The 72089-nt window shown below is 37.4% G+C and overlaps 6 protein-coding genes across 7 annotated transcripts; 2 read left to right on the forward strand and 4 right to left on the reverse strand.

The window, feature by feature from the left end:
• The first annotated feature begins 1205 nt into the window (after positions 1 to 1205).
• Positions 1206 to 2784, forward strand: LOC123876050. The gene has a single exon (XM_045922178.1). It carries the CDS (start codon positions 1933 to 1935, stop codon positions 2782 to 2784), a length of 852 nt encoding a protein of 283 aa, XP_045778134.1. The 5' UTR covers positions 1206 to 1932.
• Positions 2785 to 15871: 13087 nt separating this feature from the next.
• LOC123876051 lies at positions 15872 to 18646 on the reverse strand. Its single transcript, XM_045922179.1, has 2 exons — positions 18240 to 18646; positions 15872 to 17039 (listed from the first exon to the last, which is right to left on the reverse strand). The coding sequence occupies exons 1-2, from the start codon at positions 18413 to 18415 to the stop codon at positions 16298 to 16300; spliced, it is 918 nt and encodes a 305-aa protein (XP_045778135.1). The 5' UTR covers positions 18416 to 18646; the 3' UTR covers positions 15872 to 16297.
• A 3632-nt stretch (positions 18647 to 22278) lies between these two features.
• On the reverse strand, positions 22279 to 24158 carry LOC123876152 (piggyBac transposable element-derived protein 4-like). The gene has a single exon (XM_045922312.1). The coding sequence runs from the start codon at positions 24144 to 24146 to the stop codon at positions 22719 to 22721; it is 1428 nt and encodes a 475-aa protein (XP_045778268.1). The 5' UTR covers positions 24147 to 24158; the 3' UTR covers positions 22279 to 22718.
• A 4364-nt stretch (positions 24159 to 28522) lies between these two features.
• On the forward strand, positions 28523 to 31608 carry LOC123876052. The gene is made up of 2 exons (XM_045922180.1): positions 28523 to 28955; positions 31013 to 31608. Exons 1-2 carry the CDS (start codon positions 28778 to 28780, stop codon positions 31606 to 31608), a joined length of 774 nt encoding a protein of 257 aa, XP_045778136.1. The 5' UTR covers positions 28523 to 28777.
• Positions 31609 to 34725: 3117 nt separating this feature from the next.
• Positions 34726 to 39529, reverse strand: LOC123876146. Of its 2 annotated transcripts, none has more exons than XM_045922305.1 (3): positions 39239 to 39529; positions 37718 to 37945; positions 34726 to 36918 (listed from the first exon to the last, which is right to left on the reverse strand). In XM_045922305.1, the coding sequence occupies exons 1-3, from the start codon at positions 39527 to 39529 to the stop codon at positions 34969 to 34971; spliced, it is 2469 nt and encodes an 822-aa protein (XP_045778261.1). In that variant the 3' UTR covers positions 34726 to 34968. The 2 variants fall into 2 exon arrangements, with proteins under 2 accessions (XP_045778261.1, XP_045778262.1); XM_045922306.1 differs by having other exon boundaries at positions 37718 to 38263; positions 39239 to 39425.
• A 653-nt stretch (positions 39530 to 40182) lies between these two features.
• On the reverse strand, positions 40183 to 42453 carry LOC123876147. The gene is made up of 2 exons (XM_045922307.1): positions 42331 to 42453; positions 40183 to 42225 (listed from the first exon to the last, which is right to left on the reverse strand). Exons 1-2 carry the CDS (start codon positions 42420 to 42422, stop codon positions 40485 to 40487), a joined length of 1833 nt encoding a protein of 610 aa, XP_045778263.1. The 5' UTR covers positions 42423 to 42453; the 3' UTR covers positions 40183 to 40484.
• Positions 42454 to 72089: the final 29636 nt, after the last annotated feature.

The following is a 72089-nucleotide window of genomic DNA, read 5'->3' on the forward strand; positions in this document are numbered from 1 at the left end:
GCAATGTTCGTCACACCGGACAACTAGTGTAATATACAGGGTGGAATTTTGTAATGCCACCTGGAGGGAAAGTACTCTTAATACTGTAGATAGAAAATTTTACTTAAAGAAAACATTCCTTTATTTTTGAATAGAAAGAAAACTGCATTCAAAGATTTTTGAAAATTCGCTTGCCACACCCGAGAATCGAACCGACTGAAATCTGTAAAAATCACAACGTGTACTTTTATTGCATAGATCGTTAGGACCAATTATAAGGATCAAATCTCTCTAAGAAACTTGATAAATTAAATGAAAGGAACACCATGAAATCTGAAATTATTTACTTAAAAAATGGTAAACTAATTAGTTGCTTCAAATGGAGTTATGTTGCATCTTGCATCTAAGAAAGGAGTCTGCATTACAAACTCGTGCAAATTGCAATCCTCTTAGCTAAATAGTAAATCGTCATTTGAATGAATAAATGACGTCAATAATAATTTATTATTATTCACTAATATAAGTAAACAGATGGATCTTTGAGTTAACCCGGTGTCATTGTGGTAGAAAATTGTTACACGGACTTTGAGGTGGGTCAATATGACTCGTATATGTAAAATGTGATATTTCCATGTTTATTCAAATTTTCGGTAATCTATCTTATTACATGATCTGTTTGTACCTTTAACTTAAAAATAAAAGAATAAATATTATAGTTATCAAAATTTTTAATCAAGGTTTTCAAGCTTTTCCATACACTCACAAAAACGTTAACAAAATTGAGATCCCTTTCAGTTTCATCACTCAACTAACTAATTACCAGTCTTTTTGATTTCAAATGGCACCTAGACTATATCCTACTAATTACTAATAATTCTTTGAAAATAAGTACAAAAAAGTTAATTTGAATCGTCATTGTTTACACAGTCACTGCAGAAAGATACAATGTGCTGGGGGCAAATATATCTGATGCAACCTTGACAAGTGTGCGTTGTTTTACGGTCTTTTTGTGCAGGGCACACTTGGCATCTTCTACGAACATTGGGCATCTTTGCAGGAGGCTCTTCGAATGATTCACCAACAAATTGTTTTATTCTGATCAGATTCCACAAGAATTGACAAAATGCGTCGACTATTCAGGTTACCTTAAAAGAGTATGGGTGCATCATACTTACGGGATACTTACACTCGTCGTTCCTGCACACTCGCCAGCCCGTCGACTACCTCAACCAACGCCTTACCGGTACCTATACCTTGGACAGGGATGTATCGGGAAAGGAAGAAATAAAATAGCAATAATTCAAGGAACACTTTATTAACTTCACTTTATTATCGGAGGGAGACATTCACAACGGATATTTTATTGAAAATAAAGTGATATCGACTTACCTCAACATCGTGGAAGCGGTCAGTGTATTTCTGGATGATTATAGCATGTGATGGTTACCAACACAGTTGATGATTACATAAGCAAATTGATGGTTCCGATATCAGAATACACTGCCGCTGAAGACACCACTCCAGGATCCACGAGCTGCTGCAACCACTTTGTCACTACATTTTTATCGACGAGCACATGTTACTTTCATGGCGGCGGTACGAACACTGAGCACGAGGCGTATGGCGATCTCGAGGCGACGACGTCTTCACTGCGCGGAGGCTACCGAGAACTGAGCGCGCGCCGCACAAGCCGCGCACTTTATACTAGGCACATTTTATATTAGCCTACTTGACGCCGTGCGCATGCGCATATCCCGGCTCACCGAGTTGGTTAGGTTTAAGATTTTACTTGTTAGTGTAGTTCATTTTGTAAATAATTTTTGTGTATATATTAGGCTAGTATTTTCAATAAATCAATGATCATCTGACAATCGTTGGTTTCAATCAGAACACGCTAAGAATCCACCACAGTGGTTACCCCGACGAAGCGAAAACCAAAAAGAAGCCGAGAAAATGACAGAAAACCAAGCTACTGAGGAAAAACTTGCGGACCTAGCGGCAATCTCGGTGCAATCACGTCTCCTTCCGTTTTGGCGAGCCGTACCCAGGGCATGGTTCGTGCAGTTTGAAGCAGTCGTCGACCCACTCAAAACATCAGACGATCAAAAATACAGATACGTTCTGCAAAAGCTCGAGCCGATAGATCTACAGCACGTGACGGACATATTATACGACCCGCCGGAAACTGGAAAATATGAAGCAATCAAGTCCAGGCTGCTCACGGTGTATGAAAAGTCAGAGGTCCAGAACTTCCAGAAACTAATCAGCGGCCTAGAACTCGGTGACCAGAAGCCCAGCGTATTGCTACGGAAGATGCGAGAACTCGACAATGGCCTGATTACAGAGGAAGGTTTAAAAATTGAATGGCTCAACCATCTGTCACCCCAGAGTCGCTGTGTCCTCTCCGTCAATAAGGAATCTTCACTGGACACACTGGCAGCAATGGCGGATCAGATGATGGAGTACACTGGAAGCACCTCCACCGGCACCGTTGCAGTAGTGTCGACCCCAGCGGCACCACCAACTAGCAGCCGTGAGCCTACAAATTCAGAAATCTTGGCGAAACTCGAAAAGCTCACGTTAGAAATCGCCGAACTACGAGAACGTGGCCGCCCTACGCATCGTATGTCTCGACGCTTCCGCAACCTACGCTACCGCTCTCGTTCTCGACCAGCATCCTCATCAAGACGTCCAAGGGAAGCCGGTGACAACACACGGGAATGTTGGTACCACTACAAGTTCGGCGAAAAAGCAAAACGCTGCGAATCACCCTGCGCTCGAAAGAACAAATCGTCGGAAAACTAGCTTCGACACCGACGGTGGCGGACGTCGGTGTCTCAAGTACCAGCAATCGCCTCTGCGTTCACGATCGCGACTCTCATGAACGTTTCCTCGTGGACACTGGCGCGGACATATCGGTGTTGGCAGCTACAGCAAAAATAAAGGAAGTATATTCTGTAGTGACCTGTGAGTTACTAACTTCGGTGGAATTTTCTTTTTCTTGAGATTTAGTGTACACTCAAGAAAAGCATGACTGCTTAATGTGGGTATAGGCCAAACGCTAACATTAACTACAGGAATATCGGTACAAATAATGTCAATTAATGTTTCTCTATTTTCTGTAAAATGGGTTGAAGTGTTAACTACTTGCGTTAATTGAACTATATCCAAAAATGAGATAAGTTTTTTAGTCTTAGCATCGCCTTTCCTTCTGAAATTTATGTTAAAATCCCCCAAGACACAAATTTTATCATAACTCGACAAAGACTGAATACTCTCGGCCATTACATCAAGAAAGACGTCTGTGTCGAACCATGGCGGTCTGTACGCCGTGCCAATTGCTATTCTAAATGCATTGATTTTTATACTAATCCACATTTGCTCAACAGACTCATGTCGTGGCACCTTACAAGTGCGTACACTTAAACCTCGCTTGATGTAGAACCCGACCCTCCCCCGCGGCCCCCGCGCACCGTGTCCGGACGTGGTACGTGTTGCAGACGATATCCTGGTACAGAAGGCGCGCGCCCATCCTCGTCCGCCCGCAGCCATGTCTCATTAATCGCCATTATATCTACGTTAAACCGATCCATAGCCACTACAAATTCCTCATGCCGAGTTCCTAAGGAACCAGCATTAAGGAAACCAACTTTTAATAATTTATGCACTGCGAATTCTATTTATATATTTTAAGTCATAATTTACTTTTTTGAGAATTACGCAGGTGTAGCTCCCACCGCGGCTGTCGTCCGACTAATTTCTGTTTAAAACCGCATAGAACATATCGTTGGCGCCAGCTACTGAGAAGAACGGCAACGTCGCTCGCGTAAATAAAAAAATACAGGCGTTTTAAAACACTCCGGGTCATTTTGACCCAACCTGAATGACGCCGGGTTAAAGAGCTTTAACTTGACTTATTGAATTTATAAGTCCAGATTTCATGGTTTTCCTTTCATTTAATTTATCAAGTTTGTTAGAGATTTCATCATTATAATTGATCCTAACGATCGGTGCAATAAAAGTGCAGGTTGTAATTTTTACAGATTTTAGTCGGTTCGATTCCCGGGTGTGGCAAGCGAATTTTCGAAAATCTTTGAATGCAGTTTTCTTTCTATTCAAAAGTAAAGGAATGTTTTCTTTGAGTAAAATTTTCTATCTACAGTATATTTTAGAGTACTTTCCCTTCAGGTGGCATTACAAAATTCCACCCTGTATAGTGTATACTTCACGTAGTAATCGACAGTGTACGGTGTGGCGGACAAGAGGTTTAGAGCGAGATAAAATAGTGAAAATAAGTATAGAAGCTCGGGATTATCTTATTTTCCAGATGTATATAATATCATAATATAAATTAATACAGAAATCGTCTAAAAGTTAGTCAAAACCAATAAAAATAAAATAAAATATTGTTTTTCAAGGGTGCTAGAATTTGTTTCACGACAGGTTGAAAATGGTTATAATCCGTCTTTTCCAAAAAGTCTTCACAAATAGATTTTAGGCAGTCATTCTATTACTAAACTACCGGTCATATAGTCGTACAAGTCACCACTAATGGAGCAAGTCACCTCTTCAAAAGGCTTCAAGATTTCACACAGCTGGTTCACTGTTTCCCATTCGTCTGTGGAAATTACAGGCCAGTCTTTATCTATCATTGCCATGCACTTAAGAGGGCTCTCTCCGTCACTCGTTTCATACAATCGTAGTTCCAATTTCATTTGAATATTAAGCAACCAAAGTCCATGAAATTTTGCAGACATATTCTAGAAGCTAATATCTATGTCTGTGGTTTTCCAGATTTCTGTTAAAATATTCGGTTTCAAAGTTACGCGGTCTTAAAAATTTTCATACAAATCTTTGAGCCCCTGTAATTTTAAAACTACATATTTTTAGAAAAATCTAAAACACCACAGACACAGATATTAGTTTCTAGAATATGTCTGCAAAATTTCATGGACTTTGATTGCTTAATATTCAAATGAAATTGGAACTACGATTGTATGAAACGAGTGACAGAGAGAGCCCTGTTAACCGCTTCTCTTAACAGGCAAAATCTTTGTAACATGAAAAATGTTGAGTTCCAGCGAGTTCGAACTTGTTGCACCAAACTCTCCGCTGTCTGCCATGTTCCGAATTCGGTAGCTGAGAAGCATATCTAAGGATAACTTACTGCGTTTAAAATATGCGACGATTTTTTTAATTTGTACGTCCACAGGATTCAACGCACGCGTGACTGATAAGATAAGTTTAGAGTATGTGCATAGCACCCATATCTCTTCCATTTTAGATTTTCTATGGCTTTCCGGTCTTTCTCACTTGATGTAGACGTAAAATGCAGGCATCGTAATATCAGTAACAAGCGATTTTGAGACATGAATTGTCCGAAGCATGGAATATTAAATAAATAGTGGCGTTTCCAATAATCGCTTAAACGGTTTAGTCGAATTGTTCCAGTGTGAAGAAGGAGTCCTTGGAATGTCCGCAGTTCTTCTTTAGTTAAATCTTTCCAATTTTTCATCCTTGAGTTTCGCTTCACATTCTCTGCAGTACCCACTCTTAATGCGTTTGCATTCGTATCTCAAACAATAAGATCTAATAAATCGTCATCAATTAATAAAAGGAATGCTTCTTTAGGATCTGATGGAGGTGGTACGAGCCCTAGCACACGGCGTATTTTATACGCGCAGATGACGCGCGTATACGCGCTTCATATGAGATTTGAATGCTACCTTATAAAATCTAAGCACACGGTGCGATCGTGAAACGCGCCTCTACTGCGCGTGTATACGCGCTGTAGTCGCTTGTAGCTTTTGCGTTTTGATCAGAAACTCCTCTTCTTCAGTTGTACCATGGCGTCGGTTGAGACAACACTGCTTACGCTGGCTTTAGTTCTTCTTTTAGAAAAAAAGAAACGAAAAAAAACCGAATCTATTGGATAGACCTATTTACGAGTGAAAAAAGATTGAGTGGTCATTATCATACCGATGGAAGAAATTTTATAACTGTTAGGTGGGTACTGACCAACGTTACGAGGTGTAATGTAACATTCGCATCGAGCGTGTGCGCATCAAGCATGTTACGCTGTGAGTAGTAGGTATAATTGGGGTATCTGGATCACAGGAAATCCATATACCCCAATTATACCTACTACTCTATTAGAATAGATGTCTCATCTATTAGGATAGATAAAATTTATCTATTTGAATCGATGTAAATGAGTAAATGAAATTGAATTCATGAAATTGATATATTCAAATAGATCAAAATATAAATAATAATAATATAATTCTTGAATATAAGTTTTATTAGAATACGACGCTACCCATCTATTGGAATTGATGCAATTTAGCTATTCAATCAGATGTCAATAAATATACGAAATTGAATATATGAAGTTTATCTATTTGTCTATTTGAATCGATGTAAATGAGTAAATGAAATTGAATAGATAAAATTGATATATTCGAAAAGTCAAAATGTATTTATTGAATATGTTTTATTAGAATACGACGCCATCCATCTATTGCAATCATCATTTTATATGAATAGACATAAAACAAAGTACTTACCTATTCCAAATTAATATTTTAATTTAATATTGTTAATGAAAAGATGACATTGAATGGATGAATTTGAATAGATAAAATTTAACCATTCAAACAAATAAAAAAACTTATTTTCTAATGGAGATAATAATGTGAACTAAATAAACTTCTATTATTTATTTATTGATTTCGATAACATTAATAAATGCTTTATTAATAAAAAGATATATTATAATCTATCAGACTTGAAAACTTCTAAGAATAACAGATAATTTATTGAAACATGAATATTTTTACATCATTGTTATCATTAATTACTTAAATATGATACATAAAACAATTTTGACAAAAGATACATAAATATGTAATTCTTACATTTAAATAATTTGTTATTATGAGACATTTTTCCCTATATTTTGTTGAATTTGTTCTATTATTTCTTTTGTTTTGATGTAAACGTCATCAAACGCCTACACGTGACTACATGTTGCACCGAAACTTCTAAGTTAGCAGAGTTTTCGCTATTGCTAATATCAAAACTCTATTTTAATCATTTTATTTCCTCGCGCAGGAATCTTGATATATGTATAGAGATCATCGTTATTTCGCCTTTTCCTGCTGGATGGCTCAGCATGCGCTTTTTCTACGAAGTTGAAGAGGTCCTCATTATCCTAGAAAAGTATTTAAAGGACATTGTTCTGCCTCCATACAAGTTTTGCCTAAAAACCAACAGTCATCAAATATTGATTAACGGGTTCAAAAAAACCTCTTTAAATCCCCGAAAGTAGATTGAAACAACGGACACTTCTGAGAATTTAGTTATTATCAAAAATGTTTTCGATTTTGAGGTTATATTTTACCTCGCTAGTCCCGTTTCAGTTTCGGGTTTCATTAGGTAGGTCCTTATTTATGCATACCTATGTCTTTGAGGTTTCTGTTAAATGCTGTCAAAATAGCTTTGGTTTAGGTAGGTAGATAGGTACTCATTTTACTTATTTGGTACCTACTCGGATATTCATTCGTAAGAGGTAAGTAGGTAGGTAAACAAAGCTTGGTATCTATTAAGTATGAATTATGTTTTATAAATATGAATGACTGAATTAAATTAGTAGTTCCTATATACTTTTATCACTTTTCTACTAAACCTATTTGGTAGTGTGTAGAATTATTACTTACACTACGAGAATAGTGGTAGTCTCGACTCTAGTGGTTAGAACTTTGGTCCCAAGTGTGTGAAGTCAACCAATCCACACTTGAGCAGCGTGGTGAACTATGGCCTTACCCCTTCTCATTCCAATGGGAGATCCATGTCTAGTTGTAGACCGGTGCGATAGATGATAATCATAATGAAAGATAAATTGAGAGTTACTACAAAGGTTATTTTAAATTATTTATTGATGCTAAACTTAAAGTTACTTCATGCTACATAATATGTAAACCATTTATATTATGGTATGTATTAGACAACATTTGTTTGGGGTAAATGAAATAAGAAAATGCTTCATTGTATAAAGTTAAATCATTTATTTATTAGTTATCTTTTAACAGAACATAACATATAACATTTTTCTCAACAGTTAGAGATCTTTAACTATTGAGAAAAATGCTATCTAAGAACTGTGCTGGGGGAGTTACATTATCTTGGTATCTTGCCCAGCTCAAGTACCAAATTATTGATATCACATGGGCGCAGCAACCTACAGTTCTACGCCCAACCACGCAACTACAACAGTATTGCTTGATAGCATCTCTGCCAGTTTCGTTGCTGTCTATCAAAATATAAACAATGTGGCGGCTTTGAATTTTTCCTCTTAAAAGCCATGTATTTGAGTTTTCAAGTATTTGGAGATCATTAGTCAATTCTTCGTCTACCTCCCTGCATACCTCTATGGTATAAGAACCGTCCTGTCGCACATGTTCCCCGTAGTATGACCGGGCCTGTTTCAATTGGTATATTCCCAACGGTATCAATATAAGATCACTAAATTCCATACGTGGAAAATCATTTAAATTGTCTCTTTCGACAATTATGTCAACAAACTGTGCCCTTCTCCTGTTCAAACCATGCTGGTCCACAAAATCTGCCAGCCTATTTTCAGAGAACATTTTCTCCTGTATTATAGAAACAATTTCTCGGGCATCCTCTCTGTCTACCAAAACAGGGTGAAATCTATTTATAAGAGCTGCTGCGACCTTAAAATCATTCATTAAATGTCTTGATGCTTTGTTAAAAAAATCTTGTCGCAGCAACTTGTAATCTCTTTTAAATCTACCATTCACCACTTCTACAACCCAGCGACATAATGTAACTTTACGAGATTCATTGGCATTTTCGGTAGACATTTGAGATTCACCCTGTTGCAGTGACAGAGGGTAGTGCACCGAGTACCGTAGGCTTTCCAATAAAGGAATAGCATCTGTGAACCCCCTGTCTAAAATTAAAACATCCCCTTCTCTGAAATATTGAGGCAAAGGTTTAGATGCATCACTAAACTCCTCTCTTAAAATATCTGCATCAGATTTGGTGGCAGGATAGGGGCCCAGTACATCGATTATATGGCCATCACAACATACGATGAGGAATGGTTTGACAAGGTTCCTATATTTATGCAGAGAATATGTCCTTTTTGGTAATTGCTACTTTTTTGATTGTATACATAGGTCCCATCCATTACTGTAATTGCTTTTCTGTCCTCTATTCTACTCCCTGGGTTTCCAAAGAGGGAATCAGGAATATATAGGTTTCTTTCTGCTACACCTCTTGTCGTAATATGATTTAGACCTAAATGTTGAGGTACGAAGTTCTCCACCATAAGATCTCGAGTTTTATTTAGAAGTTTTGTTAATGTGCTTCTTCCCATATTTAACAAAGTAGCAATTCTATCATCTGAATCCCCTGTCCTAAGTTTTATTAAATAGGCACCAAGAGCTTTATTTCGTTCTTGAAAATCAGGCAATTCTTCAACTAGCTCTCTGAATTGTTGTTTAGTGTCTAGTCTATTAAATAAATACTATACAATCATTGTCCGGGGAGTCCTCAAACCTAGGCACTTCCTAGAAACCACTAGAGTTTTCAACTAAATAAATTGCTAAGGTATGAGTTAATACAATAAAAGTTGATTCATATAGCACAGTGGTAGAGTTGAAATGTCCAACGAAATGCAGTCTTTGATGTGGCCATGGCAAATGGCAGCTCGGTCACACATGAATGAGTTCATGTACAAGTATGCAATGGATGCCCCATCCGTGGCAAGGTGCGGCCCCGATGCAAAAGGTAGTGCGTAAAATACAAAATTGTTAATAAAAACTTACTAATCGGGGAGCAGTCCATTGCCGTATGCAATTAAGAATCCGATCATCTTGCAATACCATCGCACCACTAGCTGAGCCACAATTCACGCAAAATCCAGAGTCCAGTTCCATAGTGCCAAAGTAGTCGGTTAAGCGTTCCAAAGTCCGTAAATCAAAGCCAGGTAATCGAGGGGTGCAGAAATCGAAGTCCGTTGTTATAATACAGTCGTAGAAAAAAAGCAAATAAAAGTAACCAGAAAAAAAAACACTCTTAACTCTATCCAAACGCAAAGCAAGTCAGAAAGGCAAGTAAGTTAAAACCATCAAAATTCAAAACTCAAAGTAGCAATTGACTATGACATTTGATTGTTTTTTTTTTTTTAAATTTCAGTTGTATATTTTATGTATATTTTAAAACATCTTATTATATTTTATGAATTAATTATTGTTTTCTGTCATTAAAGCCCATAATGAGCATCAACTGAACAACATAGAGTAAAGAATACAAACACGATTGTAATCGCGACTCGCAAACCTGTGTTTTTATTCGACAATTATATTGGTTTCATTACTAAGCCTAAACCCCTACAAGATCTTGTATATCGGCAGAAGAACGTTTACTCATCTGTGGAGGATTGGGTGTTGGTGATGATAGAAATAAAACGTTTGCTCAAGTGGAGCGTATGTCGTGTAATCGTCGAGAATGAACGGAACACTTTCGTCGTCGGTCATTATAGGCAACAAGTTTACCGCGGTTTTCAAATCAAAACTTACCTTGTTTCCATCTAGTCTGTTGAAGTTTCTTTTTCACTACCAAGTCCCCTTTTCTGCTGGTAGGTCCGATTTTAATTAAATAAGTCCTTATTTGAGTTAACTCCACTACTATTGTATCTAATTGTTCCAATTCCATATAGTAATTTTTATAAGTTCACACTTAGGTAACCGATGCAGTTCTCAGAAAAAAAAATGTCACAGTATATTTCACTGTCTGATAGTACACTGTTCATAAACACTGGGTCGGGTCACGTCGGCTAAATTTCTCGGAACGTCGCTTCGCGCGGCTCAAATATGTGCTGAAGTCACCATCTCCGGGGGCCTTGTTACAACGTTGATGGCCTGCATTCATTTCTCTTCGTAGAATATTTATTGATTTTTCTTGACACCTTTTATAGAAGTACCACATAATAGCCATGAGCATTATCGTCAACACCACAATTAACAAAATATCACTGAGCTCCAGCTCTGAATATAGGCGACTAGCGCTGGCTTCGCCATTTGCGTTTTGCGCCACCACGATGGTCTCTTCCTTTTTCTTAGAATATTTCTTGCCCATTTTCCACCTTCACAGCTTCTTCTTCAAGTCCTTAAGGCGGGGTCGTCATGTGGAGGAGTGGGTGTTGGTGATGATAGAAATAAAACGTCTGCTCAAGTGGAGCGTATGTCGTGTAATCGTCGAGAATGAATTAATACAATGTAATGTGCAACATAAGCAGTTTTGGGTTACACGCTGGTGTTACACCGAGCTTACGGTTGGAGACACACCAAGTCTACACTACACATCACATTGAGGTAAGAAAACAACCAGTATTTATTTATTTATTATGTATTTTTTTATTGACCTGTTACAGTTCTTAATCATTCTTAAAAAGATAAGTGCACTTAGATTATTAATAAGAGAATAAGATTTAAGTATTTATTCAATATCATCATACATGTCAGATATGATATCGGAGTCATTTGTAATTCATTGCTATCCCCATTTAGGAGTGAACTGTGATTCATTTCTTGACGCTGATTGATTACTAGGATATTGAGGCTGAATTTCAGCCTGATATCCGACTGGTATCCATACTGATGATCATGAAATACACCTTGGTATAATATATTTCCATGTAATTCTCTCGATGATTGTCCCACATTGTTATATTTGTTGTATTTGCGAATTAAATTTATCATGTCAGCTTTGGCCTCTAACTTAAATTCTTCTTTGGTGGCAGAAAAATCTTTAGCTACCGAAACTAAGAATAAGTATGTCACGATTTTCAGATAAAATTGTATTATTTGCTTCCTTAGACTGTTTGAGATTTGCTCTCAGTGCTTCATACAATTTATCTAGTGACTCTTCATGTTTTGGAGTCTTTTTAGACTTCTTCGGTGAATGTGGTTTTTGAAAATCATAGTCTTGGTCTTGCCCCTGTGCTGCATCATCATTTAGACTTGAGCTCTTTGAAAATTGACTTGGTCTTATTTCGTCAAGCGGGTCTAAAAAAGTTAGCAAATTGGAATATATGTAGGGTCTTCTAGGCTTAGCTTCAGAAACAGTTCTTGTTCTTCACTTTGTCTCTTTTATAAGCGTCCTTAATACTCTTCCATTTTTTTGCAGTTCAATGACTGAAAACATTAATTAATATAATGTTTAACATATGCTTTCGTACGTTTTGAATATTCACGATGTTTGGAAGCTACATGATTTCCAAAAGCTTGACTCGTGTCTCTTATCCTTGATTCACATGTATCTTTTAAAATACGGTAGGCTTCGGCTACTCGAGGGTCTTCAAGTTTTGATTTTTTTAGAGGTCTTGTCGTGTGGCCAGATCCCATAGAAGTTAAAGGTTGTGATTGTGTTGCCATATTGCCTGATCCTACTGAAGATGCAGGTTGCGAATGTGTTGTTGAGTCTGACTGTGTATCTCTATTAGGGCTCATTACCACAGCTCCAAGGCTTGTTCATTTCCTTCATTCTCTGGCTCATCAGCCTAATAGTCCAGTCATTTAAGCTTAAATTAGGTAAGAATCTCGGAATTCGAGATACCCAGCTGTAAGTCTGTAAATACTTGTATATTGACACCCTAAAAGTTGTCTCAAAACCTACATATGGTAGGATGTACGCAACTATTAAATTTCAATGTCAAAGGTCACAAAAATCGGTTTTTTGCGCTTTGTAAATATGTATCTCATTTCCTATGGGTTTTTTGCTATTTGTATTTATAATCAATATTGTAGAATACAAAATTCCAGCAATGTAATAAAGGATATTATTTTTGTAATCAGTCATATTGATCGATCGCATATAATTGATTAAGATTTCTGCTTCATTTTCATCTTGTGAATCATCATCCTCTTTATTTTTCTCAATAATTCTTTTTTGACTACGAAACTCCAAAGTTGGCGAAAGTTCAAAATTATCGTCTGTGCAATTTGCATTTATGCTAGGTTTGACACTATTTCGATACAGAAGTTTGCACATAGCATACCTGAATTGCAAGGCATTAGGGTTGTTATTTCCACCTCCCTGCAATCGAATACATGAAAAAAACATTTCCAAATGGTCTTGTGAGAACTTATATGGAAGGAAATAATCTAAATTATTATCCATGCCTTCCAAAAGATCTTTTGCTTTTGAACAGCTATAAGTATCAACAATCAAGCCAAAAGCTGCCATCTTTCAAAATGTTTTGGTTATCAATAGTGATTGTTTTCAAATATTCTCTTGTTTCAGTAAAAGCTTTAGTCCAAAACATTTCATTACTAAGTCGCAATGGGGACTTAAAACCAGTGCCAATAGGCGATTTTGCATTTAGTAAATCAAAAATTCTATCGATCATTCTGATATATTCAGTACTTGCTTCACTGCCCCGGAAATTTTGTATTGCCACTAGCTCTTACAAAGTCAATGGCATCAGCGACTGAAGAACTTAATGTCTGCGCCGCAATTTTCACATTCATTTTTTTCCCATAAAATTAAGATGGGAGGCATTAATTTTTTGGCGAGTTTTAAACCTTCTTCCTCTTGTAATGTGTGCAATTCTTTCACAAAGTTAAAATCAATATCGCCGTTTGCAGAACTTAACTTTGTCTCTGCAAAAATATTCCTACATAGTTTTATCATGTGAGCTGGATCAAAAATGCAATGTATTCTGCTGTCTTGCTTGGGATGCTTAAAATTGGTAATCATATTATCTGTATCACTGAAGTTACTTTATTATTATATTTTTAGGAACCAGAAGCGGATTTTATTAAAAAGAAAACAATTATTTAGCCAAAATACATGATTTATTTACAAATAGTTAGGTTATGTTTTTAACAAAGATTAAGAAAACGGAAATATGGAATCAAGAAACAGAGATTTATCTTCTTATGATTTTACTTCACAATAAAACATTAGATTTTAGAATAATCAAATTAAAACAACAAGGCTTACTGCAAATTGTACCGATCATCAAAACGATCTCACCACTCGCTATCCGGCAGACCCAAAATCACATGACAGCTGCCATATTTATTCCGGTTTGATCGGGTGGTGTTGCTACTTGCGAAAAATCATGCTGGTTGTCTGTGGCGGTATCAGGAGGCACCTAATACGGCCTCTCCTGACGCCGTGTCGTCCCCGACACATACTCTTTGCAGTAGTGCCTACGGGGGTCATCATCACTTGATGCTGAAGGTGTAGCTTCCAGATCATCAGCATCTAACGGCATGGATCGGTCGACCGCACGAGGTTCTCCTGGAGCCACATCATCGTCGTCATCATTGTCAGAATCTGTTGAACAGATAGATATAAGGGTTATAGTGCATGAAAGAAAGCCACCAGTTGCCTATTCTTTCATTCATCACCCATCCAAGGCCCTCATTCAGTTATGCACACTTAGCTATTTATCACCTAAATCCTTCATACGCTCCTATCAGTGGCATACATTTTCAGGCACGTGTCTCATTCATTCTCACACGTTGAAGCCTATCAAGACTAAATAATTTTTTAAATGTAAAAGTAAATGATTTTAATTATTTACTTTTTTATTTTAATGATTTTAATTATTTAATATGATTAGATGTTGATGAATATGAAGTTAGAATTAGAAGTTGTTGAATATGAGATTTAATTATTTTAATGATTTTAATTATTTAATATGATTTTAATTATTAAATATAAAATTATGATTTTAATTATTTTAATTTAATTAAAGTAAATGATTTTTTTGATTATAAAGAATGAATAAAATTATAATTTTAAAATATCTTAGTTACCTATTTGATATTGTATTTATTGACTTGATGTGATTATACTATTTGCTATAATATTATTTATTGGTTGACTTACTAAAATAATAATAAGGTAATAATTATAATTTGACATGTGATATATTTAATGTAATAATGTAATTTAGTTTAATGAATTCAAAGAACAGTTTTGCATGCCTGATTATATAAGGTGAAACATTTCTACTGGACAATATGTAGTACTACTTAATAAGATCTTACTGTAAAAAATGTTTCAGCAAATAAAAAACTCTTGAATCTTGAATCTTGAAAAGACTACCCCCATACTTAGGAACGTATCTACAGGGCAGAGGCCCTTACGCGTACAATAACGCGTCTGCAAGGCCGAAGCCCACACGCATTCAAAAATGCGTCTGCAAGACCGAAGCCCATATGCATATAACAATGTGTTTGCACGGGCCGAAGCCAGGTGCATACGACAATGCATCTGCAAGGCTGAAGCCCAATAAGTGTACACGTCTGCAAGGCCGAAGCCCACACGCATAAAACAATGCGTCTGCAAGGCCGAAGCCCACACGCATACAACAATGCGTCTGCAAGGCTGAAGCCCAATACGTGTACAACAACTCGTCTGCCCAGGCCTCCGTGACGCGTGCTCAGTGCAACGCATCGACCGCCTCAGTTGTTCATCTCCTCCGACGATACCTCTCGCGTGCAAAGACACGAACATATACACATCTGAGCAACTGTAAACATACAAACACATTAAAACCCTCACACCTGCTTTCAAAGAAAGCAGCGCAACCCTCTGGACACCTGAATTCAATTTCCCCTTACACTGGGAGTAAATGAAGGTCCAAATACGAATCTTGTTTAAAACCTTGCAAGTGAATCTACTGCAACGAGGCAAAAATATTGCTACCGTAAGTAACTCATGATCGAATTTAGTTCATGAACTCGTTACTCCAGTCACTGCAGGGACAGGGACCAAGATTATGTTATCCTAACCAGCCACCGTTGAACTTCCCTTGAGGAGTAAAGCATCACCGTGGTTTGTTTAGAGCTAGTTCAGACATGGCGGATTCCGCGCGGATGCAAATCGCGCGGTTCTAAACGCAAGTGTTCAGACAGGCGCGGATGTACATGCGGAGTGCCGTTATTCGCATAGGGTGACAGTCCAATCATGGAAGTCGAAGAAGCAATATGTGTGTACTTGTTGCTCCGTAAAAAAGAAAGAAAGAAGAAACGGCAGTATTGGGTGCATCCAATATTACGCGATCGGTTTACTCATGGTCAGTTTCAGACTTTATATCCAAAATTAAGAAGTTTTGAACCAAAATTCTTCAATTATTTGAGAATGTCGATAAATTCATTTGATGAATTATTAGAAATGATGAGTAAACAAATTGAATCTAATGATACCCATATGAGGTCAAGCGTGTCCCCAGAAGAAAAACTCGTGATCACATTAAGGTAAGATATTTATTTTATACGTCAGAATATATATTTTGTACTATAGAAGACTGTGAATCGTCAGTGCTATTGCATGATAAAGGCGATGGAGACTCTCCTGGTACTATTGTAGAATATCCAGTGAAATATCCTTGTGGGTTTGAATATTGTTGGTTTTGCCAAAATACTGCATTAGGCGTGTTTTGCTGGCTCGTGATATGAATAGGCGATGGTAATTTCTGCCCTTTCTGTATTACCTGGAGCAATTCAATTTTAGTAGCCAATCGTTTATTTTCTGGAACTTTCTTTAACTCTTTATACAATGACATGCAAAAAAGTTTATCATCATCATCTTGCTTTGACATACTTTCTTGTATTTGTCTTTGTATTTTATCTCTTGATTCAATACTATTTTCTAATATGTTAGCCAATCGCTCTTCTGAAGTAATTTTAGTTTTCTTCCTTTTATTGGGTACCGGTTGTATTTCACGTGCATTTACAAAATTATCTAGCTTTTGGTCAATGTTCCGAATTTCTTCATTTTTGGCTTCATCTATGTTTGTGATAGTTTCTTTGTTTTCTATCGTCTTCTGAAGAAAAGAAAGCCGGTCGAAATACATGTATTTTGAACCTTTACATGCACCAGAACCAGAAGGAATTGATTTGCCTTTCTTGAATTCCTTATTATAAGCATCACGGATGTTCTTCCATTTTTTTTGTAATGATACACCTGGAACAGAAATCACTATCTTTAACAAATATAAATACAGTAGCGGTTAGGTAATTCAAGACACTCATTATGCTTTAACTAGCGGACCCGGCAGACTTTCAAAACGATACAGATTAATATTTTATTTTTCAGATATCTGGGTACTGGTTGTTCCTTTGGAGAACTACATTACAACTTTCGTCTTGGCAAATCTACAATCACAGGAATTGTCCGTGAAGTATGTGAAACTCTGTGGGAAAAAGTCACAAAAAACGTCATGCCTGAACCCAGCGAAGATATATGGAAGAAAATAGCTAAAGATTTTGAAAAATATGCAAATTTTCCCAATTGCATAGGCGCCATAGATGGCAAGCATATAAGGATTACAAAACCCAAAGATTCGGGTTCTTTGTATTATAATTACAAAACTTTTTTTTCCATAGTACTGTTGGCACTTTGTGATAGTAACTATTGTTTTACTTTCATAGATATCGGATCTTACGGAAAAAGTAGTGATTCTGCAATTTTTAAAAATTCAGCATTTTATAAAAGGTTAATAGAAAAGTCATTACACATACCAAAACCTAAACCAATATCTGAAACAGATCCTAAACCATTGCCATACGTCATAGTTGGCGATGAAGCGTTTGGTTTATCCGAAAATGTAATGCGACCCTATGCAGGTAAAGGGCTATCATATGAAAAAAAAATATTTAATTACAGGTTATCAAGAGCTCGACGTTTTATTGAATGCACTTTCGGAATTCTGGCAAACAAGTGGCGCATTTTTCATAGGCCTATAAACGTGAATATAGACTTTGCCGAAGACATAATAAAGGCCTGTTGCGTGCTACACAATTTTGTTAGAACTAGAGATGGTATACAGTATGAAGATACTTTACATACTGCGCCAATGAGTAATCTTATTACATTACATGCAGGAAGGGGTACACCATCATCATTAAACATTAAGAGACAAATATGCTAATTACTTTGTGAATGAGGGTCGTGTAGAATGGCAAGACACGAAAATATGAAATTAAAATTGTTACAGTTCGCGCCAAATAACTAAACTCAAGATGGCGCGTCGCGTTGGTGGGTTGTACATATTACAGTTAATAGCTATACGTTACTGTGGTAACGTGATAGTTTTCCCGCGCTCGTTACGTACCGCCAAACAACGTTATACACATTTCAGTTATTTGGGGTGGACTGTCTATTACAAAACATGTAAACTACCCTGGTAAAATGTATAATTAAATGTCTACTGACCAAAAAGAACCTTCTTTTCCAAAGAATCCTCATTTTCTCCAAAAATCTCCACCAGCTCCTGCCAAGCTCCGTTTTTAATCGTTTTGTTAGAATATTCTGCACATTGGATGTTCCACAAAGCAGGTCTTTTTTCCACCTCATCGATGAATAGCTCGGTGTCGAAGCGATCCATTGTCACCGTCCGATACGCGCGGCTTCCGCGGAGCAACTGAACGCCCTCTAGGTACGTCAAGTAAATAAAACCGAGCGGCGACCGCGCGAATTCATTTTCTCGGTTGAGCCGCGCGGATTGTCAATCCGTGCGGACAGGTATGAACGATTTGTAAGGCGCTAATGTAATTAGGATCCGCGCGGTTCAACCGCGCGATTTGCATCCGCGCGGAATCCGCCATGTCTGAACTAGCTCTTAGTCATAGCATAAAAATAATTTCGTATGTCAGTCAGAAGTAGGTAGGTACGTAACGGGATAGGGTAGGCCTTTTAATTAGAAGAGTGAGAGCTTTTGGGGGCTATGATTAACAAAACCACGACTTTCATCTTCACCACCACAAGTTGGTTAACTGGCTAAACTCAAAAGAGATATTTAACGTTTGTTGGTTTATGTAATTGACTTACTAAATTCCAGGCTCGGTCGGTTCCTGACTTTACCAAGTGAGTCTCATCAAAATAGTACTCGAAAGTTTAAAGGTAAAATGAGATTGACACCATTGAAAACCGTCAGAAAAACACGTTGTAAACAAGTACAATTCTTTTGTAAAACCACAGGAACGTTATCAAACATCATCACAACCATAAGATTGTTTAAACTGGTAACGGGCGTTATCAATTTATCATGTTCTCTCAAAATGTTAAATATTACGTTACGTTACGAATGTAGGTACTAAAACATTGTGTTACTGTTTCGCATATTGTACGAGATACCTTACATAAAGAAAAATGAGCAAAGCTGGGGCAAGGTATTCACTTTCTATGTTTCCAATAATTCAATGAAAGTACTTCATCACAACACGTATCGACATTATGAACCATCACTAGGTAAAAATAAGAAAAGTCTTACCAAATCTCAGCTGATACATATACAAACAGTTAGCAGCGCGTATATCACCACATGTGACAGCGGGTCTCGATGAGGCACCATAAGGAGGCGCCACGTTTCATAGCAACGTGCGCAGCATAGCACCAGGCGTTACGCTCGCACGGAGCGCCGAAGCTCGAAGCAGCATGCGCGGCGTGAGCGCAGCGAAGCGCCACCACACCAGCGAGCTGTCACGCCCGCGGAGAGCACAGGAGTTCGAAGCGGCGTGTGCGCCACCGCACCAGCGAGCTGTCATGCCCGCGAAGAGCGCAGGAGCTCACAGCGGCGTGCGCGGCGAGAGCGCAGCGAAGCGCCACCGCACCAGCGAGCTGTCACGCCCGCGAAGAGCGCAGGAGCTCACAGCGGCATGCGCGGCGAGAGCGCAGCGTAGCGTCGCCGCTCCAGCGAGCTGTCACGCCCGTGGAGAGCGCAGGAGCTCGAAGCGGCGTGCGCAGCGAGAGCACCACATCTCCAGCGAGTCTCGCACGGCGCACCCATGTGAAACGCCAAAGCTCGCAGCCAGCGCAGAGTATTGTGCTAGAAATTTCGAGAAAAGAAAGATAAAATCAATGTAAGCACATTGTTCAAATGTAAGTAGCTCCTGGTCGGTTTAGTATGTCTGTTTTAAATACAACAGGTCTAGCCATTCATAAAAATGATTTCTTATGTGATTTTGGGAAATTAAATGTAAAATAATTTGATTCTACTTCTTGGCTTCCAATGCCACGTTATATGCAAAATAAGGTGATTTGAGTACACTGAAAGTGGTTATCAATTGATTCAGATAAATTACCTAAGTGATATCATTGATTCACTGTCAAGCCAAATATCTACAGATACCCTCTGCAGAACTGCAGGACAAATAACACCAACTTTATTTGTCTCATGGCAGAAATTTAACAAAACACTCATCGACAAATTATGATTACTCTTTTTACAAAAAGAACAGTAAATTGTCAGACTTTGCTTACATAACAATTGGCTGAGATTTGCGGCTAAGCTGAAAATTATTATTTTCCTTTGCTGTACTAGATCCTTCGTTACGTTACAATTTTTTTGTACAGTACACCTTGTGATCATGATCTCCACATAGAAAACAGCATGATTGAAAAGCAACACGATTAAAACTGCACTTTCTAGTCTTAAACTGGGAATTTTTAAATTGCAGATATCTCTACGAGATGCTCTGTGACTAGTGAACAGAATAAATTCTATTTTAAAATTGATAAAAGACCCATCATTCAGGGCCCTATCGTTTAACAGACTTTTGCACAACAAAACCTTTTAGATAATTTCCAATATGCAAAAATACCTCACGGTTATGCTATGAGATTACGAACAAACTCAATCTTCTTTACAACATGCATTTGTAAAAGCGGGACCTAAATGCAAACTAAAGACATGGATCTCACCTGGTTAAATCCACTAATTGCACTCACTATTTTGTCCGTCATTACCGACATCGAACAAAATTTACGTGGGGAGCCATGGAGCTCACACGCTGCGACGAGGTCTTCCCAAACCTGGCGGTGTTCAGACGCTGCTGCAACTCTGAGCTCACTCAGACAGTGTTGATGGCATCTGGACTCGCTGCTGAGAAAGCGGCGGCCCAGGCGAGAAGGGCGCAGTACGCCGCGGCAAACCCGCCGGCGTTGTCGAATGGACAGTATGAGAACAAATAACACGTTTTTTATCATTATTTGACTGTAGGCTACGCTGCTAGGGTCTGAAGGATGTTCACGTGATTTAAGAGATTTGGTTTTATACTTAAATCGACTACTTTATTAGAACATCTATTCTCATTATACGAGTGATGTTTAATAAGAAGCGAAGCAACCGTGAACGACTCTTATCGCGATGTGATCTCGAGGTATCCTTACCACAATGCGAACGAGATCTATGGTATCGGTGCAATTTGCTATGGGTATGAATGCGCTTTACCCTACGGCATAGCGAATCCCCTGACTTTTACGTTAACAAGATTATCAGGTCATCACAAGTTATTGAACAACAAATAAGAAGATTAAGCTCTGTTTTTTTCAGAACAAAAAGCTATATGTGGGCACAAGTGTATCCCACTTCTGATTTTAGGAACCAGAAGCGGATTTTATTAAAAAGAAAACAATTATTTAGCCAAAATACATGATTTATTTACAAATAGTTAGGTTATGTTTTTAACAAAGATTAAGAAAACGGAAATATGGAATCAAGAAACAGAGATTTATCTTCTTATGATTTTACTTCACAATAAAACATTAGATTTTAGAATAATCAAATTAAAACAACAAGGCTTACTGCAAATTGTACCGATCATCAAAACGATCTCACCACTCGCTATCCGGCAGACCCAAAATCACATGACAGCTGCCATATTTATTCCGGTTTGATCGGGTGGTGTTGCTACTTGCGAAAAATCATGCTGGTTGTCTGTGGCGGTATCAGGAGGCACCTAATAATATATTATTAAATAATATATTTATTATATATTATTTTGTCTTTATGATTTTTGTAGACCTCTTCAGACTTAATTGACATTGCATCATATATTAATGCTACATTTTGAAGGTCATTTTCTTTTACTGATATTTTTAAATACTCAAAAACTTCTGATATGAAGCCTACGTTACAATCATGAGTGGCCAGCATTTTCCTCAAAGTTACAGAATGTGGCAAACTAATATGATTTCTAAGAAATAAATACGATTTTGAAGAATAAAAGTATAAAGACAAAGCAAATAGTTTTGCTTCATCGGAATATCTAACACCTTTCTTGCTTTTTTCTGTGTTCAATTAGAGTATGGATGTTGTTAAAATTAATTTTTATATTTTGTTCCACCTCTTCAAAATTTTTACACTTTTTCTTAACACGTTAGCTGCCACCCCGGTCACCGGTGACCGGACCCCTACCTACATCTACGCGCCACTACGGTCACCGGTGACCTCAAGGCAAACCTATTTTTGGAACGAATTTGTGCGCCGGAGGACGCGTTTCTGATACATTTTCTGTACTGAAGTGACCGGAGTGGCGCTGTAGAATACATGTTTGGCGTGGTTCCTGCCTACCTAATTTCATTTCGAAAATACTTCTAAAATTATGAATATGACAGTTTGTGATAAGTGAAAAGCAACTTGTTTGTGCTTTTATCACTTATCCAATGGCTTAATTTTAATGAAAGTTAGCATAGGGATAGCTTATATGGTAGAATAACATAATAGAAAAATACTATTTCAATCTCAAATGTTCTACACATACATGTAACTTCGTATAAGAATCATAAGGGTTGAAAATTTTGTTGAAAGAAAAATAATACAACTTTAGTATGAAAATCACAGCGCATTAATTATTTATTTTATTCAAATTATCAATCGAAAATAACATTAAAATTTCAAATTAAAAAACTTAAACATAACGATGAAACTTATTAAAACAACCCAAACAAAAATATGGTTCATTTGGACATTCTTTGCAGTATGTTGCAACTTTCTTTGTTTTATTTTTGGCAATTTTATAACCGAGTATTGCAGTGTTTTTTTTGTAGCATACTGAACAGAAACGTCTTGTGTTTCTAACATTGCCCTCTCGCTTTTCCAACTGGTGCTTCAGTCGTTTCGGTCTTTGAGTATTTTCGGGTTTTTCACTATCCATTCCTGAATCTACCAGATACTCCACTAACTGCCTTCTGTACTCTACTATACTTTCTTTAACTTTTTTATTTTCAGTGTACATGATCCATCCATTTACAACAGCTGTATTTAAAATAACTTCGATTCCTAATTTCTTGTACCATTTTACTGTTTTTCTTAATGGCGACGAATACGCAGTCATCTGGTCACTCATATCGACGGCTCCTTTTGCTTTATTGTAGGCTATTATCATTCTTGGTTTTCGAATTGTCCTGCCCTTTTTAGTAACCTTTGAGAACCCTTTTGAATGTTTTGTCGATAGCATCAACACATCCCGTTTGTCTTTCCATTTTAGTACACATATGCCACGTTCATTTTCCATTGCAATAGATTCACCTGGTTTTAATTTAGCCTCTACCACTGCTTTAGGCAAACCTTTCCTATTTTTCCTCAGGGTTCCGACCAAATGAGTATCTTTGTCAAGAAGTTGGTTTGCCAGCTCTAAACTAGTATACCAATTATCTGTTGAAACTGTATGGCCCAAACTTAATATGTGATCACATAAAGACATCACAACTTTTGTGGGAGAGGTATTTAAAACCTCATTATTTTTACCTGCATACAATTGCAATTTGCATGTATAGCCTGGTATTGTACATAGTTTAAATAGTTTCATTCCATACTTGTGTCTTTTGCTCTTATTATATTGCCTAAAGATTATACGGCCTCTGAATGGGACCTGCGTTTCATCGACACAGACATCTTCCTTAGGCCCATAGTGTTTTTCAAAGTTCTCGTTTAATTTGTCGATGAGAGGTCGTATTTTACAAATTCTATCTTTAGGATCAGCTGTTTCGTTATTTGTAAAGTGCAAATTCTGCAATAATATTTCGAATCTGTTTCGGCTCATGACAGTTGGAGGAAAAGTTTGCCTGTAAACACGGTCTGTACTCCAATAAAGACTGATTTTTGGCAACTTCACAAGACCCATGTATAATATTAAGCCAAAGAATCGTTTTACCTCATCTTTTGTGGTTGGTTTCCACTTATGTGAGCGTGACGAAGGCTTTACACTTCTTTCTCGTTGTTCTGCAAACAAATTAGTCTGATCTGCGATTTCTTCGAAGATGTTATCTGGTACCATCAGGCTGAAATATTCTCCTTGGGCAGCATTCCGCAGTTGACTGGCATATGGTTCCTTCATTCCTTTAAAATAATAGAACCACATTTTTGTGATGTACTTCCGCTCAAACTAGGTATGTTTTCTGTAACGAACTTTTCCACGGGATCGCATTCTGTCTCGGAATCACTTGTAATTAAAATACGTCTACGCTTTCTCGGAACATGAATAACCTCTTCGCTATCTGTATCTTGTCTTTCACTCAAATCACAATCCCGTCTTATCTCTTCAAAAATACTAGCTTCAAGTAAATCGATGTCACGTAAATCTTCTTGGGTAATATTAAAATCTTCCAAATCTAAAGATTCAATATCCATGATTCATAAGGAGAGCGTTATAAAAAAACGAAACAAAACTGACAATATAACCCTAATCTAAAGCGACGTGCGCGCTCCTCCAGTGTTTGCGAACAACTGCGGGGAGCGGGTGACCGGGGTTGCGGTCACTCCGGCGCCTTCGTAACGGTTTTTCATATTTTCGCTTCACAGCGCCATGCAGGTCACCGGTGACCTCGTCAGGTTTTTTGAAAATATTTTGAAAACTATCAAACCGATTTCACCTTAAGTTAGTTATATTTTCAAATCTTAACATTCCGCGCCAAATTTCATCAAAAAAAATTTATATAAAAAAAAATTATTCTTCTATGGCAGCCAACGTGTTAAGTAACAATAAAAGTGATTATAAGTCTTTTAATTTCTTATCACGCCTCTTTAGCTTTTGTGATAATACTTTTATCTTTCTCTTTAAAATATCTTCTATAGGGCTCGTATTATTGATAGTTACTGTTTGAACACTGACTTCTTTTACGTTTGGACAGAGGCTTCTTCTTTGGAGGTTCTTCTATATTGGTTGAGCTTGTTCCAGAGTGTGGCTTTTGTATCAATATATCACTGAGAACTACTATTTTTTTGTTTTTGGCCTGTAAAATAAACATGAAACTAATTAAGTATTAAGCATGCTTCGTCTAAAGAAATGATTATGTACCCAAACGATTAACCTAGCGTATTGTTACACCTCGGCTTAGTAGGGATTATTGATGACTACATTCTAATTGGTATGATCCCCACTCCCTTCATTATAACAAAATGATTATTCAAAAGCAGTCTAGCGGCATACGGCAAGTGGCACAGACCACTCATAAGAAACCGGTCCTTTATCTTTTTTAAACCAACTAATTGTAAATTTTCAAAGTGATTAAATCTTAAAATAAAAATAATCTTTTTTTTTTAAAGACATTTCCCGGGAATCCTATAACAATTTGGTGGCAGAGCGGTGGGATTCCCGAAAATTCCGGTTTGCCTAAAAATCGCCGTATGCCCGGCTCCACGTGACCTCAAAATAAATTATTAAATTAACAATAAAAACTTTCCGGAAAGAAAAGAAACAAAAGACAGAACTTAAAAGTGCATTGTCGTGAAAATAAGTGAAAAGTGAAGTGAAAAGTGCACAAGTTCTATGCGGCAGACGACCTCAAGTCCGTGAAGTGTTTGTTTTCCCGTCCGGAGCAACACCAGGTTTGAACCTGACCCCACAGAGCTGGGATTCACGGAGGTCCGGCCGCCTAAATCAACGAAGCTCCGCTTATCATTGCAATGCAGGCGAGCGTCTTGCTATTGTTATTCGGAGAACTGTAAGTTATCTCATATATTATTCTCAAGAAGGGTCTACGTGTAATATCATCAACCAAAAGTATCGGTTTACAATAACAAGATTAGAAAGACTTCGTGTTAATGAATATAGAATGAACGTGTTGGAAAACACTGATTAACTTCTGAGAAAGTTAATAACAAAAGACTTTTATATAAAGGAATTTATACAAGAAGTTAAAAGGAAAGAAAAAAAAAGAAAACACTCAATTCGTGTGTTTTAAATTTGACATTTTGAATTTTACATTTTACAGAACAGTTTTACATTTTTGTGTTTATATTTTTTGTATGCTTTATTTTATATTTATGTGTAATTTTTATTGTTTTGTCTTGTGTGTTTTATCAAAGTATCCAGATCGGATTCCTAAATTAAAATTTTAAAATGGCAAAGTCAGGGAAAGTTCATTTAGACATTCCACAAGTTCCTATCGAGGGTGACACTAATACACCATCCCCAGCATTTTCGACAAACTCGAGTAAAGCGAACAAAGTAGAAATTGATCTAAATATTTTATTAAAATTTATTAAACCCTATGATGGGTCACGTGATACATTAAATTCTTTTTATCACGAATTGCAACAATGCCTTTGAATTGGCAACAAAGTCCCAAAAATATATATTATTTAAATACATTTTAAGCCAACTGCAAGGTAAGGCCGAAATTGCCGCCTCAATTAAGGAATTTAAAGTCTATGAGCAACTTAAAGAATTTTTAAAGACTCAATTTAGTCAGAAAAAACATTATTCACATTTAATAACGGATTTGCAAGAAACTAAACAGTTAACGTCAGAAAATGTCGTACAATTTTCGTCCAAGGTCGAATCAATTTTAACTCAACTTTTAACAGAAATAACGATGAATTGTTCTAAAAAATCCGAGATTTCCGGTCGTACAGCTGCAATGGAGGATTTAGCCCTCCACCACTTTCTAATGGGTCTATATCCTAGGTTATCAAATATCGTTAGGTGTTGTAACGAAGCGTTACATGTCATATTGTATTTATATTGTTATTTTATCTATTTATTATTAAAAATCATATTTTTGATATAACTAAGTATATTTTTTAATTATATGCAATAGTCTATAAAATTAAGTGTTGCAATTACCGAACGCATATTTTAATGGCGTCCTGTTTTCTAACGTCAGCCCACTTTTGACGACTGAAGTTAGCTTGTTTGACAGGAGCTCAGATTGGCCCGGCGGATATTAAATGCCAGGCGTGTTGAATTTTTTTGTTGCGTCCATCCGATTTAAAGATGGGCGCGACGCTTTTCAAAATGCGTTTATTGCTTTTATAATGTAACAATTTCAAAATATATTGTGCTACTATGCTCCCGCTAAAGGCTAAGTTTTGGATGGTACTTAAAACAATGTAAATCGTAGTTATTGCGTTGTCATTTTTCCGCCATGTTTCATACTTAGTAATTTTTCAAATTTCGATTATTTTGTTAGTTTATTGTAATAATCATAACCTTAGTAGTTAATTTTACCCTTTGCATTAACTATTCGTAGTTTATTCATTAGTAATTTTCACGTAGATTGCATCATCATTTAAAATTCTCAGCCGACCCTCATTTTTATATTTTTTTGTTAACAATTTCGTTCTTTTAATATTTTTGGGCCTTCTGCCGTTTATTTAGCCTACTTAATTGTAAACTCCGTTCTGGTTTTCTAACACCGGCAATTCTACCACGTCGAAGTACCTACCTTGTGTTCGACGAGGCCCGGGTTCGATTCCAGAACGGAGATTGATACACCAGATGATAACCCATCTTGGTTATCAATTTCAGGAGCGGAGTTTGGACTTTAAAGCAGAGTTTGGACTTTAAAGCCACGTTTGGACTTTAAAGCATGGTTCGTGCTTAAAACCACGCCCCACCACCACGTCAGCACCGTCGGGATCCCACGGCCAAACACCCGCTGACCAATACTCCGCGCCTCACGCCACCTAAGAGGCCATCGTCACAGGGGAGTACGGTCACATACCCTAAGGAATTTGCCGAAACCGACCTACACCACGACCCTACACACCGACTAGCTAAGCCGCGGTAGTTTTTTCTGTACCGTTTATATTTACTATTATTAAACCTTACCGTGTGCTAATCACAATCTTTCATTTTTATTTATTATTAATTTTTTAACACCCGGTACAGTGTAGGTCTCCTAAAAACTTAAATGAAGCGATTGGCTTAGCAATTTCTGAAGAAAAGATTCAACAGACGTTATACAGAAAGGCAGAAAATTCTCAAAAGGAGAAAAAGAGCTTTCAAGGTCAGTTGGTTTCCAGACCCCTTCAGGGCCAGCAAAGAAAATTTTATAGACCTCAAGATATTCTAATTGGTATGATCCCCACTCCCTTCATTATAACAAAATGATTATTCAAAAGCAGTCTAGCGGCATACGGCAAGTGGCACAGACCACTCATAAGAAACCGGTCCTTTATCTTTTTTAAACCAACTAATTGTAAATTTTCAAAGTGATTAAATCTTAAAATAAGAAATATCTTTTTTTTAAAAAGACATTTCCCGGGAATCCTATAACAGTATCATATTACGTAGTTTATAACATACAAATAATACAAAATTAAAAGGTAATTCATGACACTTCCTCGAAACAAAACTATAAACATATAAAAAAATTGGTTGTCTGTAAAGTCAGTTTACTGACGATAGTTGAACGTGACAACAAAGGCCGATAACGCCGCATGAGTCATGTTTTTTCGTGCGTGCAGCCGGCTGTATCGAATTATAAGGGTATAAACTGCGTTAAGCGTGCCTCTCGCGTGTCCATACAAAAACGACCCGCGCGTGCCCATGCGCGTGCACACGCTCGTGAGCCCGTCGCGTGATACTTCCGTGCAATGGGGCACGCATGCACGCGACGTGATCACGCATCACGTTGGACGGGTCCACGCGCGAAGCCCGCTAGCGGGTGCACGCGCGTGCTTGTTCAGTTGACAGCGCTATCTCGAACCGACCGCACGCGCGTGCCCGGCCCATAACAAAAAATGACAAATTTTGATACAGAAAGGGTAATTGTTGAAGTTCAGTGTCGTCCTGCCATATGGGACCAATCAAGCGAAATATTTAAAGACCGGGACGCTAAATCAAAAGCATGGCTAGACATTTGTAAAGTACTGTTTGAAAATTTTGATGACTGGAGTGAAGCAGAAAAAAACATACAAGGTAAGTACCTACACTCTTTTTTTATTTTATAATAACGTAGGTTAGGTAAACTATTCTTTGCGCCTAATTTTTATTTTTAATAATCTATGCAATTAGTTATATATAATTAGTTATTTCAATTGTATTTGTGTCAATTAAATGTTTTCAACAATTAATCCAACTATAAAATTAAAACTCGGAATATTTACAATAATTTACCTATGTAAATATAAAATCATGCTTATATTCAAAACTAGTGCAGAGATACTGCGTATTTCTGAACATTGTGAAATTCGTGTGAACAATGTCCCATAATATTGGTATGGTTTTATATAATTATTGCTCGATAAATTCCAAAGTTCTTTCTTTCGGCCACGCGGTCGCCGCCATTTTGCGCGTCACGAGACAACCAGTATGTTCACGACTGCGAGCTTCACACTACTTCACACTATCGGTGTATTTAGGGTTCAAAATCATTTTAGGGCAGAAACAGTGGATCGGTAGGTAAATAAATAAAACAATTATCAACTAAAATATTTATTATATTGGTTTTAGAATTGGGCTAGTAACTTTGTAAAATAAGCGTGCGTTTTGTAGTTTTGTAGGTTTTTCTTTGACATCTCTCAACTTTAGTTTACAACAATCTAAGTTATTTGGTTACATCCTATGATTTTATATAACTAGATTAGTTATACGCCCGCTTTCAAAGGCAAGAGCAATGGAAGGTAATTGCCTACCATGCAGTTAGTCACGCTCCAATCGGTGTCGCGTCTACATGTGTTTGAGTACCAATAATATTTTAGTAAAAAAGATGCCTACTTGTGTTTTTAGACACTGTACAAACTACACATCACTGGATGTGTAATGAAAGAAAAAAAGTTTCATTTTATGCGTAATTACATAACATTTTACCTATTTAATGTAAGAATACTGAATTTCTTATAATTTTCGACTGTCATGGCGGCGCAACTGGTTACATCCGATGAATTTAACAAATAAAATCATTAGGTATAAAATGTCTGCTATGCTGCTGTCAAAATATGCCTGCTATGTTAATAAAAAATGTGTGGTAAAAAACCGTGAAAATTCAATTATTGAATGTACATAAATTATAAAAAAGCCTTCAATAAATACTGCGATCTTGCCATGACAGCTGTCCGTCTGCAACGAAATAATCTGCGAAGCTATCGCGTAATGTATACGAATCTCTGTGGGTATTTCCAATTAACCCCCGAACTGAACGTATATGGTCTGGTATAATGACAATATCATGAAAGTCATTAATTTGACTTCTTGATCTTATAAAATTATGCAAAATACAAATTGTTTTAAGAAAACAAATTGCTTTGTCTTTTCCAACGTTCAATGGACGATGGAGTATGCGAAATTTATTAGCCATGATACCAAATGTACACTCAATATAACGTCGCGCTCTCGTTAACCTATAATTGAATATTTTTTTTTTGTAGTTTAAATCGAGAGCTCGAGCATATGGCCGCATGACATGGCTAGATAACCCAAATGCTTCATCTCCTACAATAATATAGGGCAAAGCTGCGGTTGCAGCAATGTTGGTTGGTTTATCATTGTGTATTACGGGCAATGCTTTGGCAGGAGGAATATCTATTAAGTCATTGTTGATTTGTTCGTACAATCGGCTTTGTGTGAAAATTGCGGAGTCAGATTCTTTACCCTGCACTCCCACGTTTATATAGGTAAACTCATAGTTGGCGTTACACATTGCAAGCAGTACAATAGAATAGTAATGCTTATAGTTGTAATAGAGGGAACCACTATGTGGAGGTCTTATAATGCGTATATGTTTTCCGTCTATTGCACCTATGCAGTTAGGAAACTGGGCTTGCGTTAAAAAACCTTTTTCAGTCTCTACCCATAGCGCACGGGAAAATTTTGGTATACATTCTTCCTTTAACCTTTCAATTATAATTTGACAAACTTCTGTTACTATTTTTCTGACCGTGGTTAGTCCTGTCTGATACGCCAGATGAATATCGACGAAGGTATGTCCACTAACTAAATATCTGTAATAAAATAAAATACCTGTGTTATTGTTTCAGTGAAAAAGCTGCAGCAAAGATGGAAAACTGCAAGAGACACTTATATAAGAGTGAGGTCTACTAAAAAAAAACTTAAATCAGGCTCCGGTTCCAGGGCAAATAAAACATACGTTTACTATAACATGCTGTCATTTTTAGATTCAAACTCGAATACTCAAGGAGAAGAATCGGCAGACAATTTTAATCAGTCAGTAGAGCAAAACGCGTCACCGAGAACTTCACAAAATAATACGATTATTGAAGAAGATTTGATTAATGTACCTAGCACCAGCTCCAGCGTTACCAAAGAAACACGATCTTCCAAGAAACGTAAGTGCGAATCGCCAACTGATTTCGAATTAGAGTTGTTAAATTACGTGAAGAATAACACTGCAGATAATATGGACGAAGACTTGAATTTTTTTAAGTCATTATTACCAACTGTAAAAAAATTGAGTTGCTTTAAAAAATTATTATTTCGTACGAAAGTATTACAAGCTTTAATTGATATTGAAAAAGAAATGATTATTACCATTGATAACCTTTCATTAACGCAAAATACGGTAACGAATGATTTAGAATCCTTAAATGTAAGATCAGATACGAACAATGAATAAATAGGTAACAAGAAAGACTTTGAAGATTTGATTAAGACTGTTTAATTATTAAGAACAAAAGAAAGAGAAGAACATGAAGAACTATTTAAGTTAGTAAAAAGCGCAATTTTATATTTATATTTTTCTGGTCTCATGTGCAATTATTATGATATACAAGGGCATTCGCCAAAAGTTTACAAGCCTTGAGGTGTCATGTTCATAAGGAAAGAAACGGGGTCGATTCGGACACTTTTATCTTAAACCCTATTTTGGGGTCAAATAAAAAAGTGTATCAATAGACCCCTTTTTTACTTAATGGACCTTTTTTTTGAACCTACTCATAACATTGCTCCTTCATATGTCCTCTTCTTAAATTTAATCTTTTATGTAGTAAACTGTGATTATGATTGTGATGATAAATAAGAATTTAAAATAATATTAGTACCCGATCTAGTAATAGAAGGGAATAATTAATAAGGGAAATATTCATATGTAAAAACTTGCAATCAATATGCGTCATTATAATTAATACTTTGTAAGGTAGGTATATTATTATAATTAAGACATTTAGACTTATTGTACTGTTTTAACTGTTATTGTGTTTTTTTATTTTAAACTTGAACCTGTGATTTTATTAGTGTATTTCAAATGAATAATCAATGACTAATTGTAACGTAGCGTTTATGCAAGACACTGTGATGACTGTTGTGATTAAGTATATAAAAAAATAAGTGAATAAGTAGGTATAGATAAAAAAAAACGAAAAAGATAAAACTGTGTAATTTAGAAATAACAAAATATAATTAATAAATATAAGAAACTGTGATTAATATGATGATTAATAAGTGTGCGGTTATGTGTTTCGGTCCGTGAACCACATCAAGAAAAACATTTTAAGCCATATTCAGGTGTCACTGCCGAAACAATAAGAACTTCTTCTTCTTTCTTGCTTGATGTGGCTAAACAGTAATGTGACTTACATAAATTGGCAAAAAATATGAGTGTTCTAAACTTTTGTTAAATAATGACTGTTTTTTTACATGAATAAAGATGATTATTAATATCGAAATGTCTTTACTTACCGCAATGTCATTGCAAATCGTTCCATTGGTGATACGATTGACGTAGATTTCAATCGTAGATTGTTAGTCTTCAAATAGGGCTCCAGTTTTGAATATAATTCATCATAGACTTGTAATGAAACTTTAAAATATTTGAAAAAAAACCTTTCATTTTTTCTTAATATACCAAACTTCACCACGAATTCCCCGCACAGTAACCTAGATTCAACGAACGGGCTTACTGGCTGGCGTCTTTTTTTGGCAATTCGTCGTCGCCGTCGTCTTGATAAATAATACAACATTAATTTATCCATTATTACTTATTCGACTGTACACCTCCAACGTCAAAATTGTACTGAGAAAACTGCGTACGCGGATGCACGCGCCGATGCCCGCGCATAAGCACGCGAACGTGCTCACGTGCGTGCACCAGAAGCGTGGCCCGCGACGTGCTCACGTGCGTGCACACGCTTAACGCAGTTTATGCCCTAAGACGTTGACACGTCAACAAGGAGCTCCGCGTGCACCCATTGGCTTCTCCTAGCAGTGGGTGGAAAGGGAAATCTTATTCCCCATCCACCCACTGCGTTAGGGTAGAAATTAAATTTCGATACAGCGTATCAATAAATAAATACGAAACAGTTAAACAAAAATAATATCATATCTATTCTCAGCTACCCTCAAAGGTTTGCGTCAATATGACATTTTCACACCCATATTGCGAAAATGTCATTATGTCATATTGACGCAGCGGCCATCTTGGATTTCAAAAATAATACTTATCATATTCGTTCTCAGCTACCTTGATAACCTTTCACCGTGGAAGAAGCCGGTGGGTGCACGGGAAGGTTATATTATGAAGGTAAATGGTTATATTATGCAATACACAGTAAAATATTCTTACCACGGGAGAAATCGTTGGTATATCGTTGGCTTTTAATAATTGACGGGAATTAGCAGTGTAAAAGAAGGAAGGTTCGAAGTGATAACTGCATACGACTGAATTTTTTGTAATTTTTTGCTTCACGTGTATACTGCTGAGCCATTGTTGTCGCATTTCTTCATTTTTTTGGGAAACTGTAATAATAGTACAACAGTAAGAACCTTACTCATGAAGAATTCATGAGACTTGTGGAATTCATGGTCAACCTAGTTGTTAGATTTACAATAATGTTATTTTTAGCTTACCTGTGAAACGATATATTGCAACCACTGTAAGATTCACTTGGACAAGTATAGACGCAACACTTTTTTACCACTGAATCGCATCCTTAAGCGAATCGTAGTTCCTGGCTGTAATTACTGTGCTAAGTGTACGATTACGCAACCCGTCGGCAAACTTTTTAGTGACAAATTTTTCATTTAACGGCTTAAGTACCGCATAAGCATTTGAATTACTTTTTGACTGCGATATTGTAAGGTCAACAAAAAGTTCAGACATTTCTTTCCCATTATCTTGTATAGTTCTATTATTTTGCCTTAACTCTTGTATCTTATTTTGGATAGCTATAGGCGATTTTTGTGGCAGTAACACACGCCGCATATCGCTAACCAAGTCATTGATGGCTGTGTGATTTGGCTGTAATTGCAATTTAGCATTTTGTGACAGTCTACTTTTTAAGATGAGATTATTTTTACAGTCGGGACTTGTAAGCAAAGAATCATAGAACGACCTCTTTTCTAGGAAACAAAAGGATAAAAAAAACTATGCCTCTCTTTCACATCCTTCCTTATTCCAACAATGCAAATAGAAAGGATGATTAGTGTGAACGAGAGGCATAGTTTCTTTATTTCCTAGAAAAGATGAACTACTTGCAAGACGGTCGCTCTGGGTAGCTCTGGCACGTGGTGGTAGTGAAGAGTTTCTGTTCTTTTCACAAAGGAGACCGACCATCTCCCATACATTGTTGGGTCCAGGATTTGATGAAGCGTTACAAGTTCCAAATTAATGTTATTTGTTAGATAAAAATATCAACTTTAGACTGTATTTGTTTCAGTTTGATTGACAATTGCATATTAAAGATACATAGGTTCGAATCTATGATGAGGTTATGTTAGAGAATGTGTTATTTGAACAATACTTTTTGTAATTATTAATAAAATAAATATCAGATGACTAATAGTTAACTCTTTAGATAGATAGGTTTGAATTAAGTACATAATTCATGCACAGAACCAATAAGTAATAGGTAGTTATTCCAAGCCAATAATAGTAGGTAGGTTTATGGTTCCAAGGTAAAGAAAATAGGTTAGTTAAAAATAAACAACAGTTTTTTATGTAATCACGCTTTTTAATGATTCGTAATTATGCATACATTAATCATTCATCTTCATACACAACTAGAATGGAATCTAGGAAGTGTGCAGGGGGTGAAATATATTCTTGGTACCTAGCCCAACTCAAATACCATACGATCGACATTATATGTGCGCAACAACCCACTGTACGCCTTCCTACTATGCAATTACAATAATATTGTAGTAATGCTTGCCTTCCAGAAAGAGAGCTGTCCACCAATATATAAACAAAATATGTTTTTCTACTAATGTGGCGAGAGTGTATTCTACCTCTTAGTAACCAAGTACTGTTTGACAGGGACAGCTCTCTTAAAAAGTCATTATCAACCTCCCTCCACACTTCTATTACATAGGAGCCATCTGCCCTTACATGTTCGCCGTAATAAGAACGGGCTTGTTTAATTTGGTAAGTTCCTAAGGAAACTAATATTAGTTCACTATATGTAAGCCGGGGAAAATCTGTTAAAACATTTATGCTGTTTACTGGTGTTGCTCTAAATTCTAGTCGCCTTCTGTTTAAATTATTTTCCACAACATAGTTCGCCAATCTATTTTCCCTGTACATGTTTTCATTTATTATCTGAAGAATTTCCCCGGCATCATCCCGGTTGGTTATAACAGGATGAAACGCATTTATAAGAGCGGCAGCCACCTTAACATCTTGCATCAAATGACTAGATGCTACATTAAAATAATCTTGTCTTAGAAGTTTAAAATCTCGTTTAAATCTACCGTTAACTACTTCTACAACCCAACGACAAATGGTGACTGCCCTTGATTTATTTGCTTCTATTGTCGACAGCTGTGTTTCACCCTGCTGTAACGAAGCGGGTACATATGTGCGATAGCCACACGAATTAAGTAAGGGCAAGGCATCCCGAAATCCTCTATCTAGGATAAATGCGTCACCGGGCTGAAAATATTCTCTCATTGTGGAGCCATCTTTAAATTCTTCTTTCATTATGTCAGAATCGGACATTGTAGCGGGATATGGACCTAAAACATCTATTATATAGCCATCGGTACAAACAATTAAAAATGGTTTAACCAAATTCCTGTATTTATGTAAACTATATGTATCTTTTTGGTACATATAATTCGAGCTTTTTTGTATATATGTGCCATCAAAAATGACTACTGGCTTGCTTTCATTATTTTCACTTCCAAACAAACCACTTGGTATCATCAATGTTCTGTCAATCAACTGTTGCCTGTTAATATGATTTAGGCCTAAATGATGTGGAACATAATTCTCAATCAAATATGCTCTTGCTTTTTTCATTAAGCGTGATAATGTTGTCCGTGGTATCTGGAGTAAAGTTGCCAATCTGTCATCTGGGTCTCCAGTACGCAGTTTCATAAGATAAGCTGCTAGAGCTGTTACACCTTTAGACATTCGTACCAATGTTGGTGATTCATTTAATAATTGGTTAAATTGGACTTTTGTTAATCCAATCCAATAATAAAAGATGTGGTCTTCAATGGAATCTATATCCTCAAAGTTCAAAGCTGCAGAACTTGATGTTTTTAAAGCCAACATATCTTGAATATGCCTTGCTGAGAAACTATTTATAAAATTATTTGTTATTCCTATTAAAACATCCCATGATTCTACACCATACAAATGATAATCACACAGGCGATTATTGGCTGGTATATACAGCTTGTGCATATTAAGAAGATTTTTTCTTAATGAATCTGGAATTCTGTGCCTTTCACTCCTCCTACAGCCTTCAATAAAACATCTTCTCTCTGTTTCAATGGCTCTAATATAATCAGGCAAAATAATAGCCTCACTAATATTCGAAGGTTGTTGGATGACTTCTTCCGTTGTTGAAGTAGATGCTTCAGGCACTGGCAAAGCAGAAACCAACACATCCGATGTTGATGTTGATGGTTGTGACATAAAGTGGCGAGCTGCTCTGTCTGCTCTCACCCAACAAGAGTGACATATTTCACTTTGAGCTCCAATCTGAAAATGAAATGAAAAAGGAGATTGGCATACTTATAAAAATTATAGTAGCTTCTCAATATATTTCTAATAACTAATTTTGACCTCCCTGGTGCAGTTGTGAGCGCTGTGGTCTTAGAACAAGAGGTCTCGGGTTCAATTCCCGGCAGAGTCAATTTGGGGATTTATAATTTCTGAATCGTCTCTGGTCTGGTGGGAGGCTGGCTTTGGCTAGTTACCACCCTACCGTCAAAGATGTGCCCCGCCAAGCGATTTAGCATACCCGCACGGTAGCGTGTAGAAACCAATTACAGGTATGGTTTGAATGTTCACTGCTATACCCATTCCAAGTTAGCCCGTTACCATCTTACACTTCATCTTCACTTACCATCAGGTGAGATTGCAGTCAAGGTCTAACTTGTCATCGAATAAAAAGAACAACTTTTGTACAATAAAATATCAACCTTCACAGACAATGTACCTTTTGACATAAGCAATTAATTCAATTCAAAATGGAGGTCATAAACTAGTTGAATCATCACACATTGACATCATTTGTGCAGAATAGGGAATCCTTTGTGGGATTGATTTTACAACAATATGATCACAAAGTAAGTTTTACATCTACAATTGCACAAGTTTAAACGAAGTATGAAAAAACTTCTATAAAGGCAAAAGTGGCTTTGCAAGCTTCACATTTCATCATAAGCACCTGTAAGCTAGTCCTTTGCAAGAAAAAAAATTTTTAATTGAAAACTTGAGTTTGAGTGTTAAGATACCAATGTGGTTGATGTATAAGTATTAATATGTGAATACTTACAGTCCTGGGTAGAATCCATTCACTAATAACATTATATATCCTCTCTTCCCGTTCAGATATAGTTCGTAGCCGATGGGATCGTGCATTCCGCAGTAGAGAACGACCACAGTGGACACACACATGGACATGACCACGCGGAGCATGCATCACGTCACTAGGTCCACATAGGAGTAGAGTATCAACAGCCAAATCCCAACAAGCTTGGCATAGATGATGATCACGTTCTACCTAAAATATATTTAAAGTAGGTATGTTTAAGGAATACACCATGTAAGAGGCTAGTCTAATTTACTTTTGTGTCTGTCTTTAGTATTTTTTATACTGTTAAAGAATAGTGTAGTGTATTGAATATTAGTATTGAATATGATGCCTTAACATGGGTAGCTTAAGTATGTCACGCTCTCTTTAAAACATTTCTGTGGTGGTGTCGTGTGATGCGGGTTGTTACGTTCCCTCTAATATGGTTGAGCGAAGCAATGGCTGGGTCTTGTCATGCTCGTGAACGGGTGGCATCGACGGGAATGGGGCTGCTTTCTGTCTGCCCATCTTGAAATGCATCAAATTGTAAGCTGTAGGCATTTTTTGGAATTTCTTCTCATTGCGGAAACACTGTATACATTGTAGACCTAGAATTCTATTGTAAATTGAATTGAATTGTAAATGTTTTTTTTTTTTTTTTTTTTTTTTTTTTTTTTTTTTTTTTTTTTATTGTAGGAACACATACAGCATATTACAATACCACTTAGCCAATCATTTCTAGATGTTACAGTCGCCCATAAAGTGCTCACTAATAGTCTATACAATCTCAATTCTGTGCGGGAGTTAGTAGGTTAGTCTAAGTAATTAAATTAAGTAAAATTAAATTACAAGAAGTTAGTATGTTATCAAGTATTTATAAAATAGTTATGAATAGTGGATATAGTAATAATGTATATAGTATAAATCACGCCTTTATAAGTATTATTTAAAAAAATTAAGTTCATTTACAAATTTACTAATTTTGTGTTGAAATTGGTCTAAAAGTACATATTTCTTATTATATTTATCGCATGTTCTCACTAAAAATCTATTATGGCCAAAGTTCGTGTTGATTTGTGGAAGACAAAAGGTTTTTACGTTTCGTCTGGACATTCTGGGTATGAAGTACATTATTTTACTTAACAAATAAGGAGAATCAATAAGATCATTTACAATTTTATATAAGAAGATTTGGTCCTTGTGTTCCCTTCTGAGTTCCAAAGAGATTAATTCGGTACCATTAAAGGAGTTAAATCTTTTACATAGACATCTTAAAAATTTACGTTGGATAGATTCTAACATATTGATATAAACAGCGTGTTATATTGAAAAAGAGCAACCGCCGAGTTTCTTGCTGGTTCTTCTCGGCAGGAAGGGCATTCCGAACCAGTGGTAGATTCACTCGACTATTCAAAAGTGCTTGTAAAAGTCTATTTGAATAAAAAATTATTCTATTCTATTCTATCATAAGCGGTAAACTGTAGGTATTATTCATGTACTTACCCTTAGTGGAGCAACCCATTCACGTACAATGGATAAGACGGATTCTTCATTTAAAGGACGTCTTCCCGTTATATTGCAACGAGCTGTTGCAATACCACAATTAATGCAGTTCTCCATTACGATAGGCGAAATCGAGGTCCGAATTAGCAAGCCGTGGTCAATCAAAGAAGCAAATACAAAGTCCGTGTTCGCGCCGAGGTAGTTCGTGAAGGCAAGATTCGTCAGGTTCCGTGAAACAGTCCAAGTCGTTGAAAAAATCACCGAAAATACGAATATCGCACCAAAACACATTCCCTTGCGCGTAAACACAGAGCGAATGGCAGTTGACAATCGTTTACAGTTGTCACATTGACATTTTTACCATAGACTAAGCCATTCCATTTTACGGAATGCATGATCCCAACAAAAAACACAAACATTTCCAAAAAAATTTTTCTATATTTAGCAACTGTAAATTAAAATTATTTTTAGTGATTTTGATTGAGCATAAAATAAATGATTTTTGCCAATTTTTATTTCCCGTGTAACATATTGGGCCCAAAGTGGTCGATCTCCTTTCAAGTGTGACAAGCACAGTGATGTTTCCAACATTCCAACGTACAAAAAACTAGCAGTTTAACTAGCAGCATGATAATCTTCAAAATTATTTTGAATTAAACTAATCTACTGAAATTTGTACCTTGATATGAAAAAACGATTATAATACCAGAATTACGAAACAAAGAATAATGTGTTATACCTCATTTAAATTGGCATTAAATCAGCAAGTTTTTCTGATATAGGGTCACTTTTCCGTAGTACATTTTTTTTCCACAGTGCGCTTTTATAGTGACAATAACCAAGTCCGTTTGGCGGGGTCGCCATCTAAGGTTGTGTACAGGTGGTGTAAAAATGAGTGAACGACCCGAGAGTTGTTGTAGGACTGACTTTTATTAAATAAAGGAGCAACAGATCAAAGTGTTTTAACTCCGTTAATGTAACTTTTGAGATAAAAGCATAATCCATAATATTTTTAAGAGAGGACAAAAACAAACAACTTTGTATTGTAATAGGGTTTATTGGAAGTCAAATCAGCAAATAAAACTGAAATCCACATACTTCTTATTATTAATTATCAATAAAATTTTACATATTTTTTTGGATTTAATACATATTGATGCATTAACCATAAAATAATACTGTTTGATGTGGCACATTTGGGATTTAATACAGTTTGACATGGGTGTGAAGACTATTACACACTGAACTAAAATTTACTTATTTCATCCTCCTCTTCCAAACAGTCACACATTTCCTGCTGTTCTTGATTTGAATCGGTAACACCATCACCATCACTGTTTATAATTTTTTTGTAATATTCTAACTCCCCATTATCTTGCCATTCCTCTCCAAAACGTTTCTTCAGTAACATGTTTACATCATTTTTCTTTGCCTGATTTAGTAAATTATTATTGTTGATGATTGCAGGCTCTGGTATATTTTCAATTTTAAAACCCCTTTTCATAATTGGACCATAGTCTTTTCCAGTATCAGCATTGTAGAAATTTTCCATTTTGACATCTATTCTTGGTTTAAGTTGCCTTGTTGCTTTGTTTCTTACCATTGTCTTTTTTATATAAATCCTTTTAGCATCTCTGATTCCATCCATCTTTTTCATGAATTCTGATAGACTTTTTATATCCAGCGTATTCCATTCCTTTCCCAATTCATGGACTTTTCCTTTTTCAGAGTAAACTTGTGTATATTCTTTTCGTGTGATGATTTCTTCTCTCTTCTTCAATTCTTTTTCTACCACTCCAAAGACACGATCTGGAGGCATATAAGAATGCCCTCTTACAGGGTAGAACAAAACAACTTCCTCAATATGTACAGGAGCTTTAGTAAAAAGCCACCAACATAAACTATGAACGACATGCATGTTTTTGTTCTGCCCTCCGCAACCGTCACAGAACAGTCTCAATTTGGTCTTGGATTCGGCAAAATTGTATGTTTGTAGATATGATAGTATAGCAGAGGATATTTCCACTGAGCCTTTTCCGGCCTCCGTTTCTGTCCACGTAAAAAAATGTGAATCCTGCATATTCAGGTCAACAATACAAAAAGTATAAAAGTTTATTTGCCGAGCATAGTAAGCTTCACTAATATTCAGTTTAGGAAGAGGATGAATTTGTTGAAGATCGAAACAAAGTCTGACACTATCAGAATAGTCTGCTTTTAGTAACTTATGAAATGTCTTGGCACGTAACTTATGAGCTCCCAAATTGTGCATCAAACTGTTTTTCTTTTGTGTATCAGTTTCTGCTCTCATGGCAGACGCCATCCTTTTACAATAACTACAAACATCAACAGCAGGAGTTCCGAAGCCAATATTAAATTTTGTACAAAATATTGTGGCAAAGAAAGTTTTTTTAACTTTAAGATTTTCATTGGCTTGACTGTTGTAAATTTTGTAAAGCTTATTTATTGACAACGTGGATGGCAAATATATGCGCTTGCTTTTAAGGCGATTATAGTGACTTATACTACCCTCAAGTTTAGAAATGAATTCAATAACGGCCTGTTTTTTCTGGGCATACAGATGTGCCTTGTGATTTCCACCTCTCCGTTCATGAACTCCTTCACCACTAAAAACACCCTTTGCAATTGAGTTGATTCTGGTTTGAGAAACATTAAACAACTTTTGAAAAAACTTTGCACAAACAGGCATCATTTTCCCTTGTTTGACAGGAATGTAATACTTAACGGAGAATTTCTTAGCATTTCTGGACTTAGTTTTAGGCTTTGCTACTGGCCTAGATCGTTTAGTGCCTGAAACCCTTAACATGTATGACAATCGCCTATCCTGCTCAATTTTCGTATGGGCGTCATACATTTTTTGTTTCGCATAAATCAGGTAATTCATAGAAATCAAACAGCAAGAATACCGTTTTGTCGTATGTGTACATGGTGGATTAAAGGCTAACAAAGCCGGATCACTATCACGGTATCTGAAACAATAAACATTATGACATAAACAAAAACAGGCAAATAACCCATTAAAATAAATTACTATAAATGCTGTGATAAAATACACAAGTGCGAACAACACTTACCTTGCTTCTTTACGCCGAGCTCTTAGGTTTTTATTACGTGGCCGTTTTCGTGAACCATCCGAATGTTCTCCAACAAATATTGATTCTTCCATATTTACATACGATTATTACCATAAAATAATAACAAATTTATTATTCAAAAAACATTAACACAACAACAGTGACAACATAACCGCCAATGTTTCCTGTCATATTGACATCGAGTGACAAGTGACCACAAACAATATAGTTTGTTGCGTTCAGAAATGACTTGTACTTGATGTCTATGGATGTAACACACTTTGTTCTAGCGACAAAATTTAATACACTTGGATATGGCAACGAACCTGGATCTAATATCGTTTGAAACGGTGACTACTTTTGGTTCTTTTTTATAATAAAAAGTAATACAGTTTGATGCGTCATAATTTGACATAAGTTTTCAAGGTTTGAAATAGATAAAAAATCCGTTCTGTATTAGAATAATTCGGTAGGTGGAGTTAATACACTTTGATCTGTTACTCCAATCATGTCACATTGGTATGTACATTAATGTGCTTATAAACTATTGTTACACTGTACACAGCATGAAATTAAATAAAATCGATAATTTATTTAATTTTGTGCAGTTTTTGCGGTCGAAAATGTCAATGACAATGAAGATAGCAATATTTTTGGTGTACCGAGTATGTTTCGGACATTAAAGAGTTGTTGGAGCCGGAAATATCCGTACAAACTGACACCGCTGATGCTGAGTGCTCCTCCTCATCAATCGCGACTACATTTTCTCGATAGTATTTTATTCAAGTATGTAGCAAAAGAATCGACATCTAATGAAATCACAGCGCACTGTATGAAACGTCCAAAAGAACTCGTTACTAAAATTAAACGATATAATATAATTGTACATCGAACTTTTTGAGTCATCTTAAGAGAAAACACGGACAACATTGCGTCGAAGAGTACAAATATGTAAAAAATTAAATACAAAAACAAAAAGATGACACTATTTTCAAGACCAGCAAGAGTCAAACGATAAAATCTAATAAGAATAAAGTCCGATTAACCCAAGAACAATTCGTTGAAAATATTCTGAAGTATTGTATTCATTCTATAATTCCATTACGTGCTCTGGAAGATTCATATTTCGCTAATTTTACTCTAAGACGTCGTATACAAAACCACTACGAACAAGATAAAGTTGAAAACTAAAACCCGACTGTGATCGTCTTAATAGCTCGTAATATAAAGCCAAGTGCAAACCTATGTTCGATATCACAATCTAATCTGGTCTTGCTCTCGATTGTGTACAGATCACCAAACCTTTACGAGATACTAGGGCATATACTGGATAACAGGGTACATTGTGGCTGACGGAATACCGGCACCATTTACGGACGGTTACCAGTATACTAGTTACCAATACTGTACCTCTATCTTTTTACTGATTATACTTCATCTCAATTCCCGACGCGTTTTCCTTAAAATCATCGCTCCCTGACTCTACATTGGCGCCCAACGTGGGGCTCGAAAATCTTTTTGACCAAGAACACATGACGAGCGACGAAGAAATGTCACAGCAGATTTATATGCTGTTGGGACTTCTGCATATCAGCATTCGCGAAAAGATGCCAGCGAGTCTGCGCGAGCAAAATACAACGGAAGACAGAGCTTATGGACCGCTTATACCGTTGAAAGCTCAAGCTGATGATTCCCGCCCCTTATTAACTAAAACTGACGCTAGCAATTATGCTACCGGAGTGGTTCTAGTCCAGGGGGAGAAGGAAGCAGACACACTAACACGACCAGTTTGCAAATCTGATGTACAGCGCGATTTGAGAACCATGATTGTGGACCAAGAAGATTTCAGTCTTGCAAGTTCGTCCACGCAAGATACCTTTAGAAAGTTCTGGCTCTCTCGCCGAGACGTCTTAGAGGTCAGAGGGGGAGCCTGTAAGCAACCTAGTTTCCGAAGAGAAAACTAGATGGCGCCACTTGTCTGATAAGTCGGGGGACTAATCTCTATAGCTCGCAATATAAAGCCAAGTGCAAACCTATGTTCGATGTCACAATCTAATCTAGTCTTGCTCTCGATTGTGTACGGATCACCGGACCTTTACGAGATACTAGGGCATATACTGGATAACAGGGTACCTACGTTGTGGCTGACGGAATACCGGCACCATTTACGGACGGTTACTAGTATAGTAGTTACCAATACTGTACCTCTATCTTGTTTCTTTACTTCTATTCTATTTCTGTTCTATTCTATTCTATTTTACTTCATCTCAATTCCCGACGTGTTTTCCTTAAAATCATCGATCGCTCCCTGACTTTACCATCTTATATTGTATTACAAATAAAAATATACTAATAGTTTTTAGTATATTTTACATATTGATATTAAATATCACTTTTTCTAGGGAACAAATTGAAAGAAATGTAATACAAGTGTAAATTAAAAATTTTCAACACCTCCGACCAGTGAAGGTTACAGTAACTAGAAAAGAGCTTGGAAAAGAGCTGATGACTTTCAAACGGCTGAACCAATTTTTTTGGATTAAGCAAAGAACACTCTCGATCAAGCCACCTTTCAAACAAAAAAACTAAATTAAAATCGGTTCATTCGTTTAGGCGCTACGATGCCACAGACAGATACACACGTCAAACTTATAACACTCCTCTTTTTGGGTTGGGGGTTAAAAATTAAATTACATTCCCACAGGTCTGGCAGGCTGGCGGATGCCTTGACTAAGCCATTACCTGTTATCATTTTTCAGGCAATGAGAAGCAAAATGAGCTTTAAATTTGGATTGTTGTGAATCATTGATTTGAAAAGGTTGATAAAAGGTATAAATTCCGTAAAACCATCAAACAGGAATATCTATTGGTTTTAACCTGGTTTTTACAGTGACATTTTGTTCCGCTGACGTCGAAGCTGATGTTGTTGCGACGGCATAACCATGTTTCGCAATGGCTTTGTTCAGCATTGCTGTCATTTTACAATATTTTTCTTCCACAGAATCCCAATTTTCATCGTCATCTGGCTTGAGGTATAATATATCCTTACATAGTTGATCGTAGTCGTTAAAAGATTTTTCCAGCCTGTCGCGTTTCACCATTAATTCTTCTGGACAAATTTTTGCCAAGTTTGTGGTCTCAGCCTCAAGGTACGCGTGGAGACGCGTGATCGTCCGCTTGCAGTGACCCCTCGCCACGTTTTTACGCGACAGCTCTTCTTCCATATTAGTTTCACACCACCACAATCACAATATTACTGCACGCACGATGTTTTTTAAGAAGAAAATATTATTTGCGCACGAGCGTTTGAAGAAAATGTTAATTGCGCACGAGCGTTTACCAGAACAATAAAAAGATGACGAATTTTCTTTTGTCCTTGTTGTAAAATCTCTTGTCGGGTCGGGGTTCGCACAGAGCTCTCGTTCCGTCGCCCGCGTTGTTTTTCCGATGCGGCGAAGATGAACAGCGCAACTATCGTTATCCCTTTCGCACTTGATTGCTGACCTCATATAGCGTCGTCTTTTGTCCTGCACTTTTTGCGACAATACACGAATTTATTTATTTACTGAAAAGGTACACAAAACAGGTTGTTACTAATTTGTACGATTGCTCGTGGCCTGTGATTGCGTGTATGTCGAAGTGGCAGCGTCGCAAATATGGCTCCCTCCGTATTGCGTGAATGAAAAATCTGGACGTACCCTTGTACTGTGTGATGAAATATGGCGATGCCTTCTACTCACAATAATTGTAGTACTCGAAGGACCATGTGCAGAGCAGTAGTAACTGTATTCCTAATATTGCTGGGTGGTGATGTAAGGCAATCCAAATCAAAATTCACTTATTGTATACACACTTTAATTAATACGTCCAGTTAACGCGGCGGTCAGTGAGAGAAGAGGCTGAGGATTCACATTGTGTGAACCCCTAACAATATTGCCATTTTTATTACAATTTTAATGTTGCACGCAACACATTCATCTCATTTTCTGATTCTGAGACTTCATCAATCCTGGGGTCATATACGGATCTAGCAAAAGAAGGCACTTAGCAGCTTGATTCAGAGTCGGAAGAGGTTTCATTACGACATTTTTGTTTTTTTAATGGTTTTCTTTTCGAGTCTTTCTTATTTTGTAGTGTTGTTTTTGTGGTCATTGACTTTATAGTGATTTTCTGGTTCTTATTTTTATTTAACGTTATACCTGAAATGTCGACGCTGCTAACTTACTTACCAGATGGTACGTTTAATTTGGAACTTTTTTCTCTTTTAATGGGATTAGGGTGCTTGTTTTCTTTAAGATAATCAAGCAGTGTCTGATCAACATCATATCTGATGTCATCTTCATACTCGGATATTTTTTTATATACCTACTTCAAAAGGATTGAATGGTTAAAAATAAGTACTTAATGCGCATTATTCACCAAATTCACTTTACTAAGTACCACACAATAAAAAAATATCTTGCAACGTTTTGTGTGGACTGATTGCAAGTTGCTTCGACGGCAAACAAAACGCCAATGAAGCCATGGCCGCGCTGAGCAATTTACGAAAGCTTTGAGCGCGACACCGCCAGGTGGCGCCACAAAACCGGATATGACATCAATAAAAGTACGAAAACTGGCATGAAATCGACTTAAACGGAAATGCTATTCTCAATATAAAGCTTCCAGTGACGGTCAAGTTATTTAATAATGTGATTTTACTTACTGTGGTTTTTCTCCACATAGAAACCGACTTTACAAACGAATCGTCCATTCGACCATTCGAGTTTCATCAAACCATTTTGCCTTTGGCTTATAAACGCTCCCCCCAGCCCCAGATCTTGTAGATTTTTCGATTTTGTCGAGTTCCAAGTAGTACGTATTTCGAATACTTTTGATTTTTGATTTAACTTCATCGAGAGTCAGTTCTTCTATATTCATTCCTACACGAAGTTGTTCTAGTGCCGAAGCGCGCATTTCTTTATTTTTGTATGCATCGCAACGCTTATCCCACAAGCATTCGTGCTCTCTATAAAGTTGTACGAATTTCAAAGTATCCTCTTCGTTGAATTTTCTCGGCATTTTGTCGCAGAAATTCCAAATAAAACAACAAAGAACACACACCGTACGGACGTTCGCCAGTGACTGGCGAGACTCGTCTACACGCGTCCGCAACGCTGGCGCGGGGGTCGAAGGGTATGCGGGCGGAGGTCACTGGCTTGAAAAATAGACGGTCGCTCTATTCTCGCCAGCGTTGGCAACCAGCGCTGGCTTGGCTGGAAAAACTGTTTACACAAGGCCAATACCAAGCCAGCACTGGCTGCCAGTCTTATTGGCAGCCAGTGTTGGCTCCGTGTAAATTATGCTGTACGTATACAGGGTGTCCCAAAACTTGACGATAAAATGGTACCGGCCGAGAGGCCAATTCATACCAGTTCTGGGAAAAATAAGAAAAAAATTCTATGTCATTTAGCTAAGTAGTAATAGACATTTATCAAAAAAGTTGAAAATTGACACCCTTGGTCGCATTTTTAAGTACTGTGATCACAAATTTCATAATTTGGCAGTGATTTTTTTTATGAAGTAATCTAGAATAACCGTGCTATAAATTGCAACTACAAATAAACATAATAAACATTGTTAATTTAGTAAAATGAATTAAGTTTTATTGAGTCATGGTTTACAAAAATTTTGTCAGTTAACTTTGACACTTCATTTTGGAAAAAAAAGTACTATACTACCCTTGGCAACTTATTTCAAAAGATGGCCCATTTATTCAAGATTTCAAAATGGTGCAACACTTGCCAATTTTCTTTCCTTTAAAAATGTTATTTTTATTTTTTTTGCAAATGGACCTCATTGCGAACAGCTCAACTTTAGCAAATTTTTATAATTATTGACAAAATAGTCTGAAAAAAATATTTTGTAACACCGATTTTAGTACTCGACCCGATAACTAGATGGCGCTAGTTACCCGGTACTTCGCGTTACCGTGAGCCGCGGGTCAGTTGTATATATCGGCTAGCATATGTTTGTAAAATCAATCCAATCAATTCAAAAGCAATTCTAATCAAATCAATCTAATCAATTCCTAATGAATTCCGAGTCAGTTCCGGATTCCTTCGCTCGGTACTCAAACGAGTTACGAACTCTGCATCCACATCTGTTGGGACAGAGTTAAACGCTAGTTTCAGTAGTACCAACGACATAGGTGGCACGAACCCCTGCATCCACATCTGCTGGGACGGGGCGTTCCGGAAACCTACCAACCTTCATAGGTGGCACGAACTCCTGCATCCACATCTGCTGGAACAGGGCGTTCTGGAAGCCTACGAAGTGTCAAACTATAAGATTGTACCTAAACTAAGTGGTGAAGCAATATATATAGTTTCCGTCTAGTTCGACCTCGTGTTTTCTTCATCGCCTGCCTAACCTCCTCTACAAATTGGCGATCCAACGTGCGGCTGGTCCAACACCTCTATAAATTGGCGATCCAACGTGCGGCTGGTTCAACACTTCTACAAATTGGCGCTCCAACTGGTGGCCGATCCGACGCAACGGCCGACGCGACTACAGGCGACTTATGAAGGACGACGAGCAGGTCTTTGACGAAACATGGATCTCCGTGGACGTGGATCCACACAACATCTTTGAACTCTGTGAAGAGAGTTTCTGAACTACTTTGATGTCACTGTTGTCACTGTGCGTTCTGTTAGAATGGAACCAGTATCTTAGCTTCATGAACAGTCAGACAAATACGCTGTCAAACTAACCTTATAGTCCGCTAATCTCTTTGACACTCAGCCCACGGAAGAGGAAACACTTTGAACTTTTGATGATTATTATTATACTGTACTAGATGCTCTATATGAAGATGCTATGGAAAGCTGGAAAACTATGGCGACGCACCCAAATTTATTCTTACCAAGAACGAAAACGTGTTCAATCCTAATGGGAAGCAAGCTAATTTGTCCTTGGAGCAGTTTCAGTGCAGGGGGAGGGTGGATAAGCACTTTGTTAACTCAATGCCTGAACGAAGATTTAAGAGATTGGATGGACGAGAATAATTTCTTACCAAGGCTAACAACGACAATTCCTCGATGCCATCGAGAAAGATCTCCAAAGAACGACTACGTACAATCATTTTCCTGTCTCTCTCGTCGGGACGACTTCGCAGACAGAGGGGGAGACTGTAACACCGATTTTAGTACTCGACCCGATAACTAGATGGCGCTAGTTACCCGGTACTTCGCGTTACCGTGAGCCGCGGGTCAGTTGTATATATCGGCTAGCATATGTTTGTAAAATCAATCCAATCAATTCAAAAGCAATTCTAATCAAATCAATCTAATCAATTCCTAATGAATTCCGAGTCAGTTCCGGATTCCTTCGCTCGGTACTCAAACGAGTTACGAACTCTGCATCCACATCTGTTGGGACAGAGTTAAACGCTAGTTTCAGTAGTACCAACGACATAGGTGGCACGAACCCCTGCATCCACATCTGCTGGGACGGGGCGTTCCGGAAACCTACCAACCTTCATAGGTGGCACGAACTCCTGCATCCACATCTGCTGGAACAGGGCGTTCTGGAAGCCTACGAAGTGTCAAACTATAAGATTGTACCTAAACTAAGTGGTGAAGCAATATATATAGTTTCCGTCTAGTTCGACCTCGTGTTTTCTTCATCGCCTGCCTAACCTCCTCTACAAATTGGCGATCCAACGTGCGGCTGGTCCAACACCTCTATAAATTGGCGATCCAACGTGCGGCTGGTTCAACACTTCTACAATTTTTATTTCTATTATTATTAGCAAAGAGGTAAGTAAGAGAGTCAAACTAATCAAAATGAAACAATTAACTATCGTAAAACTTTAATTTAATTATTTCCTCCTTAAAACTAAAGTAAATGCTCAAATTGCTTTCCTTCGGCACGAATACAGGCTCTGCATCGCCTCAGAAAAGACCTTTTCACCAGTCGTGCAAATCTCCTTGCATTTATTTCTTCTGATGCTGCATCAATTTTTCGGCGTAGTTCCGATAGATTTTGGATTGGTTTCGAATAAACTTTTTCTTTTATGCATCCCCAGTAAAAAAAATCCACTGGATTCAGATCGGGGGAGCGAGGAGGCCATAAAATTGAACCAAGGCGTCCGATCCATCTGCCGGGATATTCTTCATTTAAGTAATCTCGTACAGGCCGAGCATAATGAGCTGGACAACCATCTTGTTGAAACCACATTTCTCTGTAGATATTGAGTGGTACATCTTCTAACAAACTTGGCAAATCATTTTGGAGAAAATGCAAGTAGGTGGTGCCATTTAAATTTTGAGGCAGCTCAAACGGTCCAATTATTTGTTCATTTAAAATTCCGGTCCACATGTTTACTTTAAATTGGTACTGGGATTTATCTTCACGCATTAAATTCGGATTTTCTGTGTGCCATCCATGAAGGTTATGTAGGTTTAAATAACCATCTCTTTTAAATGTGGATTCATCGGTCCATAGAATTTTAATTAAAAAATCTGGATTTTCTCTAATTTTCCCTAGTATTGTCCTGCAAAAAGTAATTCGGGGTTCGTAGTCCCGTGGTAGCAAACTTTGTACGCGTTGTACATGATATGGATGAAATTTGTAGCGCTTTAAAATTCTATGAGCACTACTTTTTGGTATTCCTGTCTCTTTTTCTATCGCACGTACCGACGTACTTGGGTCATTTTGAATTTCATTCAAAACTACGTCATCGTATTCTCTTCGAGGTCTCCCACCGGACATAAGAGCACTGGGCAATCGTCCTTCCGAGTATGACGTGTGCACATTTTGGAAAACGCGATAATCTGGGTGACGGTCCATATTCGGGTACCTCTCGCGATACAATCTGGCTGCGGCAGAGGCATTACCACGGCATTCACCGTAGATAAGATGCATATTTGCATATTCTTCCGCTGTGTACAGATATGGCATGTTATTTACGCACAATTTGCACAGCACAAAGTCCAGAAAAGCAGTCGTCAGAACGGGTGCAGTATCAAGTCCAAGGTAACACAAGTCAGTCGTCGTACGGATGCAATATCGAATCCAATTTAACACAAGCCAAAGTCGTTAGTACGAAAGTTATAAGATTACGAGAAATGCGTACGTAGTAAACGAAGAAACGATGAGTACTAAATTCAATGAATGACCCATCAAACATCAGAGTAAAGGTCGAATATCAATCTGTCTCGCTCTAGAGTGAGACAAACTGACAGCGTCACTATCTATCTCATTCTGTCTCTTTTATGTCCACTAAACACAATGGAGACATCTATCTTTTAAATTTCAATACAATAAAATGTATTAGGTATTATTTGTTTAAATGAGGTCGATTTGCAAAAAAATTAAAAATAACATTTTTAAAGGAAAGAAAAGTGGCAAGTGTTGCACCATTTTGAAATCTTGAATAAATGGGCCATCTTTTGAAATAAGTTGCCAAGTGTAGTATAGTACTTTTTTTTTCCAAAATGAAGTGTCAAAGTTAACTGACAAAATTTTTGTAAACCATGACTCAAAGAAACTTAATTCATTTTACTAAATTAACAATGTTTATTATGTTTATTTGTAGTTGCGATTTATAGCACGGTTATTCTAGATTACTTCATTAAAAAAATCACTGCCAAATTATGAAATTTGTGATCACAGTACTTAAAAATGCGACCCAGGGTGTCAATTTTCAACTTTTTTGATAAATGTCTATTACTACTTAGCTAAGTGACATAGAATTTTTTTCTTATTTTTCCCAGAACTGGTATGAATTGGCCTCTCAGTCGGTACCATTTTATCGTCAAGTTTTGGGACACCCTGTATAATCCCCGCAAGTTGATATTGCGATTGGCGGCCATCTTGGTGACGTAGTTGACGTCGCACCGTCAGTACCGTTCGCAAGGTCAGCCCGCGCTTACGTGCATCGAGTACTTGTTATAGCTTTTTGTTTTTGTTATCCTGTTTTATTGTTATTTTTGAGTTTTGTTGTTTAGTTTTGTAACCTGTTACCCGTTAAAATGAGTAAGAAATTAATTAACAGTCGTGCTCGTGAAATGATAATAAAAGTGGACAATTATTTTGTAAAAGAGAAAGAAGACTCTAAGTTAGTTATCCAAAATATAAACCGTGCCTTAAAAAGTGCTTCGAACACTACTGAGGATATTTTAATGTCGATGCAACTAGTAATAGACATTTTGAATATTTTGCAAAATTCTACCAAAGTCACGGAACGTGTGGCTTGTGCCACAAGCGTTGCAAAAAATACTGTGACGAAATTACGACGAGAGCATGAGTCAGCAACAGCAAGTGGCAGCAAAATGAGAACTCCTACCAAAGCAAAAAGGCAAAGGAAGGAATATTTCGACGGATTTTCACTAACAGCATTAAGAAATACATACATATTCAATGTATACGGTAAGAAAAGAAATTCCTACAATGCGCAAAATCTTGGCGGCTGCAAAAGTAGACCTTAATTATACTGGTAGTGAAACTACATTAAGAAAAATAATAAAAAGTGATTTAGGCTACCAATTTAAACGATGTTACCAAAACAGACTGGTTCTAATAAGACCCCAAATAAAAGCATGGAGGGCTAAATATTTACGCCGTATGAAACAAAATGACTCGCTTGGTGCTAACAAAAGACCCGTTATTTATCTCGACGAAACGTGGATACACGCGCACTACTCAGTAAAAAAATGTTGGCAAACAGCAACCGATGTAGGAGTGAGACGGAACGACAGCCCCGGCCGCCGATGGATAATAGTTCACGCGGGAAGCGAGACTGGCTTTGTTGACAATGCCCTTTTAATGTTTAAGGCAGACACCAAAACGGGGGATTATCACGACCAAATGAATGCGGAGAATTTTACAAAGTGGCTTACAGAAAAATTACTACCCAATATACCACGCAACTCTACAATTGTGATGGATAACGCCCCTTATCACAGTAAGGAAGAGAATAAGCCACCAAACATGAATAATAGAAAACAGGTGATGGTTGAGTGGCTACTAGCTCACAACATTGAATTTCCCAGCGAGAGTACAAAACCAGAACTATATCTATTAATTAAACAACACAAACCGCCGAAAAATTATAAAATCGACAAGTTATTAGCTAACAATGGCCATGAGGTCGTTAGATTGCCACCGTAAAACTGCGACCTCAACCCTATTGAGTACATGTGGAACCTAGTCAAAATGAGGGTGTCAGAAAAGAATGTGGAGCAGTTAGAGAGTCGAATTGAATCTCTGACGTTGGAGGCGTTGGCATCAGTAACTCCAGATGACTGGCGAAAAGAAGTAAACCACGTGAAAAGGCTTGAAGAGGAATATTGGAACAAAGATAGAATAACTGACGAGTTTTTTATCATAAATATGGCAGACGACAGTGAATCTGAAACAACTGACACAGGAAGTAGTTCTGATTCGGAAGACAATATGAGTGGGATTGAAGAAATAGGCTAAGAGTTTAAATAAACAGATTTTTTTACATAACAACCTGGTTTAAATACAAATAAACCCATAACCCTAGCTTATTTACTTTTTATTAATTTTTTTTTGCTATCTGTACTTTTTTGCGACGGATGACGTCACGTAGCTGTTATTGTGACAAGGTTCCATCGCAATATCAACTTGCGAGGCTTGTACGTACGACTAACTCGCGCGCAGTGTGAGCGCTTTAGTAATGTCTATTAAAAAGAAAAACCAACCATGAAAAACTTCTACCGAAGACTTGGCTGTATGGGCATAGTTCCCTTTGCCTACCAGAATGGGTGAAGAAAAAAAAACTCTGCGTATATTCTACGGTTGGCGCCATTTTTCAGAAATTTTCTTTGCGAGTTTAGTTGTTTGTTGCACAAAATGAGTAATTTCGACCCTAGTTTTTTTGAATTAACACCACCGGAACTCGGTATAATTGCACAAAATGCTTCGGAGAATATTTTACTGGAAAAGTCAAAAAGTCTTAAAACCTTCTACGTTTTGGTCGAGGTTTTCGATGATAAAAAGTATGCTGAAAATAAGGAACAACGTGGATATAAGTGAATACCCAAAATTAAATGCTTTCTTAAAACGACAATCAGACGGTTTTACAAGTAAAAAGTCGAAAATATTAACATCGAATGAAGTGGAAATCTATTAACTCTAATAAATCTATTAAAGTTGTTTCAAATTAAATTAAGTTAGTTGAGTTTGTTGTGTTTTTATTATTTTATTAAATTGCTTCATTTTTTCGCAACTGTATTAAAAATAGTCGTTCAGTACACGTGCGGAACCGTCATTGCAACTTGTTCCGACTGTCAACCCTCGCCTTCGGCTACGCCTCGGCTCGGGTAGACATTTGTCGGAACTCTTTGCAATGACAGCCTTTCCACACTTGTAATGAAATATACTATCAAGATCTAGTAATGAGGTCGCCGAAAGAGAAAAACAGAGAAATAAAATGGCTATTAATTCTATAAGGAGTAATATTATGGAAGAAGCTAACGGAAAAGGAATAGCTACTATTCTTCGCCCATTCACTCGCGTGCACGGGATACAATTAGTGCCGACAACGCACGATTCCATAGACGAGTCGATTGTCGGTCTCTTTCTCGCACGCCAAAGCGAACGCTAGCTGTTTCACTCGATCGACTCTGGCGTCATGCAAGGAGTCGAGTCAAGGGTTCCAAACGCGGCGCGTGTGGACAAAGGTCCAAAATTTTCGATACCAACCATGTGATAGAACACAAGTAACAGCGCGTCTCGCGTAAAGTTTTTTTTCATCGCCCCTGGTGCATACGCCCAGGTGAGGAGTTCGTGCCTACGACCCCTACCCATTAACCCATTAACCTACTCGACTCGACTCGAAGGTGAAGGGTTAGGTATTCAACACGGAATTGTAGGAAACCTTGTAAACGTCAAATCAACAATATCGTTGCAAAATGCAATTAATTTAAATGAATCTTGGGATGTTGAAGAAGTTGACGATGAAGAAGATGAATTTCATCGATTAAAATAAATAGCTCAATTTTAAGTATTCACAGGCAATTAATCAAACAGAACCTTCAACGTCTCGGCGTTTTAATACTAGGGTTTATAGTTAACACTACGTTTTCCTAAGACTAAAATCTTTAATTAAAGCACAATAATCTAACGAATGAGCTACGTCACTTTTGATTGAAAGAATAGCAAGGGCTGATAGCCGATCTTGTGTCATCGAATACCTCAAATATGTTTTAATAATTTTAAGCCTCGAAATACTCCTTTCAGCAGACGCGACTGTAACAGGTGTGGTAGCAATAATTCTCAGGACTATTTCGATAGTGAGGTAAACATCAGTTATTTTTTTTCTATTATGTATTTCAGCACCGAGATGATGTCATAGTTTCTTTCATATACACGGATAAACATCCTCAGTTCTTCGTACAATAATTTATGTCCATCAATATCACATGACTCTCCTACTGTCGTAGATATTTGCAAGTCGCTGCATTGCTTCAAAAGGTTACTATCACTAATTTCATCTTTTTATGTTATACATGAAACCAAATATGCTCTCATGATGTTTAAGAGCCTCAAACCTGCTCGTGGGATGGCAGCTTGTGCACATTATCGACAATGACATAAAAATAGTTTATTATGAAAATTTCTTCCGCATTCAATTCATGAGCTTTATCTTCCCCTTCTTAATCAAAATGCCTTTTTTACGTCGTCTTCTGACTTCTTTAAACTGTCTGTCAATATTATTTTCCTCAGCTATTTCTCTCGATGTTACAAGGAATGACTGAAAACCATTTTCTCGATAATTATCGAGCCAATTTGTGCATGTTTTCCCTGACCATTCTTCCCTTATTTTTATTCGAAAAAGAAATGTTCTTCTTTGTCAACCATTCTTGAATGTCACTTGTCTTTGTAGATGATGTGGGTATCCTTTCTAATTGCATGTAGCTGGCGTTATCGATGACTATTACACAAGGTTCTTCAAGAACATTTAATAAATCAGAAAACCATGCCGTATATGTATCACCATTCATTTCAGTGTGGTAGTCAGCATCCTTAGACTTAACGGCTTTGAAAATAAATTTTGCCTCCGGCACAAAATCAGTCTTTCCTGAACCAGCATGACACACGATTAATCTCTGGCCCTTCCCTACTGGCTGATTTTTTGAAATTGATTCTTCTGCGTTTTCTCGAGTGGTTTTGATTGACCCAAGTCTCATCAAGATAAATTCGTGGCCGTTGATCGTTGGTTTTTCTGAGAAAGTCCACTTTGCGTAAAAATTCCACTCTGGCACAGACTATATCCGTTCTTTACATGGAATACTTTCGTCCATCGGCATTTTTTTAAACTTGTAGCCGACCTTCGTCAAAATTTTTCTCATTGAAGAATATCCGCACTTAAAACTAGGCATCTATTCTTGGTATTTTTCTAGAATTCTAGCCACCGATGGATATTCTCCGTTGTCATAAAATGAATCAATCGTACGTTTTAGTACGCTGACATCAAAGCTATCTAGATCAGTGACAGTCGCTGTCTTCTTAATATTTGCTCTTGGTATATTCGCGTTGCCTGCCTGTAATACTTCGGTTTTAATTCGATCCACGGTCGCTCTACTAACTCTACAAATCAGTACTGCAACCTCTTGTGGATTGAAATTGAGGCAAGCCTTTTTTCTGGTGAGTTTTCAATTCTTTTAAAAACAGGAACATGTTATGAATTACAGCCCAAGCTTGAGCGTTGATTTCACCATTTAATTTCTTCAAAACCACGTTAGAAAATAAATTCTCTATAGTGTGTATTGCGTAACGAAGCGTAGTAGGATAGTAGCGAAGTAATGTGATGAGTGAACTACGTTAGTTGCACTTGGAGGATTTTAAAAAAAGGATTTATTTTATTAAAAATTAAAATTAGAATGATTTATTCTAGATCTTAACTAATAATGATGCTTAGCAAGAAACAGTTAAAAATTATTTTGCTATAATCCGCCAACAGTTGGCGGATTATAGGAAAATAATTTTTTAACTGTTTCTTGCTAAACATGAACTTCCAACCTGGATTTCGTAAACCTGGTGGACCGTGTGCAGGTGGAGGCTAGCGCCAACCTGGAAGTAAGAATCTTCACGGATGGAAGTAAGATAGAGGGGCGCGTCGGTGCCGCACTCTCTATATGGAGGGGTGACACCGAGGCGCGAGCTATTAAGTTGGCGCTGCCACACTACTGCACGGTCTACCAGGCCGAGCTCCTGGCTATATGCCGGGCAACCAGGGAAATCCAGAAGCAATCGGCATCTAGCTTCGGAGTCTACAGCGACTCTATGGCGGCTCTCCAGACAGTGAAAAACCACAGCTGTCTTCACCCTCTTGCGGTGGAAGCCAGGGATAACCTAACAACTATATCCAACCAGAACAAGGTGGTCAACTTGTTCTGGATAAAGGCACACGCAGGACTCGAGGGCAACGAGAGAGCGGATCAGCTGGCAAAGGAGGCCGCCTTGAGCAGCAAGAGGAAGCCCGACTACGATTTGTGTCCGGTTTCGTTCATCAAGCGGCACATTCGTAGGCTGACGCTTGATGAATGGAATCGGGAGGTACACCTCGGGACGGACGGCCTCGATAACCAAATTGTTCTTCCCGGATGCAGAGGCGGCATACAGGGTGATCCGCAAATTAGAGAAAAATAACCTTACTACGCAAATCATGACGGGGCACGGTGGTTTCTCCGAATACTTGAATCGCTTCAAGTGTAAGGAGGACCCATCGTGCGCCTGCGAGCAGGGTATTGACGAAACCGTCTCACATATTATTCTCTGTTGTCCTATGTTCCAAAAAAGACGCATTAACTTGGAATATGAGATTAATGTTAATTTAGTCCAAGAAAATTTACCAACAATAATGAATAGTAAACATAGAGATAAGTTCATAAAGTATTGTACAGATATATGTAAAAAGGTAATATTAAGAAATAAAACTGATTAGGAACAGAGCGGATTAATGTGGACACAGTGTTTTTTGTATATTATTGAATATAATAACTAACATGTGTGAAAATTGGACCCGCTTTGTTCCTAATATCATTGTTTGCAAATCGAATTTAAAATGTAAATAATTAATATACTATGTAGTAAAAATGTGTAGACATAAGGACATTGTGAAATTTTTGAAAATAAATAAAACAACGCCTGCACCCCTAAAACGACAGATATTCAGATAGTAGGAAGGGAATTATACCCATAGTGTGAAAGATGATGGATGAAAGAAAGAAAAAGTATGAAGAAAATAAGTACGAGAGGCATGAAAGCGAGAACTAGTATGAATGAGTAGATAAAAATTTATAGCTGAAACAGGCTCTGATCACGTCAGAGGGTCAATGTATATAAAAAAAAAAAAAACGAACTTCCGCAAAGTAACGCCTGATTCTATCCAATATTTAATAATGATGCGTCGGCTTGACCCCAATAAACAAGTTTCGGCGATGGTAAGGCGTGCAACGTCGGCAATCTTCCTAGGGCTGCCACACGTAATTAGTGTCATAACAAAAAATCTTGTATTTATAGAAAAACAACAACTTACTCGTAACGACCAATCAACAGTTAGAGTGCTAATGAAGGTCACGATGACGCATCGATCTCGCGTGCGCAGGTAGCTTAGTATCGATAACGGTTTGCATTGCGTGCACATTCCTACTGTCAGTGACATTTATTGCCCGACGACTGTTTAAAATGCGTCGCCTACAGTAAGTTGAAGCCCTTCTTCTTCTTCTTCTTCTTCTCTCTGGGCTGGTTTCCGCACTTAAACGTTTCCGTCTGTTGTGCGTGCGTTGCCCCTCCCCGCCGAAGTCTTCACTCCAGCCATCCAAGCTCGCTCCAGAAGCCAAGTAGACCGCCCAGGTTGCCGAGGGCTTCATGAAGTGAGGTTGGGGATCCCAGATGGCGTTCTCGATGTTCTGCCACGCTTGTACACTCCAGGAGCACGTGCGTCGGTGTTTCATCGACCTCCATGCAGACCCTGCACAGAGGACTGTCGGTAACACCTATAACGAAAAGGTGTTTGTTTAGTGGGCTATGCCCTGTTATGAGTCCCACCACCTTCCTAAGTTTACCTTTGTCCAGGCGGAGTAGTTTGTTAGTTTGTCGTATATCTATGTTAGGGAAAGCCTCTTTGGCTTGCCTGCAGTCAGTTGCGTTTGCCCATAGTTGAGAATGCTCTTTAAGTGTTAATTCGTGTAACCAAGTTTTATACTCACTGAAGGGTATGGGTACCATAGGCTCTGGCCCTGTCACCTTCAGCGTCGTAGCCTTGCGTGCTAATGCGTCCGCTGCCTCGTTTCCCTGGTAAGTTGAAGCCCTATTATTTGGTTTAATTTTATTCTTATTTGTTTGCCGTCTATTGCTCAAACGCAGTGAGGATGCATACTTGTAAAATTGTTGACTGATTTCTTGTAAAACTTCCGTAGTAATTACCTGAAAATATTCAAGCATTAATACCTCCCATAAATTTTTACATGTTATTCTTGTAAATGTTAATGCTCCTGCATCACTCTCGCTTCGCTCGATTGATGCAAGAACCCCAATCACATTTTTTCATCGTGTTTTATAAATCATCGCAATAGCCGATCGCATTAATGTAAATATGTAACATATATTGTAATGTATAACAATGTAAATAGTTGTAAGAATAATGTAAATACAATAAAATAAATAATAAATAAATAAATTACTCATGCGCTAGTCCACCGCGCAAACAGCGCATCGGATTCGCATTCGGTGATCTGATTCGACGTTTAGTCCGATGCTCGAAACATACAATAGAGCTAAGTACACAATGCATCCGATATGTTTACTTTGATATGATATTGTATGCCTGATCGATTTGATCAATTCAAATGAGATTATTTTTTTAGATCTGTAAATACATCGGCTGATTTTTAACAGAACTGCTTAGGGTAAAAGTGGGATAGACGCCCTTGGAGGATAGACGCCGCACCTTAAAAAAAGAGAATTTAAAACCAAATTCACGCTCTAGTACCAAGTTCCTCGGACAGATCTCGATTCTCGCCCCCACAGCTCAGTCCGCGCACGCGCTTCGACAGGACTGCACGCGTCGCCGCTTGAGTTAAAAAAACGTTGCAAAATTTTATCGCGCTTGCATGATTCTTGTGACAGTGACATTTTGACGTGTTCAGAACTTTCGTTTTCGAAGGTAAGTTTTAAGTGTGTATTGTTATTTAAATAGTATGTATCATTTATATTTATGGTGTGTTTATAAAATTACGAAATTATTTAAGTATTTTTATTTATTTGCTGGGGCGTCTATCCCTACTAAAAAGGATAGAGGCCCCACTATTGACTGAGTATAGACGCCCTTAGAGGCATCTATCCTCTATGACTTATTCACAGGTACTTAGGCTATAGGTAAGATTTTTTTAAATAACGTACCTATCTAGTTAATATGCAACTTAGTAGGAAAATTGACTTGCCAGTTTATTTATGAGCTGTTTATACCTTTACATGGCGTACTTCACTGTACTTGTAAAAAATAATGTAGCGTATCACCTAATTTCATTTTTTATTTTAGACAAAATGCCGCGAAAATATAAAAGGAAAATAGGGGCACCCGTTCGTGCTGCTTGGTCTGAAGAAGCCCTTTGCAAAGCTTTTGGGGAAATGGATAAAGGCCAAGTCGGAATAAATGAAATATCTCGTCGTTATGGTATTCCATCTCGAACTTTGAGGAGGCGATATGCTAAAAAAAACTGTGAAAAACTTACTTTGGGTAGGTAATTAATAGAGGAATTAATTGCCCTAATCAAATTCAATTTAGGAACTGTCTTCTTAGTTTGTTTTTTCATACTTGTCCTTTTTGAATCCTCAGTTTTTTTTCTGTACCTATTAATTTCTTTTTTTTTTTTCAGGAAAACATCCCACACTGGATTTTGACAACGAGAAACGTCTCGTAGCGCACATACAAAAATTAGAAAAGGCAGGATTTCCCACAACACGACAGGATGTAAGAAGACTCGCTTTTGAATTTGCCGAGAAACTGGGTTTGGAAAATCCTTTTAACAAAGAGACACGTATGGCTGGTCAGCACTGGCTCAAATCATTTCTTGAACGACACCCAGAACTCAGTATTCGCCAGGCAGAAGGTTTGTCTATTATTGTAAGGCATCTATCCCATTGTAGGGCATCTATACTCATGTCGAAATTTTGCCAGGGGCAACTACCCCATACAGTAGGCGTCTATCCTCAAATAATAAGTTTTTTTAAGAGCTATAAATATCTACAAATCTACGGTATGCATTGAATAATGATATGAGTAGATAGTAAGTATAAGGACTATAGTTGTTACAAATAGTTAACTCACTCGAATAGTGCTTTTAAAAAAAAGTTATAGTCAGCTTACAAAAAGTGGGGCATCTATCCCACTTTCACCCTACTGTTTTAAAGTCATGAGAAATAAATTCTAATCACATTAACGATTTCTGTTCTACATATTGGACATAGCACATTGTTTAAAGATAGAGCACACTTTGTGCACGTTATGGCATGACCACATGGTCTATAAGCGACTCTTACTTCTTCGACAAGACAAATTTTGCAGGAAAGTCTCGACTCTTCTTTTACATATTTAACAGGTTTATTGACATCGGTTTTTACACATATTTTATTGTTAGTACACGTTTCCCGTTTATTATTATTATTATTATCATAAGTAACACATAGGGACAGAACTGAAACCATCGGGCGTGTTCAGACCATGGCAAATCCTCACGACTCCAGTCCTTAAGCTTGTCTCCACAGAAATAACAAATTACATTATCATTTATGCCTGTATAAAAAAAAACCCGGCACTCGGCATTTCTTCAGGGGTTTGAATTAAATCTTGAGGCCAAGTTTTAAAACTATTCAAGCGCATGCTTTGAGTAGCATAACTTGGGTATTCAGGATGAAATGACATCTCTGTACACATAGTAAAGTAAGTAGATTATTATTATAATTGGAATTTTTTTGCAGATAGCTATAATTTACGTTGCTAAAGCTCAGCTCGCAAAAATTGAAATTGATTCTAATTTAGACAAAAATTGGTTGTCTGTAAAGTCGGTTTACTGACGATAGTTGAACGTGACAACAAAGGCCGATTGTGCTTCTTTGTCGCTCGTTCCGCGCTCTCGCTTGCACTTCAAGCCTTACATGGAACGCCTCAGAGCGAGGTAACGCCGCATGAGTCATATTTTTTCGTGCGTGCAGCCGGCTCTATCGAATTATAAGACGTTGTCACGTCAAAAAGAAAAATACACTGGAACAGTTATCTGCCGAATTCTCTGTAGAAAAAAGGGTTAACTGCGATAAACATGTACAAACTATTGAAGATGAATATTGTCTGCACATATCGCATCGTTGATGAAGAGATGGACCGATTTATTATTAATTCGCAGGATTCTGACTCCTCAAGCTAGGTACACAGACAGTGATGTTGATTCAAGCGATATGGATATTAGTGACGAATAGTCCTATAAATTTTTTATCTGTGGCTAAATATTTCTTAATTCAAAAATGATATAGAGGTTTCTAAACTGAATAGTTTGCGCGAGAGACATTTCCAAAGTGGTAAAATGTGTGTGTCCCCCCCCCCCCCCCTGTAACTTCTAAAATATGAGAATGATAAAACTAAAAAAAATATATGATGTACATAACCATGCAAACTTCCAACGAAAATTGGTTTGAACGAGATCTACAAAGTAGTTTTTTTTTTTAATACGTCATAAGAAATTAAAATGTGTTTAAATTTTCAAAATAAGATACCAAGTGGGGTAGTATCATATGTATCTAAAACAATTTTTTATTAATTTTTATGCATGATAGTTTTTGATTTATCGTGCAAAATTTCGGAAAAAAAACCGAGTACGGAACCCTCGGTGCGCGAGTCTGACTCGCACTTAGTCGGTTTTTTTATATACATAGTACCTACCTACCTCTTTTCGTGAATTCGATAAAGTAATTATATAATAGGTAATAAATATTATTCATTTAAATAATAGTTATCATTTTTTAAGTATTAAATGGATTGTAGTGATTCGTAAAAATCGAATCACGGAATTAGTAATAAACAATTACGAACGACATCTAGCGGTCGCATAATACATTACTAGATTAAAGATCTTCTGACATTGACAGACGTCAACGTCAACACTGATTAACATTCAGTGCCATCTGTCGGAGAATAGTTTAAATAGCCTAATCAGACAATGACAGTTCTTCTAGAACATTCTTTAAAATAAAATTACTCATACAAAATAGCGACCTCTAACGACCGATAGCCTTCCATTCCAGAATAATCTGACATAACCAAGTAGATTAATTATATACACTAGAGACATCTGTCGATCAATAGTTTTTTTATTCTAGAAACTCTCCTTCAAACTAATAGCATTTCCTGTGTCGGGATTAATCTAGAGTGCTTCACATTTCCGCCTGGTTTAATATAAATAAGCAATCCTCCAAGTTCAGGGACATTCCTAATTTCTATTACCTGCAAACACTACGCAGGAGTGCTGTGAAAGTAATAAATAAGTGAAGTGAATTCTGTGTAACCCTGAAATAAGGTTGGTAACTGTGAAGTTATTAAATTATAAGTTTAGGCTAATTGTTTTGTATTCGTTCTAACGTTTAACCTAACCTTGCGACAGGATAGTTACTAACAGAAACTGTAAACTCGTTCCATCACTTTTAAATACGACAAGCACTTGGTTCAGACGACCCAAGGCCCGTCTAAAGTTTTGGGACGAGAGTTTGAGCAAATCCTTTAAGATTGCCTCTCTCGATTCCAGGGTTCCTTCTACCAGGAAGCTCTAACAGCTACACTGAAGCTCTGCTAATAACCTGACTGCTACCACACCGGCGAAGTGTCTACCAACTTCGTACCGTCTACCTCAGCCACGCTACACACGGCTGTCGAGTAACCTACGCGCTGACATCAACATCCGCACCGCAGCGCCGCCCGATCACCTCCGGAATATATCTGCCTTAAAGTCAAAATTCGAGCAAAATTTATACCTCCGTACCGAAGCATTATTAAATCACTTATACTATCGCATCAATCGAATTAATCCCAACCCTACTACCGCGGAAATCTTAAAAAACACTTCTAACAATTACAAAAAGATTTAATTAGTCTTGGACGGAAAACAAACATTACAAAACCAACACCGGAAAAAAGCGAGACTTCAAGTACAACCGCGCCGTGCGAAAAAAATGTAATCTCCGACCTTACCAAGATACGTTACTCGGGTAAAACTTGCGTCCGTGCATTTATCCAAAAGGCCGAGGAATTCATGATAACTAGAGGCTTAAGTAACGATAAATTATTAACGTACGCATTCGAAATATTTACCGACGACGCGTTACATTGGTTTAGAAGTGTAAAAGATAGCATAAACAGCTGGAACGAACTAACTGACTTGTTGAAAAACGTATTCAGTACTCCAGACTATGACTACAGATTACTTGAGGAGATACATTCACGCACACAGGGTTATAGGGAAAACATAAACATTTACCTATCCATAATGCAAGGCATGTTCTCTAGACTAAACAAAGCTATTAGCGATGACGCAAAACTAGAAATTATACTACACAATATTCGACCGGAATATGCCAGTACGTTAGCTTCCGCGACCACAATCACTTCTATTGAACAATTAGAAACACTTTGTCAAAACTTCGAGATAATCAACTCCAGACTAACCCAACACCATGAACCTCCCAAGATACACCATGACACCATAGCACCAGAATTCGCATACCACAGGCCTAGCACATCTTACACACACAACTACAACACATACAAAAATAGTAATTCATTTAAAACTAACAGTCACTTTAACAAGGAAAAACTACCTAACAAAAACCCTAACACTACTCAATCACAGCACATACCCCAAGTTGCTTCAATCACCTCTAAAAACACTGCAAATAGAACGAGGCAACCATTTTGTCCACGCTGTAGGGTCAATACACATCATCTCAGCGAATGTAGATCACCTCACTACCCAATTTGTTTCAAATGTGGTAAGAAGGGCATAAAATACCCTAATTGTACTCAATGCCACCCTAATACACACAATAAAAAAAACTAGATACGATGGGTTGCATTGAGGGAACTAGACCTAAATACAAAAATAACTTCAATAAAAATGAATGGAAAGAATGGCTAGAAACAATATCCAAGTATTTTTCTAGTTACTCCATCTCTGCAATCCATAACAATTCCAATCACATTCGTCCTTATGCTCAAATAGATATAAATGGAATACAGCTCACAGGATTACTTGATTCTGGTTCCACAGCTAGTATCATAGGCAACAACCTTTATGAAAACTAAACAACTTAGGCTACAAACTAATCACATCTGAACACTTAACATTTGCCGATGGCGTTAAACTTCAATCTATTGGTTACATTAATTTACCTATTCAGTTTGCCAATCAATTACACGTAATTCGAGCTCACGTGGTTCCTAAGATCACGTGCGAATTAATATTAGGCATGGACTTCTGGTTCACCTTCAACATATTTCCTAAGAATATGAAAAACATTGTACTAAAACAACATGATTACTTCATATCATCACTACCTACACAAGACCCAAAGCAGCTATGTTCTTATGATTATTTGACACCCGAACAAAAGATAACAGCTGACAATATTATATCACAATTTAAAAACATTTCATATGAACATAGAGGGCTGGGTCGCACCACACTTATTACACATTCAATTGACACCGCGTGATGCTCAACCGATACGCCAAAAGTACTACAGAATGTCACCTGTTAAACAAAAACTTTTGGTCGAACAACTGGACCAAATGGTCAAAGAAGACATTGTCGAACCTTGCGATAGTCCTTGGTCATCACCTGTCTTATTAACACCTAAGAAAAACGGCGAACTACGATTCTGTCTAGATAGCCGAAAGCTAAACTCGGTTACTAAAAAAGATGCTTACAGCTTACCTTACATATCTGAAATATTAGACAACTTAACGTGACGCTAAATATCTAAGTAGTATAGACCTCTCGAAAAGTTTCTGGAAAATACTTATAAAGGAAGAAGATAGATGTAAGACAAGTTTTTATATTCCATCTCGCGGAACTTATCAATTTAAATGTATGCCTTTTGGTTTAACCAATGCACCAGCTACTCAACAGCGTCTAATTAACAGCTTATTTTATGGCCCAGAGTTCGAACACATGGTATTCGCATTTGTCGATGACATCATCATAGTCTCACCCACTTTTGAAAAACATATTTCACTCTTACTACGCGTTTTCGAAAAACTAAAAGCAGCTAACTTAACAATAAATTATACTAAAAGTCAATTTCTTTCTCGTATGGAAAAGAATGCGATTCGACAATATTCAAGGAGTGTACTTTTTGGAAAAAACTAACAGATGGTGATTTGCAATTACCGGCAGCATGTCCACTGACAAACGATTCCGATTTATCGATTCCGTTTGTAGTAATAGGCGATGAAGGTTTTGGCTTGCATCAACATTTGATGAGACCTTACGGCGGAAACCATTTGGATAGAAACAAAAGAATATATAACTACAGATTAACCAGAGCTCGACGCTATGTTGAGTGCGCCTTTGGGATATTAGCTCACAAGTGGCGAATATTTCATCGTCCATTGGATGTTGATACCAGCACAGCAATATCGATTGTAAAGGCACTGCACTGTACTTCATAATTTTATAATAGATGCCCGCAGCTTCGCCCGCGTGGATTGGTCAGATCCCCTGCAGCATCAGGATTGAGGAGTTGGACTCCAAATTTTTTATGAAACAATGTCGGAAAGTTCCTCTATCGATTAAAAAAGAAATGACGCAAATCGGTTCAGAAATCTCGGAGATTTCGGTGTACATAGGTAGAAAAACACAACTCCCTTTTTAAAAGTCGGTTAAAAAAGTAGCCTATTTTACGCCCTGGTCAATCCTCTACTTGCCTGTGAAAGTCCCGTCAAAATCGGTTCAGCCGTTCCAAAGATTAGCCTTTTCAAACAGACAGACAGACAGACAGACAGACAGACAGACAGACAAAAATTTTAAAAACGTGTGATTCAGTTATGGTATCGTTCAAATAACCATATGAGCTTAATATGAGGTAGATATTTCGAAATTACAGACAGACACTCTAATTTTATTTATTAGTATAGATATGGAAGGTGTACAGTCGAACATAGAAACAACAAGCAATGTATCATCAGTGGTTAACGTGTTCACAGATGCATGCACCCAATGAACAAAATAGTACACGAGGTGGACGATGTGCTAATGTTATACGATCTGAATTCACAAATTATTTTATTTCTACAGCAGGAGCTGTGCCTTGGCAAGACGAATCAATCTAACGTTAATTTTGTAACACACTGCTAATGTACAAATACTTAACCTGTTTACTTTAAAAAATTACAAACTTACCATAATCCTGCCTGTTTTTCTCCTCCATTTCTTCAAAATCTTCATTCAAAATTATACATATTTCTCGCCAGCCAGCAGTTCTCAAGTTTTTATCCTTGTATATTTCGAGAGTTTTGTCCCATAAAACTGGCCGATTTTGGACAAGAGAAATTAAATTTTCAACGTTTATATTTTTCGTCGTCATAGCGAGCGGTCAATCAAAGCGGGCGAAAAGAACTGGCGACTGGCAAGCGCACGTGCAGTGTGTCCCTCCCGCCCACCCCTCCTTCCCAGCTTGTGCGACGCATTCGGTTTCAAGATCCGACAAAAAACCGAATCTACCCCTGCGTGTATCGTATGAACGCATGTATTGAATGCCCTATACCACTGCATCGGATCTGCATTTTGCCGTATCGCCGGATCGGTTTGTAGTCGCAAAATCGGATGTCAACTTCAGCAAGATTCGGTTTTTTTGTCGTGTCTTGAAACCGAATGCATGTGTGAACTCCTTCATTGAAATACTTATGCCACTAAACCGAATCCTGCAAAAAACCGATTCGGTAGAGAAACACTCGACGCCGTGTGAACGTACCGTTAGCCGCTCCACTGAACAAGTTAACTTCACAAGGCAAGAATGCACAACCTTTCTTATGGAATCCTAAAGCCAACGAAGCATTCCTAAAACTCAAAGAATGTCTTATCTCCGCACCTGTACTCACTTGTCCAAACTACAACGAACCATTCTCGATACATACCGACGCGAGTGATTTCGGAATAGGCGCGGTACTAACCCAGTCTATTGATGGTGAAGAAAAAGTTGTAGCCTACATGAGCAAATCCCTATCTGCTCGTGAAAGGAACTTCAGCGCTACTGAAAGAGAAGCTTTGTCTGTGCTAACCGCAATCGAACACTGGCGTTGCTACCTTGAAAATGGCATAAAATTCACCGTTTTCACCGACCATGCTGCACTAAAATGGTTTCTTAATTTAAATAACCCTACAGGTCGTTTAGCCCGATGGGGTGTACGCCTATCTGCATACAACTTTGAAATAAAACATCGTAAAGGAACAGATAACGTAGTCCCCGACAGTTTATCACGCTCATTCATTATTTCTTTATTGATTTCAGAAGGAAGGCAAGCCCATAAGAGCGACGGCTTTGCGAAGTTTTTTCTCCCGCCGGGTGGGAACGGGCTACACATTGCAAAGGGCGGATCCCACGAAGAATGGGGAGTACCTACTACATAGAGCTGCGTGTATACAACACCCGTGAAGCTGCGACGCTGGGCACCAATAGATGGAAACGCGCGCTCATAACATACAACTCAGCTGTAGAAGGTGATAGTGGAACATGGCAGGCTGTAACTAAATTAGTTACAGCAGCGAAGGAAGAATATTCGGCTATTCAGCCTATTTTATATCCGTATAACGCCTACTGAAAATTGTTTTATTAATATATGTATATAAAAATAAACGTACTTCCTAGCACTTTACAGGTTTAATTATTATTTTAATATCATATTTTTGATTGCGATATTAAGCAGGCTTATTTTTTTACATTGACACTCGTAACCAATAATGTGTCTTTCCTTACAGCAATTGCAGTAATGAAAAAATAAGTACTGAAATCAGAATCCAAAAACCAGATATAGAAACCAAAATCTGAATTTAAATATTGAATTCAGATATTTCTTTCAAATTTTCATCTCGCATAAGAAACAAAAAGTTAGAAGTTATTATTAAAATTTTATTTTATTATTTTGATTGTCTTTCCTTGCAGCAATTGCAGTAATGAAAAACTAAGTGCTGAAATCAAATTCTAAAATCTGATATAGAAATCAAAATCTGAATTTAAATATTAACATTCAGATATTTTTTTCTAATTTGATTTTGCATAAGATACAAAAAATAAGAGGTTATCGCTAAAATTTTATTTTATTATATTGTCTTTACAGGCCTTACAGCAATTGTAGTAATGAAAAAATAAGTACTGAAATCAGAATCCAAAAACCAGATATAGAAACCAAAATCTGAATTTAAATATTGACATTCAGATGTTTCTTTCTTTGCTCAATCTCCACTATTTACTACCTATTTTTTTTTTCGGTAAGTGGTATTAAAAAATGGAAAAATATTAAAGATTGCTGGATGTAAAACCGCAAAAAAGACACCGAGGCAAAATCTGGATCGGGAACTAGAAAATCCAAAAAATACCTATACGACGATCAATTACAGTTTTTAAAGAAAAATATCCTTATTGAAAATACCTCCTCATCCTTGACAAGCAGTGCTAGAACTGAAGAAACTATTACTAGTTACAAGTGAACAAACTACTACGACTGTTGCATCAACATCCGATTGTTTTCCTACACCTACCACGGCGGTCTCTTCTCAAGCAGCTGCTAAAAAAAAGGCCGACGCCGACAAAGCATTAATAGAGATGTTGTCTCAACGCGAAGACAGACGCTTGTCATTTTTTAGAGGAATTTTGCCCTCATTGCAAAATTTTAATGAAGCAAAAACAAGACAATTTCAAATAGCTGTTTTACAAATTATTGATAATCTTGATAATAATCAAACAGCATTTCTATGTTATCAATATCCTCCATATAATTTCAGTCAAGAAAATAGCGATAGCGGCTATCTCTTCTAACCACACTTCTAACCCAGTCTACTTTAGAAAGTAATATCCAAAGTCCACAAAGTCTTCCATCACTCTCTTCGTTCTCTTCAGTCAATACAAAGATCATTCTAGCTCCATACATTTTTGGGCCTTTTCTGAAAGTGCCGGACAACGAAAAAAAATGGTACGGATCGTTAGAACTAGCCATTTGGAGTAATAGTTAATATGGCAGAAAAGTTGTAGGATTGTTCTGAACCAAGTTATACAAGGTCGAAGATTCGTCATTTTCATACATTTTATTGATTTCTAAAAGTGCTGGGAAACATAAAACAATGATAGATATTGCTAGGACTAATGATTTAAAGCAATTTTCAGTATGACGCGAAGGCTGTGGGGTCATTATATGTTGTGTTATACAAGTTATACAAAAAATGAGTATACTTTGTATAATTAATTATAACCGATTTTATGATTCGCTTCTTGGGCCAATGCTACGTATATGTCATGGAAAAAAGATCCTGATACGTTATCCATAGACGCTTTTACAGTAAACTGGAACGCAAAGTTTTTTTATGCCTTTCCCCCGTTTTCACATATTCTTAAGTGTCTTCAAAAAAATTTAGAGGAAAAAGCTACTGGGATCTTAATCTTTCCGTTCTGGCCATCTCAGGTGTCTAGTGCTATAGCACTGAACAAGGCGTGCGCGGCGGCGGGCTGCGGGAGCGGGGAGCCTCGCGGTGCGGCGCCGGCGCGCGGCACAATGCATTCGCGGCGCGACCGCCTCCAAATTACCAGCGTTAATATTATTTGTATTCGATTTATAATTGATTACATTAAACATTTTATAAAACCATCAAAAGTGTTATCAGTTCAGTCCAATTCAAAGTGCAGCGCATCACATCACTATACATTTTGGTCCTTCACCCGTCAACGAAAAGGAGCCACGCCGCGAATCGCCATACATACAAACCAGCGAAGACTTCCCGAAGGAACATTGCATCGCGGAAACCAAAAAGGCAGGGACATGACTGAGTGAGTTTGTTCCATATCTTTCTTATTCCTTCTAGTTTCCGTCTTCTAGCATTCTTTCTGGATCAGACATCTTCGCTAAAATTCAATTAAATCATCATGTCGGTACCTACAGTACAACATTTTTACTCTTAGAAGCGGGCGACGAGCAACCGTGCCGAGTTCAAAACCGGTTCCTTATCGCTTGCTAGTGGCTTACGCGCATCGATTTGAATGCATTTCGTACCTACTTATGACTGCATTTAAAACTTTAGGCATTACGCGTGTTATAACTTTCCACAATCCTTCCTGGTATCCACAATTAATGAAAATAATTGTGTCTGATATCATTTGGTTCAATCATAATGAACATCGTGTTAAATCATGTTACAGAAATCCTCTTACTAGATTCGCATAGCAATACTAGTTCACCCGGTCCTTCTACTAGCAAAAGAAGGCGAATCGACAACAACGAACAAATTGATGGTAAGAATTTTGACAGAACTGAATGGATGGAAATGTTTCTTTCCTTTTTAAAAAAAATATTTCAAATAAATAATCCAAGTAATGAATTTTTATGAATTTCAGATGAATTTGACGAGGAAGTGCCATAATGCCTTTACGAAGAAGATAACGACCAAAATTGTATTATGTCATAGCCAGTATCAACTAAAATTAATCAAAATATT

The sequence above is a fragment of the Maniola jurtina genome, chromosome 21, assembly GCF_905333055.1.
Source record: "Maniola jurtina chromosome 21, ilManJurt1.1, whole genome shotgun sequence".
Classification (NCBI taxonomy): domain Eukaryota; kingdom Metazoa; phylum Arthropoda; class Insecta; order Lepidoptera; family Nymphalidae; genus Maniola; species Maniola jurtina.

Bases quoted from the DNA above. Each gene is read 5' to 3' on its own strand.
- LOC123876051 (XM_045922179.1), bottom strand. From the start codon at position 18,415: ATGGATCGCTTCGACACCGAGCTATTCATCGATGAGGTGGAAAAAAGA. The intron at 17,040-18,239 runs GTAGACATTTAA...TTGAATTACCTA, and splicing joins AAGAAGGTTCTTTTTGGTCA to ACCGCTACTGTATTTATATT.
- LOC123876147 (XM_045922307.1), bottom strand. From the start codon at position 42,422: ATGGAAGAATCAATATTTGTTGGAGAACATTCGGATGGTTCACGAAAA. The intron at 42,226-42,330 runs GTAAGTGTTGTT...TTATTGTTTCAG, and splicing joins GCTCGGCGTAAAGAAGCAAG to ATACCGTGATAGTGATCCGG.
- LOC123876152 (XM_045922312.1), bottom strand. From the start codon at position 24,146: ATGAAGGAACCATATGCCAGTCAACTGCGGAATGCTGCCCAAGGAGAA.
- LOC123876146 (XM_045922305.1), bottom strand. From the start codon at position 39,529: ATGTGTTTTGGTGCGATATTCGTATTTTCGGTGATTTTTTCAACGACT. The intron at 37,946-39,238 runs GTAAGTACATGA...AATATATTTTAG, and splicing joins AATGGGTTGCTCCACTAAGG to GTAGAACGTGATCATCATCT. The intron at 36,919-37,717 runs GTAAGTATTCAC...TTTCATTTTCAG, and splicing joins AATGGATTCTACCCAGGACT to ATTGGAGCTCAAAGTGAAAT.
- LOC123876050 (XM_045922178.1), top strand. From the start codon at position 1,933: ATGACAGAAAACCAAGCTACTGAGGAAAAACTTGCGGACCTAGCGGCA.
- LOC123876052 (XM_045922180.1), top strand. From the start codon at position 28,778: ATGACAAATTTTGATACAGAAAGGGTAATTGTTGAAGTTCAGTGTCGT. The intron at 28,956-31,012 runs GTAAGTACCTAC...TTATTGTTTCAG, and splicing joins AGCAGAAAAAAACATACAAG to TGAAAAAGCTGCAGCAAAGA.